This window comes from Acipenser ruthenus, chromosome 52, assembly GCF_902713425.1.
Source record: "Acipenser ruthenus chromosome 52, fAciRut3.2 maternal haplotype, whole genome shotgun sequence".
In the NCBI taxonomy this organism is placed as follows: Eukaryota; Metazoa; Chordata; class Actinopteri; order Acipenseriformes; family Acipenseridae; genus Acipenser; species Acipenser ruthenus.
Genome location: NC_081240.1, coordinates 8,342,064 through 8,414,152, shown reverse-complemented (window position 1 = coordinate 8,414,152; position 72,089 = coordinate 8,342,064). Strand labels below are relative to the sequence as shown.

The following is a 72,089-nucleotide window of genomic DNA, read 5'->3' as shown; positions in this document are numbered from 1 at the left end:
TGATCAGTATGCACGACTATGAAGAGGTATGTGATAAATACAGCGAACGAGGAGCGGGGCTGGAGAGGCAGTACTAAGAGTCCTGTTGATATGCAGAGACTTTTAAACCTGTTTTACTGTGAATAAAATTACTTTTAAACCGTGCGTGTGAAATAAACAGCGCGTGTGAAAATAAATTGGACCCGACAGGCTCTAAATAAATGGCCCGCTAAGGGTTAAGGGTCCGGTTCAGTATTTGAGAGCTCAGTTGGGATGAAAAGCAGCAGACAGAGGATTTCATCTTGTTGCGCATTACGCACATGCAGCCCGTCACGCAGCTGCGTTCAAACTCAGAACGCGAGCGCCGGTCAGTCTCCACGCGCGCACACACTCACATCGTGGTCTTCCTCGTCGCTGCTCTCTTCCTCCGAGCTTGATTTGCTCTCCACCTCGATGCCACCGTTCTCCTCCTGTTTGGAGAAAACAAATCAGAGACACTCAGGATCACGAAGAAAGAAAGAATGATTATCCAGGATCTGCAGCTACGGTAAAGCACATGAAAGTGTGACATTAGTAAAAATAATAATAATAACAAATGAGTCATTTAGAGGAGGCTTTTTCTCCAGGGGGTGACTAGGGGGTGAACTCTGCATCATCAACAACTGCTGCTGCTGCTGCAGAGTCACTTCCAATAGGAGCTCGTTTGTTTTACGTCTCATCCGAAGGACGGAGCACAAGGAGGTGAAGCGACTCGCTCGGGGTCTCACACACGCACACACACACACGCACACACACACACACACACAGAGGGAATCAGTGGCTGAGCCGGGATTTGAACCTCCTGGTATCAAGACCTCTTTCTCTAACCACTGGACCCCTCCCCCAAGCTTCCGATACCCTCTATACTCAACAGTTCTCTATATAAAAAAGGGGTGAGGGATTTTAAAACCCATCTAAAACTACATATACAAGACTGCAGCATTTCAAATTTCTATAGACCTGCAGCCTCCGAGTCCTGCATGCAGAAAACACCGAAGCACGGCACGCGAAATCGATTATACACAAGCTTTCAAAAACCAGCAGAGGTTCCCTTCCATTCATCAGGCTTGAAGAGGATCTGACAACTGAAGGAGTGTCGATGTTGGGTTACGCAGGTTCGAGAAAGCGTGGATCTCTCTCACCTTCTCTCTCTGTGCTCTCATCTGACGGTCGATCTCCTCCGGGTTGGTGAACTGCTTCCCCCTTCCCTTGTAACACTTCTTTCCTGGTACAGCAAGGAAACAAAAACGCCGTGGGGTTAAACTGCAGAGCGCTTCGAGACAAGCCCCAGTGTGTACAGGTAAGAAGCTCAGGTGTGTCTTGTTATTAAACTCATGTACTGTGTGCGAGGTGACAAGGTGCACCCGCGTTTGCTCTTGAGCCTGTGTCGTAAAAATAGGAATTGCAATCGATTAAAAGGGACTGGAATTGAAAATGTACACCAACCCTGAGTTTAATAAGACACACCTGAGCTTGTTACCTAGACACACTGGGGCTGGTAGCAGTAAAACCTGGAAAGGATCACACTGCTGTGCAATAGAAGTCTGATTTCCATTCCTGATCTCTGTCTAAATATCCCACAGTTCCCAGCAATATCCTGTAGCTCTCTTCACTATAAAATCAGCTACAAACCTCCTTCAACCAAAGTCTATCTACAGGGCTGGGAATCAGACTCCCGCTGCACAGCAGTGTGATACAGTCCTGGTTTCACTAGGAGTTTAATAATAAGACACACCTGAGCTTGTTAGCTAGACACACTGGGGGCTGATCAAGCTGGTAGCAGTAAAACCTGGAATGAATCACACTGCTGTGCAATAGGAGTCCGATTTCCAACCCTGATCCTTTCCTACTATGGGTGATAGTTAATAGCTACTGGAAATAAGACTCCTATTGCACAGCAGCGTGATCCAGTCCAGGTTTTACTGCTACCAGCTTGATCAGCCCCCAGTGTGTCTAGCTAACAAGCTCAGGTGTGTCTTATTATTAAACTCCTAGTGAAACCAGGACTGGACCACACTGCTGTGCAGCGGGAGTCTGATTCCCAGCCCTGTAGATAGACTTTGGTTGAAGGAGGTTTGTAGCTGATTTTATAGTGAAGAGAGCTACAGGATATTGCTGGGAACTGTGGGATATTTAGACAGAGAGATCAGGGAGGGGAATCAGACTCCTATCGCACAGCAGTGTGATCCAGTCCAGGTTTTACTGCTACCAGCTTGATCAGCCCCAGTGTGTCTAGCTAACAAGCTCAGGTGTGTCTTATTATTAAACTCCTAGTGAAACCAGGACTGGACCACACTGCTGTGCAGCGGGAGTCTGATTCCCATTCTGGAGCTCAAGGCTGATGCAACATGAAGAAACTATCAAACATTGGTAGGGGTTAACAGACTCCTTAAGTGTTTGGTTTGCTTGATAACAATAACCCTAGTGGCTTTTGACGTTTTCTAAAAACTTGTTTTATTATTAATATTTTGTAAAGTTCCACATCCAAATCAGTATTATGCCATCCGTGGCGTGAATACACTATTTATTTACGGAACAAGACTCCGTTTCTCATCTGGCTTGTGAAACTGGATTTAACTTGAAATACAAGAGTGGCTAAGCTTTTGTACGATATGTGATGCAGGGATAATAACGTACAGCAAAATGCATACAATGTAATGATCTGTAGACAAATATCACAGCAAACAACGATTAAATTAAAAACAGTCTAGTTATTAGGACATTATTAATATTATTTCTGTCCACGCCAGGAAATAACGCCACATGCAGCGTTATCAAAAACAAACACGAATCTACCATACATTGTGCATTAAAAACTCCTACATAAAATAAACATGAACGTTATCTGCAAAAAAATAAAATATATATTTAATACTATATAGACTATATCGTCTATCTCTGCGCTATCACGGTATATATTACATATATATATAAAAAACACGACACAGTAAGACTAGCCTTTCTGAATACAAAACGGTTTGTCAACACTCGCATTTATATCCTAGACCAAACGTGGTCGTAATCTTGTGTATCCTGTTTAAAAAAAAACAACGGGGTACTGTTTAAGAAAAAGCAGGAAAAACAAAACAGAACAAAAAAATGCCGTGTACTATTATTAAAATAAATAAAATGTATTATTTATACAGCGCCGGTCGGACAACAATGTCCGTTTTTAACCAATATTAAAACTAAAAATATTACACTGACGCGGTTTTCATGAAGTAAAAACGGTGAATAAAACGTGTTATAATAATAATAATAATAATAATAATACGTTTTTTACACACAGGGTCGAGTTTATATTCCTGTCTGTGGTTTGATGACCAAACAAAATGTGACTTACCTCCTCTGGGCATGGTTGTATAACTTCAGAAAAAAACACACACACCACACAAAAATAACGAATTACTAAATAAAAAAATAATATCTGTATTAAATATTACTCTACACTCGGTCTGAGTTTGAATATTTTCACGTTTTTTTTTGTTTACGGCCTAATTATTTTTTTTTCTTGCCGCTCCCGCGAGCTCGCTTTCACTCTCTCTCGCACTGAAACCCAAACCGCGGAGGGCAGGTCTTACTACCCCGCTCTCACCCAATAGCGAAGCCTGAATTAAGATTGACGGCGCTCTGCACCAATCGACGCACGAGATGGAAGAAAGGGGTTGAGTGTGAATCTTTGATAGACGTCGCTGAAATCCAATAGAGAAGCGAGATGGTCCTTCAGCGGGCCAATTGCTTAAGGGAATGACGCGTATGTTTTATAAAGACGTCACCCACTCGCCCTTCCGGAGCATAGATACTCTCAGCGGCACTAGAGCGGAGGTTGCGTCATTTTTTTTAAAGTTATAAGAAACAGACGATGTAATGTCATTTTTTTTAATTTCTACGGTGTGGGTGCACCGCTACGCCATCCTACCCGGGGCTCCACAAGATTCACTCCCGGTGCAGTAGCTATGAGTTTATAATTAGTTGTATTCAAAGTTTCTAGTAACATATTAGAAAATAATATTCAGTCCATCTTGCTCGTTTGGTTGTTAGTAGCTTATTGATCCCAGAATCTCATCAAGCAGCTTCTTGAAGGATCCCAGGGTGTCAGCTTCAACAACATCACTGGGGAGTTGGTTCCAGACTCTCACAATTCTCTGTGTAAAAAAGTGCCTCCTATTTTCTGTTCTGAATGCCCCTTTATCTAATTTGTGACCCCTGGTGCTTGTTTCTTTTTTCAGGTCAAAAAAAGTCCCCTGGGTCGACATTGTCTATACCTTTTAGGATTTTGAATGCTTGAATCAGATCGCCGCGTAGTCTTCTTTGTTCAAGACTGAATAGATTCAATTCTTTTAGCCTGTCTGCATACGACATGCCTTTTAAACCCGGGATAATTCTGGTTGCTATTCTTTGCACTCTTTCTAGAGCAGCAATATTCTTTTTGTAACGAGGTGACTAGAACTGAACACAATATTCTAGGTGAGGTCTTACTAATGCATTGTAAAGTTTTAACATTACTGCCCTTGATTTAAATTCAACACTTCTCACAATATATCCGAGCATCTTGTTGGCCTTTTTTATAGCTTCCCCACATTGTCTAGATGAAGACATTTCTGAGTCAACATAAACTCCTAGGTCTTTTTCATAGATTCCTTCTTCAATTTCAGTATCTCCCATATGATATTTATAATGCATTATTATTATTATTATTTATTTCTTAGCAGACGCCTTTATCCAGGGCGACTTACAATCGTAAGCAAATACATTTCAAGCGTTACAATACAAGTAATACAATAAGAGCAAGAAATACAATAACTTTTGTTCAAGCAAAGTACAAGTGTGACAAACCACAAATCAATAATACAGCAGGTAATAGTGATAGTTACATCAGGATATGATTAAATAGTGATAGTTACATCAGGATGTGATTAAATACAAAGTACTACAGATTAAACACTTGGCAGATTACAGTATTCTGAAGTACAGGATTAAGTGCAGTAAAATAGGGGGCAGATAAGAGCAAAATAAAGCACATTTAAATGAAGGGTGATAGTGTCCCAGGATACAAACAGGAGATCTACAGGTGCTGTTTGAAGAGGTGAGTCTTAAGGTGAGTCTAATGCACATTTTTATTGCCTGCATGCAATACTTTACACTTTTTTCTATTAAATGTCATTTGCCATGTGTCTGCCCAGTTCTGAATGCTGTCTAGATCATTTTGAATGACCTTTGCTGCTGCAGCATTGTTCTTTTAGTCTTTTTTTATGGTCTTTGTCACTTGAGAACCTTTAGTTAGTACTTTTTTCCCTCACAGTGCACTGTTCTTTTATAGGTGGTTCTTTTTCTAGGCACTTCTTAAAAAAACTGCACAAATGTTGTAATCATGTCTGATTTTACAATGTGTACGTTTTTTACCTGGTATATACACAACTGTCTAGGTGTAGTTTAAATGCTTTTAAAACTATCTATTGACATGTTTTACTGTTCTTCTTGAAAGGAATTGCATGAAAGAAATGGGATGTACAATTGTGAATTAATTGAGAATGTAAACGAATTGAAATCATCAATACAAGATCATTTTTTATCTTTGTCCTTGGTTCCTATCCCAGAATTCTTGGGATAATTTGCATTAGTTTAGGTTGCTCCTCCCCTTTTCCTTTGTCTCATCTAGTTTGGAAAACCATCCTAGAATGATCTCTATTTGATTACACTCATCTTACATTCAAAACGTTCACATTTTTACAATCCATTTACACGTTTCCTTTCTTTTCAGGAAAACATTCAAAAGATGACAATACATATTTTTAAAAACCTTTAAAAACATTTAAAGTACACCTTGGCAGTTGTGTATATACAGAGTAAAAAACATACACTATGTAAAATTAAACGTGATTAAAACATTTGTGCAGTTTTTAAAGTGTCGGGAAAAAAAACTGTGCAACGTGAGGAAAAGACGTGCTCACTAAAAGTGACAAAGAAGATAAAACAAGACAAAAAGTTCTTGACACATATAGCAGTGGTGATTTCTAAACACATACACAAGACAGATACAGCAGTCGGCAAAATCGGCTACCTGGCAATAACGCCCCATTTTGGATTTTGCAAATGAGCGGCCAGTGTAGCGTGTCCGCGAGTTCGACAGGCGACTCGTTAAAATACGAATAATAATTATCCAACACCGAACCCTAAACTAAACACTATATTTAACGAACTTATTTTACAGAAATATATCTTAAATTCAAGTCCCATGAAAGAGAGGTTCGCTGCATGGCTTTTATTCCTAATCTACATTAATGATTTAGACTCTGGTATAGTAAGCAAACTCGTTAAATTTGCAGACTACACAAAAATAGGAGGAGTGGCAAACACCGTTGCAGCAGCAAAGGTCATTCAAAATGATCTAGACAGCATTCAGAATTGTGCAGACATGGCAAATGAAATTTAATAGAGAAAAGTGTAAAGTATTGCATGCGGGCAATAAAAATGTGCGTTATAAATATCATATGGGAGATACTGAAATTGAAGAAGGGAACTTTGAAAAAGACCTAGGAGTCTTCATCTAGACAATGTGGGGAAGCTATAAAAAAGGCCTACAAGATGCTCGGATATATTGTGAGAAGTGTTGAATTTAAATCAAGGGCAGTAATGTTAAAACTCTACAATGCATTAGTAAGACCTCATCTAGAATATTGTGTTCAGTTCTGGTCACCACGTTACAAAAAAGGATATTGCTGCTCTAGAAAGAGTGCAAAGAAGAGCAACCAGAATTATCCCGGGTTTAAAAGGCATGTCGTATGCAGACAGGCTAAAAGAATTGAATCTATTCAGTCTTGAACAAAGAAGACTACGCGGCGATCTGATTCAAACATTCAAAATCCTAAAAGGTATAGACAATGTCGAGCCAGGGGACTTTTTTTGACCTGAAAAAAGAAACAAGGACCAGGGGTCACAAATTAGATAAAGAGACAGTCAGAACAGAAAATAGGAGGCACATTTTTACACAGAGAATTGTGAGGGTCTGGAACCAACTCCCCAGTAATTTTGTTGAAGCTGACACCCTGGGATCCTTCAAGAAGCTGCTTGATGAAATTCTGGGATCAATAAGCTACTAACAACCAAACGAGCAAGATGGGCTGAATGGCCTCCTCTCGTTTGTAAACTTTCTTATGTTCTTATAAAATATTAATTTCTTCAAAGACTGAGGAGAAAAAACGAGCTTTTTCGACATCTCACATGGCGACCAATTCGCCCTAAAGATAACGTTGATTCAATGTTAGTTTGCTATCTGGGGATCTTACATTGTACCTACATTGTAAGACAATGCTGGAGTTAATAGTTAATGAAGACAGTACTAGTGACAAAGCTGGCAGTGTCTTCTATGTTCAAGTGGATCTGAAACTATCAGAAAAATAACGAGGTGTCTTCAATAAGAATGATAGCATAGCCTTCAATTTACAAAACAGTGTTGGATATTGTTGCAGTATAATAAATACATATCTTATTGAATAAAGATACCATTTTTTTCTAGTTAAATGAAACATGTTGTTATGTATTTGTTATTCTTTACAGTGTTACGTTTGACCCCGACCACTGTTACAGCCGTACCCGGCCATGGGGTCAATTATAACACCAGCTCCTTGCATTTGAAGCAATACTGTGGTCTTTACATTAACTCTAACATAAAAACAGTGGGAAATGGTTACAGACAAAAGTTGTTTGTATCAAAAAACCAGCTCAAATGTTCTCGGAGTAATGATGCGAAACGTCAGACCTGTTGCAATTGTCCCCCGTCTCCACTACATGAATGCGTGACGATAGAAACCGATTGTCAGTGTATCCCATTGTATTCCTTCACTGTTTATGTGCATGACGTCACACCGGTCCCCAGCCTGTGCAGTTATACAGAAAAGGTGTGCACCGTACATCCAGTTTAAACAGGTTGGTACCCGTGTGTACTTATTCTCTCCAGTGGTTAAAGAAAAGGGCTTGTAACCAGGAGGTCCCCGGTTCAAATCCCACCTCAGCCACTGACTCATTGTGTGACCCTGAGCAAGTCACTTCACCTCCTTGTGCTCCGTCTTTCGGGTGAGACGTAGTTGTAAGTGACTCTGCAGCTGATGCATAGTTCACACACCCTAGTCTCTGTAAGTCGCCTTGGATAAAGGCGTCTGCTAAATAAACTAATAATAATAATAATAATTCTCGCTGTGCTTTCCAAACACGCTACTCCTGGGAGCGCTAAGGAAATGTTTCTTCGCAACTATGGCCCGGGCAAGAAAAACAATTGTATCATAATACAATGAATGCAGCAATACTTTATTTTTTAAACTGCGCCCAATTTTCAACTGTATCTGCTGGTTACTTTTGCAAAAAAGACAAAAAACTATGTTTTAAGCGACAGTAAAAGTGGACAAAAGCGATAAAGACTGGAAATTGTCAGGTAAGACCGCCACTGCACTCTTACTTCACTCATTTTCTGGCAAGGCTTTCCAGCACACACTGCTTAACTGGTGCAGTAGGTGGGTTCACTTCAGACGACACAGGTAGTCTCCTCCACTGGACAGGTCAGTGGGTTGATGAGGATTCAAAAGTTCTCTGAAACAGCCTCATGTGCCTCAGATCAGTGGTTCTCAATCCTGGACCTGTGCTTATTGAAATAATACAAGTAACATGAAAGATTTAAATATTCTAAGCGAAAGTAATTCACTATCGTTCTATTTTTATTTATTAAATTTTAAAAAAAACAAAAAACTATTATTTTCTGAACCCCGTGATACTAACCACTATAACATCGAGGAGGACTTGCATTTAAAATAAAAAATATATATATTGAAATAAATACATTCAATAATTAATGAAGAAATCGAGTGCTCCAGTCTGTTTTTTTTAATTTGTATTCATTATAACATTTAACCAAACGGCAGAGACGCACAGTTCTGTAGAATTGTATGTACAGTGCCTCTCTGTTTCAATTGACTCTTATTCAACTTAAAACAAAATAACAGTTGCCTTTGAAAACCACAAGGTGGCAGTGCAGGATAAGAAACCGGAAATAATCCTGTAAATAGTTTTGCACACTTTCATTTGAATAATTCTAGATCACGCGTTTTAAACACATGTCTGTGTTCAGTTTAACCGACAGTAATTCTGTACTAAAGTAAAAAAAAAAATCTCTCTCAGCGTCCGTGGACATGTAAGGTAGGCTAGGTGTATTATTTTTCATTTAACCATCCCTTGATTGACATTAAAAAGGCTGAAGTTTACTTTTAATAACAATTTATTTCAAATAACTGGTGGAGTGATCTTACTTGATTTATTTTTGTGATGAGGTTACAAACATTCTGAGGGTGTATATCAGGGATTATATATCCCCCTAGCTCAACAGCATTTAGAGGGCATGGACTTTTAAAGCAGTATATATATTATTATTATTATTATTATTATTATTTATTTCTTAGCAGACGCCCTTATCCAGGGCGACTTACAATCGTAAGCAAATACATTTCAAGTGTTACAATACAAGTAATACAATAAGAGCATATAGACAATAATACAATAAGAGCATATATATACCTGGGTGTAGAAGGTTCTGGACTCATCGAGAGGGAAGGAGACCAGGTGGGTGTCTTCTGGGTTCCTCCTGCTTGCTCCTTCCACCTCCACTCGACCGTCCTTCACGAGCAGCGACTTCTCCTTCACCACATACTCCTCTGAACTGCACAAGTTCCTGCGCCCGAGGCCTCTTCCAAGAACAACCAGGTAAATTAAGCTGTTCCCCAAAGCTGTTTTGGTCATTATCCTGGTTTAAGTCTCCTTCCATGTCGACGTCCATTCTATTACTATCATTAGTAATTTTTCGCAAGAGGCTGCGATTCACATTTCCATTTTCATATGTGAACAAAACTCATTTCATCTTTGATATTAATTTGATCTGTAAATGTACCCTCTATATTCCTAGATTGTTTTTTTTAAAAGGCAACCCACATTGCTCAAAACTCCAGAATACTTCTTCAAGAACTTCTGTACGATAGGTTTGATAAACATTAAACGTGTTGGATGTTGACACAATGGTGTTGTACGCCACCATCTGATGGAGGTTGATCCCCTGATTATTTACTTCCTTATTATTATTATTATTATTTCTTAGCAGACGCCCTTATCCAGGGCGACTTACAATTGTTACAAGATATCACATTATTTTTACATACAATTACACATTTATACAGTTGGGTTTTTACTGGAGCAATCTAGGTAAAGTACCTTGCTCAAGGGTACAGCAGCAGTGTCCCCACCGGGGATTGAACCCACGACCCTCCGGTCAAGAGTCCAGCGCCCTAACCACTACTCCACACTGCTGCCCGCTTCCTTAATTAACCTAGTCATGTAATTTCCTGCAGCACCTGTTCCTGCATTGCACACAATGATTCGCACGTCAACTTGGGGTTTTGCTCTGTATATTCCTCATCAATTCCTGCACCACAGTAGCCAGCTGGTTGTGATTGATGTTATTGATGTTGTAGTTTACTGCAAAAACCTTGCGGTTGTTGTTGTCAGTTAACTTCACCAGATTTCTGTACCCATGAGATATCGGAGTAATCTTGACTCTATTAACATTATGGATGTGTTCATCGGACAACCCGTTTGGCCTACTTAGCACCTCAAAACTTAATTGACCACTTTAGTCTGTTTGCTTCACAAACAACCACCTGAGCTCTTTTCCCTGTGAAGTAATTTGTTCTGTAACTGATAAAAGCACCATCCGCAGTGAAGACACTAAGTGAATATGCAATTCATTGACACGATTCATCTCAATCTGTTGCCACTCCTTTTATTCTTATTATTTATTTTTTAGCAGACGCCCTTATCCAGGGCGACTTACTTATTACATTATTTTTACATACAATTATATATTTTTTTACACATTATTTTTACATACAATTCCCCATTTATACAGTTGGGTTTTTACTGGAGCAATCTCGGTAAAGTACCTTGCTCAAGGGTACAGCAGCAGTGTCCTTGACCTGGGATTGAACCCATGACCCTCCGGTCAAGACTCCAAAGCCCTAACCACTACTCCACACTGCTGCCCTTAGTAAGGCCACATGGAGCTGCACCCCAGGATAGAGGCTTAGAGGACAGCTATGAAGATGGAAAGACCTGCAGACTTCATGCTGGCTCTTTAACATCCACAAAAACTGCTTTCTCCTGAGAAAAGAAACAAAAACATAAAATAATCACTGAATAGGGAGACATTGAATAGCCTGTTATTATTATTATTATTATTATTATTTATTTCTTAGCAGACGCCCTTGTCCAGGGCGACTTACAATTGTTACAAGATATCACATTATTTTTACATACAATTCCCCATTTATACAGTTGGGTTTTTACTGGAGCAATCTAGGTAAAGTACCTTGCTCAAGGGTACAGCAGCAGTGTGCCCTACCTGGGATTGAACCCACGACCCTCCGGTCAAGAGTCCAGAGCCCTAACCACTACTACACACTGCTGTTGTTCCACACACACGGGTCAGATCTGTGTTTCTGTCTGGATTAAACTGGTAGTGAAACACAGAATTGACAAAGAGAACGTAACATTTATAATAGTTCCTCCCATTACAAACTGGCTTGTATTATTGCTCACTTCAAAAAAAAAGTAAGCCGCCTTGGATAAAGGCGTCTTACAAATGAATAAATAATAATCAATAAACTTTAAATTGCTTTTGGTTTTATTGGAGATTGTGGTTATTGTGTTTGTGATTATTTCTGTCAAAGCTGTAATTTAATTGTTAAACTCTGACTGACAGCTTTACATGGCCCGACTAGAACAAAACTAAATACACACTGCTTGCTGGATACAAAAAAAAGTATGTCATACTGATAAGCACAATAATGTAAATGGTAATTGATAGGTACTAGTGTGTGTGTATATATATATATATATATATCCCATATTTAAGTACATATACTAAACACTTTCTGCTATTTGTTTACAGTATATCGCTGCCAAAGGAAGTTTGAGGTTTTTATTATTATTATTTATTTCTTAGCAGACGCCCTTATCCAGGGCGACTTACAACTGTTACAAGATATCACCTTATTTTTACATACAATTACCCATTTATACAGTTGGGTTTTTACTGGAGCAATCTAGGTAAAGTACCTTGCTCAAGGGTACAGCAGCAGTGTCCCCCACCTGGGATTGAACCCACGACCCTCCGGTCAAGAGTCCAGAGCCTTAACCACTACTCCACACTGCTGCCCTGAATTTTAAATTAACAGCAGGCGCTGGTCCACGAACTTGGTGCTCTTCTACTGCTAACAGAACAAACAGATGCAGCTCGAGCAGGTGTTTTTCTTTCTTGAAAGAGACCTTCTTCACAATGCAAAGTAATTTATTGACAGGTGGGTAAAATCTATTATTAATCATTATCTTTATGTGTGTTACTGTAAGAAACCCCTGAAATAAAGATGAATCAGAAAGCTAGAACACCCACGAGTAAAATAAAACAAGTTATTTGTCTTTTGTTAATGATATGTGTCAATAATAATAATATATATTTTGGAAAGTATAAGACATGACAAGACATAATTAATAAATACTACTCGCAGTGGGTAGTCTTGGTGTGTGTCTCTTGTGTGATGTGGAAATTCAATGGCAAAAACGTTGTTAAAGTAACGTTAAGGTTTGTTTGCTAAAGTCCAAAAAGTTAGGAAATTGCAACCTTAACCCTACACATGACATCACATATGACATCATCGATGACATCGGCAATGACATCACTAAGCACATGACAAATTCTCCCCGAAGACTGGCCGTCCAAACATAACACTGGAAAATCAAAGTACTTGTGATTGGTTCAGTATTAGCATTCCCACAGTCTTTGCTGTCAAATTGTTCTTCATTTATTATTATTATTATTATTATTATTATTATTATTATTATTATTATTATTTATTTCTTAGCAGACACCCTTATCCAGAGCGACTTACAATTGTTACAAGATATCACATTATTTTTACATACAATTCCCCATTTATACAGTTGGGTTTTTACTGGAGCAATCTAGGTAAAGTACCTTGCTCAAGGGTACAGCAGCAGTGTCCCCCACCTGGGATTGAACCCACGACCCTCCGGTCAAGAGTCCAGAGCCCTGACCACTACTCCACACTGCTCATAATGAACTGTAACGTTTGAAAGAAGAATATTTAACAGTGCAAAAATAAAGTAAATAATAACGCAGTGGAAAATGCAGTGGCTCCTTTTGCCATGTGAAACAGTGCAGTTCATGTAAGAAAGCCATTGTTGCATATTCGAGATCCAGAAAATATTGTATCAATATTGCTGATAGCATTTGTAATTAGTTTCAGTAATATGAGGAAGGTCCTTAACTAATTAATTAGCTCTACTGTATTTTGAGTTCACTGCTTTTACTTGAACATTGGTGAAATAATGAGTTTGACTGCAAAAATTGTGGGAATGCTAATGTAGTTGCTGAACATGTTACCAATCACAAGTGTTATGTACGTATGGCCAGTCTTCAGGGAGAATTTGTCATGTGCTTAGTGATGTCATTGCCGATGTCATCGATGATGTCATATGTGATGTCACGTGTAACGGGAAACATACACATAAAGGTGCAGAGTTAAGGTTGCATGGCTACCTTAACTTAAGGAATAATTATTCAGTGGGGGTAGGAGGGTATATGACTTTAAGAATTAATGTAGGGCAGGAGCAGGGCAGAACTATAAAAAGGGGGAAGTAGTAACCTTGAGGGAAAAAAAAAAATCTTTGTTCTTTGTTTTGTTCAAGGCTTGCTGGGGTTTTTGACCGAAGTGGAAAAAGACGGCAGGGAGGAGATCTGTGATGAGCAGGAGCGGTGTGAGACTGTATATAAGCATTTATAAATAAATAAATGGCATCTTGCAGCAAAAAGAGAACAGTTAGTCGTGGTGATGAGGAGGAAGATAGCGATTATGAAATTGGAGTGATGACTCAATAGATTTGGAGAGTGTCAGTGATGACAGTAGCAGTGAAAGTCTGGTAGCCAATGAAAACGAAGATACAGAAAAGTATGTTTCCTTTCAGAATGTTAGTAAAATATTATCCCCGCACCTCCCAGATTCCCATTTACAGCATCATCAAAGACTACAGTGGAAATCAGTATAGATCACCCCTCTAGTTTATTTCAAGCTGTTTTTTGATGAACCCTTGTTTCAGTTGATAACAACAGAGACAAATAGATTTGCTGATCAAGAATTTAGAAGGACAGCGGCATGGCCGGATTCACGGAGTAAACAATGGAGGCCGACTACAGCAAATGGAATAAGGGTATTTATTTCATTATTGATGTTACAAGGGGTTGTCAGGATCGGTATTGGTCAAAACGACCTACAATTCACACACCGAAACAAAGCAAAATGTACTTTGAAAACTGTACCTGTGTATTTCTGCTAGGCTTAGAATAACAAATCAACAATAAAAAAGTAGGCATTTTGATATGGAAATTTATAAAATAAATAGGCAGCTGGGTGGTTAAACCCGCTGCCAGCTATTTCATCCAGCCATCTGAAAAACAAAAACAAAAAAATAATTATAACTTCTAAGTAATTAAGTACTTTAATTCATCCACTGAATTTTAAGACTTAGTGGCACTTATGTATCAGTCCAGTTGAATTTTCTCAAAGCTTTAAGGCCATTACTAAGTGTACCTGTTTTTAATAGGCTGGCCAGGTAGCCTTTGTCCTGTATAGATAGTCTTGGTAGATTCCTCCAAGTTTTTCTAACTTGCAGAGGAACGGTAATCTGTTGAACGTGTTTTTTCATCATCAGCCCGGCTGGCTGTGGGCAGTTGAGGAACTGCCCGGGCAGATGCCGAAATGAAATAAAATTCAGTGCTAAGTCAGCATCTGCCCACCGCATCTAACACAGGTCAAATGTTTGGAAGCAAAGTAGGATGTACAAAAATAAAAATGAACTAGATGGTAACTTTACAAGTTGTGGGGCTTGCTTTATTGGGAAAGTGGTCTGTGATGGGGAGCCCCACCCCTATATATACTGTGCAGTATTTTTGTATTATTATTGTCTGCGGCGCGGACAAATGCCACTGTCATTTGTTGATTTATTAAAAACCTCGTGAGGATGTGTGACTGATCAGCTACTGATTATTCAACTAGGTGGCAGTCACGTATCCTTAATAAACCCGTGCAGACTGTGGCCGAGGGGTAAAAAAAAAATTAACAGCTAGTTAACCCCTCGGCCAGAATATAAAAGCCTGCAGATGGCGGCGCTAGAGCGGAGAGTGTCAGAAGAGAGACGTGAGTATGTTCGAACAACGAAAGTTAACAATTGCTATAGCTTAATATACTTGTTAGTTTCTGTTTGTTTGGCCAACACGCCTTTTTGTTTAGTGTGTTTTGTTTTGTTTAAATCTTTTGTTTATTTAATAAAATGCTGAGCACCGTTGCGTTCAGTTTCACTAGCTACTTCCTGAGTTGTATTTCTGGTCTGTGATGTCACCACGCCTGCGCCCGGCAACCACTTTGCCACATGGTCAAAGTAGCTGATTTGTGTCAAAAGTCACATTGTTTACTAATTGTCTCAGAATGTGCTATAATTCGACATTTCGGTAGACGCCATTCCTGTTTTGATTTCATATTTGAATAGCTGAGAAGTAGAGGACGATTCAATTTGTTCTTAGTATTTGTCTAACTTGTTGGGAAAGTGGTCAAAACGGCAGTTATTTCTAAAAGTTCACAGAAAACATAGTTGGTGCGGTTACTAAAACAAGTGTACCTCTTGATTGGTAAAAGTTATTTCTGTTTTGATTTCATATTTGAATAGCAGAGAAGTGGAGGAAGAAGTCATACCCTCTAACTTTTTGTCTAGCTTGTTGGGAAAGTGGTCAAAGTAGCTGATTTGTGTCAAAAGTTATGTCGTTTACAGTAAATTGAATGCTGGAAGTCTGGGAGTTTTAAAACAATGGGGAGCTTTAGAATGTTGAAAAAAGTCCCATTAAAGTGAATGAAGATGGACAAAAAAAGGACAAAAAGCTTAATAGTTTAAAAACTATAAAAGATATCAAAAAGTTGTATACAAGCACACTATTTCAGACCGGTCTACACGTTTTAAAGTTTGAACGGCGTTTCTAGCTTAAACGGTGTAAGAGGAGTAGCGTGCCAAAGAATAATTCTAAGAAGTATGTTGAAGATTTAAAGGGGGGACTCTTGCTTCGTAAGCCCCACTAATAATAGATGATATTGTTTTTTGTTTTAGATTAGAATGATATAATTAACCCCTTCTCTGCTGAGGCCATGGTGACACTCTGTGCTACAAGTATTTTGTGAATTTGTAACTCTCCTGTTTTACATCAAAATAATTCTGTTTCTTTTCAGATACACCTGGCAAACTATATCATTTTTTTTGTCAGACTGAAGTTTCCATTGTTTCTAGTCACGTGACCACAAAATACAGCTATTATAGTAAAAAATGCTAATCTTACATTGTTTTTCTTAGTATTTCGACTTGAGAACCTGACAGATTTACTTCCACTGTTAAAAATACATTTGTTTTGAATTGCCATGTCCCAAATTCAAAAATACCAAATATCTTTTTTTTTTTTTATGATTTCCAGGAGTTTGAAATATGCAGCCACAGGATTTTCCCTTGCCCCAACAGTGCTAGCTTTTTTAATCTTAAATATACAATATTTTATACTTTAGATACCAAGGTATCTAGGTACATGTATACATCCATCCATCCATTATCATTAATGGCTTAATCCTGTACAGGGTCGCGGTGAGCCAGAGCCTAACCCATACACAGGGCACAAGGCGAGACTACACCCTGGACGGGACATTGCAGGGCAGCAACCACACACTCACAAACACACATCTTTGGACTGTGGGAGGAAACCGGAGTACCTGGAGAAAACCCACAATGCGAACACATTGGAGAGAACATGCAAACTCCACACAGACAGACCCCCTAGGCCGAATTCAAACCTAGGACAATGGCGCTGTGTGGCAGCAGCGCACAACTAATGCATCTTTTCATAATTGCTCCTTTAATATTTGTTTTTATCACTGATGATAATTGGAAATGTAAAATGGGAACTGGTGCCCATTCTAATGGGAAGTTGTATTGCCTTCTGTAAATTCAGGATCCCTGCTCTGGCAGAAGAATGGCCGACACTTGAGGAAATTGCCTATATGTTTGAATATTGCCCAAGATATTTCAAGAGGTGATTCTGCATAGTTCCACTCCTTATAAGAGATAACTCCCTTGCAGGTTTACAAATGTTCATTTAGCCACGTGTATTTAATGCTTCCAGTCAAGAATATTTACCATAACTTTAACTTCTTTCACCATTCCATAAAAAAAACATTTACTTGATGACATTATCCATTTTGCAGAATTCAGAAGATTCATACATTTTAAAAACTGGGACAACTCATAGATTAGCCTTTTATTTGTTTGACGAGATTGTTATAACGGTGTTCCATTGAAATCCTGCATATCAGGCTTGATCATTTTAATATGACGTTTGGTTTCTTCCTCAGTCAACATTAATGTCTTTGCAATTACAGAAACTGTCGGACAAAACTGAAAATTCATAAGTATGCACGTATCAATTAATGAATTTAATTTTTGTATAAGATTCTTTCTTTCGTGTTGCTTCCTTTTGACTTCTTCCATATTTATGTCTATTGGGCAGTGTCTAAAATCAGATAAGTCATAGTAATTATAATAGCCTTCATTACTCCATTCAGATATCTGACACAACACTACCTTCAAGTCTATCTTTTTATGCATTGTTTCTTCTTTATCAAGATGACCATTGACAATAGCCACAATTACATCAACTTCTTGGGAATGGTTTAGACCATTTTTTATCACTTGCAATAGTATCACCTCCAATAGAACATGAGCTCTGATTATTTTTATGGAATCTTTCATGCTGGTCATATACTTTAAAATGTCCCTCTGTTTTTGTAATATGTTGTCTGAAGTTGTACTTTGAATGTCTATTTCTAGAAGCTTTTGAAGTTCAGGCAACTGTTCTTTGACATTCAACTGCTGCTTTACTGGTAGCTCTTCAAAAGCGGACTTTGTGTCACTTATGTAAAATGTCAAGTTCTTAAAAATATCAATTGATAACTTCCATTCTTCCTGTAAAGATTGTTTTGTTCTGGTCATGTTTGCTAATGACACTTGAAGGCTAGAGTATAGAACTTTGTGACTTTGAACTAATTCTTTCATCTCATTTTCTATGCGAATAAGTTGATGCACTTGAAGACCTTGCGAAAGGGCTGCCCCTGCCACAGAGATCAGTGTGGTTGCCCAAAAGGATTTACTCTTGTAAAAATCCCTGGAAGAATCTTTGATGTATGCAGTTGCAGTCTGAACAAAACCTTTTACTTTTGCTTTGAAAACTGTTGACTTGCTTGCTGCTGTATGAACGCCCTGCTTTGCATACCACTTAGAAATGTAAGCGTTTGTATTCTGACGATAATATGTTTTGAATGATTGATCCATCTGAAGGCCTGGAGAAAGAGTAGTTGTCAGGGTAAGAACAATTGTATTTATAAACTTATTAGCTGAATAAGTAATAAAGTGTAAAATAAAATAAACTAAAGCTTTTATCCCTATTGTTATTCCAAGTTTCTTCAAATATTCACTTCTTTGATCACTGAATTTTTTCTCAATGCTTTCAGGGATGTTTGTATTACTCATATTTAATGTGCCATTTATGCTCAGTATATACTTTTTTGATGTAACTTCAGTGCTCCAGAGCTTCATTAAGACGGTAATTTCTGTTGCTAATTCCACAGTATCCTCAACATAATTATAGATTTCATCATTTTGAATAAATGACGTTGTGAGCTTTTCTACCTCGGATAACAATATATCTCGCTGTTTGGTCAAATCTATTGAAAGGCTTCTTTCCTTGTCTTCATATTCTTTTATTTCGTCTTTATATGTGCATATCATTGGCCTGTAAACACATCCATCTGGGGAAAAACAGAAAGATATTTAAATACACTGATGAGTATGTGGCATGATAGCACAAGTGAGGATACTCAGAGACAGGAAGTGCAGTAAATAATAGACTTTTTATTTAAATAATTAACATAGGAGGCAGTGTGGTCCTGTGGTTAAAGAAAAGGGCTTGTAACCAGGAGGTCCCCGGTTCAAATCCCACCTCATCCACTGACTCATTGTGTGACCCTAGGCAAGTCACTTAACCTCCTTGTGCTCCGTCTTTCGGTGAGACGTAGTTGTAAGTGACTCTGCAGCTGATGCATAGTTCACACACCCTAGTCTCTGTAAGTCGCCTTGGATAAAGGCGACTGCTAAATAAACAAATAATAATAATAATAAACAAAAAGGCACGATGGCCAAATAAAAGATCATAAACACAAAACACTTTGAAATAACCAACAATTAACAATACAGTATGTCTCACCCTCCCTCACCCTCCCTCACCCTCCCTCACCCTCCCTCACCCTCAACCACTAGCACCCTCAGCCACTCTCCTTTTATATAAGTGCCTGGATTAATTGATCAATTAACACATTGTTAGTCCAGGCACATTCCGTGCATTCTTCACACAAACTCATTTATTCAGAAATCCACCCAGTACACCATTTACCTTTTAAAGCATTTGCTACAGTCAGTGCAGTGTCAGTCACTTCTACTGTAATCTGTATCAGTGCTCCAACTTTTCATGAAAAACAAAAGTGAGTATGTCAGCATGGCAGGAGGAATGGAAAACATGCTAACAGCCAAATGTCGACATGTTTAATTTGAAAAACAAATCAACAAAGTTTATGTATGAAATTGCTTTACACAAAGACCGATGCAGCTGTTTTTAAAAAAAATAATAATTTAGTCGTTGCCAATTCGTTTTTATTATTTTCTCCCCAATTTGAAGTACCCAATTATTTTTAGGCTCAGCTCACCGCTACCACCCCTGCGCTGACTCAGGAGGGGCGAAGGTGAACCCACGCTGTCCTCCGAAGCGTGTGCCGTCAGCCGCCCGCTTCTTTACACTCTGCAGACTCACCGTGCAGCCGCCTCAGAGCTACAGCGTCGGAGGACAACGCAGCTCTGGGCAGGTAAGCGTGCAGGCGCCAGGCCAGACTACAGGGGTCGCTGGTGAGCGGTGACCCGAGGACACTCCGGCCGACCCAACCCTCCCTCCCCCTGGGCGAAGCTCGGCCAATTGTGTGCCGCCCCCTGGAAGCTCCCGTCCACGGTTGGCTGTGGAATAGCCTGGACTCGAACCGGTGACGTCCAGGCTATAGAGCGCACCCTGCACTCTAGCGACTGCTTTTATTGGATGCGCCACTCGGGAGCCCTCAGCTTTTTTTTAAATTTAGGTTTATTGCTTGATCGATATTTAAATGTTTGCAAGTGGAGCAAAATAATTTACACAAACACAGAAATAGCATTTCATTTCTGTCTTTTAAAAAGACTTATTTATTTAGGTTACAGTCGAAATTTGACATTAGCATGCTACATGTGATAGAGGTTACCATGGATCATGAAGACAAAAAAATATATAAACAGGGGTCATAGTGTACATGTTTCAGTTATTATGTATGCCTCTATACAGTGTGTGCTCGACTAAAAAAAAATGACATTGCTGCGATATGTTGCATATGTCATAGTTCATTTTCATTTTGTCACTGCAATACTTTATTATAGTGCCGTAATTGATCAATTCATCTATCTGGCTGAAATTTTGGATTTCAGGTCACAAAGAAAATCACCCTCGTGGTTTTCTAAAACAACCAGGTTTATTAAATGAACATGTTGAAGATGTAGATCTTATTGGTGTGACGTACCTTTTGTTATTTTAATTTTAAGATTTTTTCTTAAAAACTGTTTTAACCCTCCTATTATGTTTTGGGTCTAATTGACCCGGCACTAGTTTTCTCTTAGCTTAAATGCCATTTCCCTTTTGTTTTTCTGTAGAACATTTTCTGACTTTTCCTAAGTTGGGGTCATGAACTTATACACTGAAAACAGAACCTTTGAGATGTTTCTTTTTTTAGTATAGATAATGGGTACAAAGATGATGTTTCGGGTCACTATGACCCGGAGCTTTTATCGATGTAGATTTTTGTTCAGTAATAAAAAAATAAATAAAAACCTCTTTCATATGTTATTTTATTATTATTCTATTTGTTTTATTATGTCTGAAAATTGCTGCACCTGTCTGGAGGTATTTATAAAAAAAAACAAAGAAATATACTGCCTGGAGTCAGCTGCAGTGGCTGTTGTTCAGAATGTTCAGATTATTTGCTTCCATTTTAGCGGAACAGTACACAAATAATTAGTATCTTTAGGCTTGCAATAAACTATTTAAGTTCATATTTAGCTTAAAAAAGTAAAACATTTTCAAATCAAAACATTTATTTAATTTAAGGCTGTTTAAATTTGTTTGAAATTGCATCGGGTCAATATGACCCAAAACATAACAGATGTACCTAAATTCTCAACATAATAGGAGGGTTAAATTAATAATGAATGATATCTATTTGAATATATTTTTCTTTAGATTTGTGATACAACTGTAGACAGTTGGGTGACTGTTTTCTTCATAATAAACTTGTAACACCATAGACTGAACTGTAAATCCAGTACTACAATGAAATAGAACATTAAAGTGGGCCAAACAGGTTACTAAATTAAGAATGTTATTAACACCAATACTATCAAAAGGGATATGAAGTCAAAAAAACTAAATAAAAACAGGAGGGCTTAAAAAAGTAAAACCTTTTCAAATCAAAACATTTATTTAATTTAAGGTTAATTTGTTTGAAACTGCATCGGGTCAATATGACCCGAAACATAACAGATGTACCTAAATTCTCAACATAATAGGAGGTTTAAAAAAAGATGCACAAATACTTCAAATCAGATGCACAACCATCTTTTTGATAACGGATTATTGTAGTTCATTATCACCTTTTCAATGCTAAGACTACATTTCCCATGATTTCTGCTAATTTTGCGCAGGCACAGAGAGCAGTTTTCAATCTTGAGTGCATTGGGCTGCAGTGTGGAGTAGTGGTTAGGGGACTGGACTTTTGACCGGAGGGTCGTGGGTTCAATCCCAGGTGGGGGGACACTGCTGCTGTACCCTTGAGCAAGGTACTTTACCTAGATTGCTCCAGTAAAAACCCAACTGTGTAAATCAGTAATTGTGTGTAAGAATAAATTGTAATTGTATGTAAAAATAATGTGATATCTTGTAACAATTGTAAGTTGCACTGGATAAGGGTGTCTGCTAAGAAACAAATAATAATAATATTGATGCAGCATAAGTTCACTTAACCCTGCCCCCTGGCCTGATTTTCACAGAACTGTACCTTAGCGAGCCAGCAGGGTTCTGGCACAACAGTGAAAAAGTGACATAAGACGCTGTTAAGCAGTGGTTCTCAAACCTGGTCCTGGAGTACCCCTGTCCTGCTGGTTTTTGTTCCAACCAAGCTCTAAATTAATTAATTGAATCATTAATTGAGCTTATAATTATTATGGGGCCAAGCAATGAAGTTGCTGGACACCTATTATAATTGTTAGGATTATTATTATGCCATCATTTTCAAATAGTCATAAAATAAAAACCGCTGGAAAAATGGAGGTCATACGTCACATGGTCTGGCAGCTATATTGGATTTAGTGACAAATTCTGGGCAATTTTCAAAAAACTTCTTATCAAAAACAGCTAATTTAACTTTTTAAATGGACATTATCTTCATTTAACTTTAATTGTGTAGCTTATAAAAAGTATACTTATACTATATACTTATACGAATATACTTGTGCCATGTAAATGTTTGACAGCATAAACAGTAGTTAACTTTAGTTTACATACTATCTATTTCAGAAGCATGAAATGTCAAGTTCAGGTTATAGCTCACCCCATCTCTTTGGTCTCTGGTGAATTTTCAGACTTGAAGAGTTTTTTAGGTCCACATCACGAGTTATCACTGTTGGTGTAATTCTTGAAAGTATGCATGCTAGGGAAAAGGTGAATAAAATTGTCAGTGTTGCATTTATATGCATATAGGAGGCTGTGTGGTCCAGTGGTTAAAGAAAGGGGCTTGTAACTGGGAGGTCCCCGGTTCAAATCCTACCTCAGCCACTGACTCATTGTGTGACCCTAAGCAAGTCACTTAACCTCCTTGTGCTCCGTCTTTCGGGTGAGACGTAATTGTAAGTGACTCTGCAGCTGATGCATAGTTCACACACCCTAGTCTCTGTAAGTCGCCTTGGATAAAGGCGTCTGCTAAATAAACTAATAATAATGTCAAATTCCTGCAGTTTTTGATTTATTTTCCACTTACCTTGAAAGTTTTGAAGAAGTAAAAATAAACAGATTAAAAGCCAACCGTTTTTTTTTCTTTCCATATTGGAGGTTGTGTTGTTTTCACTTGTTAGATCAGTGCCTGCTTTTATAGTATTTTCTAAACTTGAACTATGTTTGGTTTTACTCAATTACTGGCATTATTGTACTTCCAAAGAATCCCTCAGCTGTGTAAATAACAAAAAAAGTCAATAACAAAAAGTCCATGATCGCTGGTCATGGATAAGATGGATGTCCTGCAGTCAACCTTTGATTTTTTTTAAAAAACTGCTGACATCCATAAAAAAAGAGTTTGGAGTACCTCTTACACTTAAAACAACACCAAGATTTTTCTTAAATTTGAAGTATTTATGCACCTCTTTTGCAATATGAAAACATGCTTTTGAGTTCCAAAGTTTGCCTCCATTAACGTAACTGAATGCACAGTATTTACAGTACAGAAGTGTGGAGTAGTGGTTAAGGCTCTGGACTCTTGACCAGAGGGTTGTGGGTTCAATCCCCGGTGAAGGACACTGCTGCTGTACCCTTGAGCAAGGTACTTTACCTAGATTGCTCCAATAAAAACCCAACTGTATAAATGGGGAATTGTATGTAAAAATAATGTGATATCTGTATAATGTGAAATAATGTATAATGTGATATCTTGTAACAACTGTAAGTCGCCCTGGATAAGGGTGTCTGCTAAGAAATAAATAATAATAATAATAATAATAATAATAAATAAGTTTGTCAGATTCTGTCTTGAATGAATAGGTGGTTTATTGCCTAGAGGTCACAATCTTAAGTCTCACAAAAACAATACAAAATTCTGAACCTGAACTAACAATTCCCACATTTACTAAGTAACCACCAAGTTTCACTATACAACCCCCTTCAGCCCAGCACTGTATACATTTTCAATGTAAAAAAAAAACAAGTTGAAAAAGAGCACAGCCATTTAAAGTGGAGATACACAAAAGCACAAGTTTGGAGAAGCAATTAGGGTAACCTTGTCAAGCATCAAGGAAATATGCACACTTGTAAAGGTGCTGGGGCCCAAAATTGTTTCTTCTAACTTGGTTTCTGTTTTTTATCGCCCCTTTTTAAATGCTCTTTGTATAACTGGAAGTGTATTGTGACAATTCCCTTGACCACTCAAGCAACTGCTACTTCTGCATGGTGGACCCTTCCAAACGTCGGACTGGCAAGAATGCACCTGCTATCACGTATCCGGACCTTCCTCCATCCATCGCCCCGGTGCCACACTGCCATGAGCTCCCCGTACCCACTCCTCCGGAGAGAGAGCAGCCGTCTTTAGAAGAGAGCAGCAAGTCAGAGAGCGAGGAAGACGTTGTAGATCCAGATGACAATTTCAGAGGTGGAGCTGAGGAGAGAAACCCATACTACCCCAACCAAAAAGACCTCAACGACTTGATTAGAGATCTTGGTCTCACCAAGTCCAATGCCGAGCTTTTGACGTCTAGGCTCAAGCAGTGGAACTTGTTGGATGAAAGTGTGCAAGTCGCAGATCAGAGGAAGCGTCACCAACCTTTTTCCAGCTTCTTCACCCGTCAAGATGGGCTCTGCTTCTGCCACAATGTGACCAGTCTGTTCGAGGCAATCGGAATCGCCTGTAACCAGAATGAGTGGCGCCTCTTCATTGACAGCTCATCCAGGAGCCTCAAAGCCATGCTGCTCCATAATGGTAACAAGTACCTGTCTCTTCCCCTGACTCACTCGGTGCACCTCAAAGAGGATTACAACAGCATCAAGACCTTGCTGGACGCCTTGAAGTATGATGAGTACGGCTGGGAGGTCATAGGAGACTTCCAAATGGTGGCATTCCTGATGGGTCTCCAAAGCGGTTTTACCAAGTTTCCCTGCTATCTTTGCCTTTGGGACAGCAGGGACACCAAGGCGCACTACCACAGGCGGGACTGGCCACAGCGGACCGAGTTCTCTGTGGGGAGGAACAATATCAAGTGGGAGCCACTGGTGGACCCCCGGAAGGTGCTGATGCCACCACTGCACATCAAATTGGGCCTTATGAAACAATTTGTCAGAGCTCTAGATAAGAAGTCGGCAGCCTTCAAGTACCTTCAAGACTTCTTCCCTAAGCTGTCTGAGGCAAAGGTCAAAGCTGGTGTCTTCGTCGGACCACAGATAAAGAAGATCCTGGAGTGCAATGAATTCCCAAAGAAGCTCACTAGTAAGGAGAAAGCGGCTTGGAACAGCTTTGTCGCAGTGGTTCGGGGCTTCCTGGGCAATCACAAGGCCGAAAACTATGTGGAGCTGGTTGAGACTCTGGTGAAGAACTACGGCACAATGGGCTGTTGGATGTCCCTCAAAGTCCATATCCTTGATGCTCATCTTGATAAATTCAAGGAGAACATGGGAGCGTACTCGGAGGAGCAAGGCGAGCGCTTCCACCAGGATATACTGGACTTTGACCAAGGATATACTGGACCGCTACCAAGGACAGTATAACGAGAACATGATGGGAGACTACATTTGGGGGCTGATTCGTGAAAGTGATTTACAGTATAATCGTAAATCTCGAAAAACTACTCACTTCTAAATCTTTTGTAGTCATTTTTGTATTACTTTAGTATAAATACATGTTAATTTGGATTCATATGTTGTTTTTTGCTGACTTTATGTGAACGAAAAGACACAAATTTGCCCGTTTTCTCATTGGAGGATGGATGGATGGATGACATGAGATGGGCACTGTTCATTATTATTATTATTTGTTTATTTAGCAGACGCCTTTATCCAAGGCGACTTACAGAGACTAGGGTGTGTGAACTATGCTTCAGCTGTAGAGTCACTTACAACTACGTCTCACCCGAAAGACGGAGCACAAGGAGGTGACGTGACTTGCTCAGGGTCACACAATGAGTCAGTGGCTGAGGTGGGATTTGAACCGGGGACCTCCTGGTTACAAGCCCTTTTCTTTAACCACTGGACCACCCAGCCTCCTTAGGTTCATGGTAAGGTAGAGGGTTGTTTTTCTTTGACTAACCTCAAATGTGCTCTTTAAAAGCATGGGCAATAAAGACATTAACCCCAAGGTAAATGATTAATGTTTACATAGATAAACAGATGTACTTTATCTCTTCAGTCTAATGATAATACAATATCATGACCTTCACAAAAAACAAACATAGCAGGAATTGTGCAGTGTGTTAGTAAATCCATGCACTGGAAATGATGTGGCAGACTGCATGTCGGAATGTTTTTAGAGGGGATTGATTGACATGTTTCTATAAAGAGGGATGGGAGTAGAGAAAGTTGTATGAGAAATAAGACACTGTTCTGAGAATGCTTCTGTTATAATATCAATAGTTCACACGGACCTGCATTTTTCATAACTTGTTTATATTCCAGTCCTCCAGCCCCAATATGCCAATATAGCCTCCTTATTAACCCACCTATTGACCAGTCATAAACAATCATCCCATTGCTTTACTTAAATCATCTCAATTAGTCATCCTATTACTAAAGTACAGCACTGATAGTTTGATTAAGATAACGCTCTAAATACAGGCTGTTGACATGTATTCACTTATGTTATTAATCATTTCATTCAATGTTATTTCGATGTTCTTTTACATTCTTTTATTTAGTCAAATAAGAGTCACTGACACAACCTTATTTAAACCTGATTTTGAGTGGTGGCATTTGGCACGCTTGCTATATGCTCCATATGAGTTCTGTTATTATTATTATTATTTATTTCTTAGCAGACGCCCTTATCCAGGGCGACTTACAATTGTTATAAGATATCACATTATTTTTACATACAATTAACCATTTGTACAGTTGGGTTTTTACTGGAGCAATCTAGGTAAAGTATCTTGCTCAAGGGTACAGCAGCAGTGTCCCCCCCACCTGGGATTGAACCCACGACCCTCCGGTCAAGAGTCCAGAGCCCTAACCACTACTCCACACTGCTGAATAATGGTGACTTTTATACATGAACGACATATTAAAATAGGGTATGTTTCATATAAGCATACTTCATATATATATCACGGTGACAGGGTGGCTTTGCGGTGACGTCAGACAGAAGCAGGAAGGAAGAACTCTGACACCAGGCACTGCAGTTGAAAGTAAATGACGCGGCGCGTCTTTTTATTTTTTAAATAACAAAAATAAATCAAAGGTTTAAACAAAAAGAAACTGCTGACAGAGCAAAATAAATATTGAAACCAAACAAGTCTCGAACACAAAGTAATAAATAATAAATAATATAGGTCAGGCTTCACTGATCCTGTATCGTTTTTGTCTCGTTTGTTCTCTCTCCACTCTCGCTCCCCACACACCCACCCCGAGTGCAGAGAGCTGCAGGCTTTTATGTGACCATCTCCCAATTAGCAACAAATTAAATCACATGGCTCTCGACGTCATTTAAATACAATACTACAAATAATAATAATAATAATAATAATAATAATAATAATAATAATAATAATAATAATAATAATAATAATAATACACAAAATAACATGGGGCCGGAGGGGGAAACCCTGTTATAAAATAAAATAAACAAATCAACACTGTACAGGGCTCCTCGCCCTGTTACAATCACATATACATTACAGTTTAGTCAAGTTCCTGGCAAGGCTTTCCAGCACACACTGCCTAACTGGTACAGTAGGTGGGTTCACTTCAGACAACACAGGTAGTCTCCACCACTGGGCAGGTAAATGGGTTGCTGAGGATTCAAAAGTTCTCTCAAACAGCCTCATATGTCTTAAATCAGTGGTTCTGCTGTTAGATTTTTCCCAACTGAATTTCTTTATTGAACACTCAATTAAACTAACAATTTGCCTAATGAAAGGTGTTGAATGATTTGAAAGAAATGGAGATTTCAAGTTACGTATGGAATTGTATAGAACTTAAAATCTCAGCTTTCTTATCAGCTGAAGAAAAGCTGAAGAATAAACACCAGCAAGCACAAGGGGTCACCAGGACCAGGGTCGTGAACCACTGCTTTAGAAGTTAAGAAAGGTCACTGTTCTTTGTGATTACAACCATTCACTTGTGAATTGTAAACTGAGGCACACACACACACGGAGGCACACACACACACATACACTGAGGTGCACACACATACACACACTGAGGCGCACACACACACACTGAGGCATACACACACACACACTGAGGAGCACACACACACACTGAGGCATACACACACACACTGAGGAGCACACACACACACACACTGAGGAGCACACACACACATACACTGAGGAGCACACACACACACTGAGGAGCACATACACACACTGAGGAGCACATACACACACTGAGGAGCACACACACACACACTGAGGAGCACACACACACACACTGAGGCGCACACACACATGGAGGTGCACACACACAGTGAGGCACACACAAACACACACATACACTGAGGAGCACACACATACACACACTGAGGCGCACACACACACACTGAGACGCACACACACACTGAGGCACACACACTGAGGAGCACACACACACACTGAGACGCACGCACACTGAGGAGCACACACACACACTGAGACGCACGCACACACTGAGGCGCACACACACACACTGAGACGCACACACACACTGAGACACACACACACTGAGGCACACACACACACTGAGGCGCACACACACTGAGGAGCACACACACACACTGAGGCACACACACACACTGAGGCACACACACACACACACACTGAGGCACACACACACACACACTGAGACGCACACACTGAGACACACACACACACTGAGGCGTGCACACACACACACACACACACTGCGGTGCACATACACACTGAGGCACGCACACACACACTGAAGCACACACACACTGAAGCACACACACACTGAGGCGCGCACACACACTAAGGCGCACACACACACACTGAGGCATACACACACACACACACTGAGGCATACACACACACACACACACACACACTGACACACACACACACACACACACACACACACACACTGACACACACACACACTGACACACACACACACACACACACACACTGAGGCATACACACACACACACACTGAGGCGCACACACACACTAAGGCGCACACACACACACTGAGGCATACACACACACACTGAGGCATACACACACTGAGGCGCACACACACACACTGAGGCATACACACACACACACACACACACACTGAGGCATACACACACACACACACACACACACTGACACACACACACACTGACACACACACACACACACACACACACTGAGGCATACACACACACACACACTGAGGCATGCATACACACACACACACACTGAGGCATGCACACACACACTGAGGAGCACACACATACACACACTAAGGCGCACACACACACACTGAGGCATACACACACACACACTGAGGCATACACACACACACACACTGAGGTGCACACACACACACACACTGAGGCATACACACACACACACACACTGAGGCGCACACACACACACTGAGGAGCACACACACACACTGAGGCATACACACACTGAGGCATGTACACACTGAGGCGCACACACACTGAGGTGCACACACACACACACTGAGACAAAAACACAGACACACCGAGACATACACACTGAGACACACACACTGAGGCGAAGCGATCAAAAAAAGGAGCCAAGTTAAATGTAACAATTGTGTGAATGTTGGGCCCCAGCACCTTTCCAATTGTGCCCATTTGCTTGATGCTCCAAGATTGCCCTGATTGCTTCTCCTAACTTGGGCTTTTGTGTTTGATATCACTCCTTTAAACGGCTGTTGCATTTTTCAAAGGCTTTTTTTTTTACATTGGCAATGTTTTTGGTATAGATATCACTTCTTTTTTTACTTCATCAAATAATGAATAATGTTAGGTAAGGAGATTAGAGAATGCATATGGTAATAAACAGACAGAACAGCCATGGAAGAGAGTAATAAGTAAAGTAATATATGTGTAATGAAAGTAAAACAGTGTTATAAGGGTCTTTAACAGTTGGAAGTGTAAGCATTTGATTCTTTTGGTCGCAAATGTACATCCATTAGCGGTGAAAACAATACAACATTTACATTGTGGTGTACAGGTATTGATGTTACAATCATATGAATGTTTAAAAAGGTAGAGTCAGTTCTAAAGGGTAGTATACTAACACATTATAATTTTGGAAAAACATCATTAGTGTCCTTGATAGTCTTCTTGATATAGTAGTGAGGCCAATGTAAGCCATTTGTAAAGCATTAGATCTCTTCATAAAAGGCCTTATACATGTCCTTTGCATTTCTTGACCATGGTTTGATTTCAATGAGTGCGTCATTTGCATGCACCCATTTTCCAGTAGCACCCACTGCAAGAACAGACTCATAGTGTCCTGAGGCAACATCCTGTCCCTGGTGTATGATAATGAAAGATAATTCATCATTCCTGCTGTCCACAGTAATTTTATTTTTTATTTTTTTATAAATTTAGTCGTCACCAATTATTTTACCCCTATTTTCACCCCAATTTAGCATGCCCAATTATTGTCTGTATCCCCGGCTCACCGCTCACAACCCCCGCGCCGACTCGGGAAACGGAGGCTGGAACACGCGTCCTCCGAAACGTGCTCCTTCCAAGCCGTCATTTTTCGCACTGCAGATCCACAGCAATGCCACCAGACCTATAGTGCCGGAGGACAACACAGATCTGGCGGCTCCGCTGCAGAGCCACAGGCGCCCTATCGGCCACAGGGGTCGCTGATGCACGGTGAGCCGTGGATTCCCCTGCCGACCTAAGCCCTCCCTACCCGGGCAGCGCTCAGCCAATTGTGCGCCGCCCCCTAGGAACTCTCGGTCACGGTCAGCTGTGACATAGCCTGGATTCGAACCAGCGATCTCCAGGCTATAGGGCACATCCTGCGAGGAGCGCCTTTACTGGATGCGCCACTCGGGAGCCCCCAGTAATTCTGCTCTTATGCACAGCAGTAAACTTGGCATGGTTTCATTTTGTAACGGTCCTGTCTGGTTTGATTTCCCAAAGCATAAGTTGGACTGCAATCATTCTTCCTGCTGACTGAATAAGTTCACGTTTCATGATTGGAGAAGATTGGCATTGCCTACATGTGCTACCAGGAAACCACTTGCCATTTGTATGAATGAGTTCTTCCAAACACATGGAACCTGTCCCAGCAGGTACATGTAGAGGGTGAACATGCAATACCTCTCGGTTAGATAAGCGGTTGTAACAGGGCAAGGAGCCCTGTTAGTATTTGTTGATTTTATTTTTAGAACGGGGTCTCCCCCTCCGCCCCTGTGCAGTGTGTTATTTTGTATTTGTTTTGTTTTCTGATTTATTATGTATTTATGTTTGTCGGTGAAGCGACGTATGTGTTTTGTTGTTGTTTTTATTTTAAAACGTGTTCTGGCAGAGGCGAGACTGGTGCTCGTCCTCTGCCAGGAATAACTAATAAACTTGTGCAGACTGTGGTCGAGGGGTAATAGAATAATTACTAGCCAGTTAACCCCCTCGGCCACGATATAAAAGCCTGCAGCTCTTTGCATTCGGGGTGGGTGTTTAAGAGGAGAGAGAGAGAGAGAGAGAGAGAGAGAGAGAGAGAGAGAGAGAGAGAGAGAGAAAGAGAGAGAAAAACAAAACTTAACAGTAAATACAGGAACAGTGACAGCAATTGCCCAGCCTGTGTTGTTTTGTTTTAGTTTGTGTTCGTGATTTCGTTTTGTTTAACCTTTTTGTTTTTGCTCTGTGAGCAAAGTGTTTTCTGTTTAAATATTTATTTTATATTTGTATTTACATAAACGGCGCCACCGCGTCTCTCTTATTTTAAACTGCAGTACTTGTCTGGTGTCAGCGTTTCCCTTCCTGCTTCTGACCTGACGTCACTACTCGACCAACCCTGTCACAGCGGTATTGACATTTCTCTCAATATTTTGTTTTAACCCTCACTGTAACACCACCCTCGCTTTACTGCCAATTTTGCCCCTGGCCCGTACCAGGTGGTATAAAGAGGGTTGACTGTATATAAATTATTTTTAAATTGGGAGTTTCCATCACTCACCTCCCATAATTTGTATTGAAATCAGCTGACACTTTGCTACAATACTTAAAAGCAATGACTTTTAAAAAGTCTAAGCAAATTGTTAGTTCAAATGAGGGATAAATTTAATAATAGAGAACTCCATTGAAAAAAAAAAGAAAAAAGCTGACATAGTGGGTTGCCAGCACCAGCATTGTAGGAGGCTGTGTGGTCCAGTGGTTAAAGAAACAGGCTTATAACCAGGAGGTACCCGGTTCAAATCCCACCTCAGCCACTGACTCACTGTGTGACCCTGAGCAAGTCACTTAACCTCCTTGTGCTCCGTCTTTCGGGTGAGACGTAATTGCAAGTGACTCTGCAGCTGATGCATAGTTCACACACCCTAGTCTCTGTAAGTCGCCTTGGATAAAGGCGTCTGCTAAATAAACAAATAATAATAATAATTGTAAAACATTGAAATAAATAATGATACATATGTACATTGCACAGTTTATTATTTGTACTTGTTTTGATTGTATAAACATTAACTTCTCAAAGCAGAGTCCTTCAGTTTTCAGGTCAATAAACTTTACCAGCAATACTGAAAAGTCTATATTATTATGTCCTATTTATTGCCCAAAGGCAGCCGGAGAAGAAATTGCTAACAAAACTGAGCCATAACTAATTTAACAGAAAAAACGGTTCAGAAAGGACTGTAAATTAAATTGTCAAAACGAAAGGAGTAGTCGTAGTAGTAGTAGTATTGAGCTCAGTATATTTAAATGCATTTAAAATATTTTTGAAGCTTCCCATGCTTTTAAAAACAAATACTTCAAAAGCAGTTCAGAATTTGCATTTGACCCTGATGCATCTGAAGTCTGATGTTGAGTGTTTTGTTTTAACCTTCAGTTAAATGTGCAGCATCTTTGCACTTCCACGTGATCACAGACTGTAATAAATATCCAGTGCAAAGTTTATTGTGCAGCAGTGTGAGCACAGACGCAAATACAGGATGAGAAGTTTCCGACTTGCTTAAAAAGAACACAAAGCTGAGATTTGTAAGTTGAAAAAAAATATTTGTATATATTTAGTTTGTTCAATTAACATACAAGTAATATAAATAACTAAACAGAACTATTAGATTATTGGACAGACCCTGATTGGCTTTAAGCCCATTCTAGATGTATCAGACTCGCACCAGCAGTCCAAAAAGGTGCCCTGTGTCAAATATATATATATATATATATATATATATACACACACACACACACATATATATATATATATATATACACACACACACACATATATATATATATATATATATATATATATATATATATATATATATATATATATATATATATATATATCTGCTTATTTTGTGACAACTGTAAGTCACCCTGGGCAAGTGCATCTGCTAATAAATAATAATACTAAATCAATAGATAAATAATCAACTTCTCTGTGTATTTCTGCCTGGATAATTAGTTAATAACATTTAATAATTAGGACATCAACTATGTTTTAGTTGATTTTTTTTTTTTTTGAGAAGAACCATTTTAACATAAGGGGGTCAGTAATCTAAATGTGTTCACTTAGCATGGGATCTTGCAAAAACTTGTAAAGCAGTGCTCCTGATTTTTGTTTAGTTATTAATCCACATATACCACTAAATTGTATAAAGTAGACAGGAAAAAAAAATCTTGAAAAAATTCTTGTTTTGTATTATTTGTGAAAGTAAATCATCACAGTTGATGCACAGATTAGAATATGAAGGGATGATGGAAAATGTTACCCTTTTTAAACAAATATATTCTATCATTAACACGTGGTCATTTTAAGTTGTGGACATTAGCATATTACCCTACATTAGCTCTCCTCTCCAAAATGTCTTTCATACTTATTTTTACTGTATAATATATTTTAGTACAATATAATTCAAATGAATCTGTACGGGGAAACAAATATTGAATCAGCCCTTTTTATTTTGCAAAGGTGCAGATTGCATAGCCTGATTTTCAAAATGGGCAAATTGAGAACTAGTAGAGCCTCTGGGGTAGAAGGAATAACCTTCTGACAAACAAACAAAATATGTCATTAGTACCTGGTTTGTAATTTGCTATTAGTACGTAGGTCAAAGTTTTGATATGGACCAGGCCTATATCTAAAGGAGATTTCAAATAATGTACATAAAATGCATTGTGTATCCACTTTTATAGTCTTCAAACTATCTAAATAAGGTGATTTATTTATATTTATCAAATTTTAATCAAATATTTGCCCCTTTTGAAAAACATATTTGCAATGATCAGTGATTACAGTCTTCTAAAAAGACAGTTTTTTTAAAGTACACATATATGTCCATACAGTTACTGCTAAATAATTGAGGAGCTTCACTTTTCTAGCTTATGCAATATCACAATGTGAAAATGCATTACACACATTTGAAAATTTGGATGTTTAAATTGTCATTCTAAATGAAATAACTATTCTATTTAACTAAGCAGCTCTTTAAATGTTAAAAACCACTTTAACTTTCAGCTTTGCATTTTTCTCCTGTTCAATTTCTGACAAAATTCTACAGCCAGTTATTATTATTATTATTAATTTCTTAGCTGACGCCCTTATCCAGGACGACTTACAATTGTTACAAGATATCACATTATTTTTACATACAATTCCCCATTTATACAGTTAGGTTTTTTACTGGAGCAATCTAGGTAAAGTACCTTGCTCAAGGGTACAGCAGCAGTGTCCCCCACCTGGGATTGAACCCACGACCCTCAGGTCAAGAGTCCAGAGCCCTAACCACTACTCCACACTGCTGCCCATTTGCAATATATAATGTCTTCAAGTATAAAAGAATATACTTTAGAATACTTTAGTGGTGATAGGTGCAAGATCAAAATACAGTATATTTTAAACACAAACAGTATACCACCTACATAAAAATATATCATTTTGATTATACATCTGTATTTACATATTTATATTAAAAAAGAAAAGTCTGAAGATTTTTACAATACTGGTACCACAAGTACATCTAGGACTGATACTAAATAAACAAATAAACAAACTGTGTAAAGTTTATTGCACCTTGTATGTTAGGGAAGCCTGACAACTGATAAAATGCGTGTGTATTATTATTTTGAAATGTGATACACTGTAGCATTCTGGTTTACACTGCTGTACAGTCCGGGCTTATTTTCTCATGGAATCTTTTATTTTTTTAATGAATGGGTAGAATTTAAAGACTGTAATTGTTTTATAGTCTTTAAACTGTGTGAAAAGTTTCACGGTTCAGCCACCATATTAGATCTCGTGAAAATTTTGGACAATTTTGAAGGTGGAGATCTGACAATGGTGGCTGATAGCGCAGTAATAGCCTATAAACCCCCCCCCCCCCACCAAAATAAAACATGTTCAAGCGAAGTCCATTGGACAACTGGTTTGTCTGCCACGTCGGATTCACACAAAATATTCAAACATCTTCTTGTCAGACTGCAATGTTGATTGGCACCTAAATTGACATACATGCTCATATCAAGGTCCTTACTTCCACTTGTTCAATGCAAGATTTTTCGGTAAGAAACATGACTGTCGCAAGCAAATAACAAATTCACGACGGCTATATTTTCATATATTGGTGTATAAATGGGCAGCAGTGTGGAGTAGTGGTTAGGGCTCTGGACTCTTGACCGGAGGGTTGTGGGTTCAAACCCCTTTGGGGGACACTGCTGTTGTACCCTTGAGCAAGGTACTTTACCTAGATTGCTCCAGTAAAAACCCAACTATGAAAATGGGTAATTGTATGTAAAATAATGTGATATCTGTATAATGTGAAATAATGTGATATCTTGTAACAATTGTAAGTCGCCCTGGATAAGGGCGTCTGCTAAGAAATAAATAATAATAAATCCAAGGTGCAATAAACTAGAGACATGAAACTTTGTATGACAATAGAGGCTTAAGAGATGTATTGTTGATATCAAAATGACATGTTTTGGTCAAATGGTTTGGTGGCCATATTGATAATTGTGAAAAACAAAAAACTTTTGCGACCCATAACAAGAACACCGTTGCACGTGGGCTGTGTGGTTTGGTCCAGTCCAACTCAAAACCTAGAGGGACCCCCCCCCCCCCTTGAAAATATAAGCCCCCCCCCCCCCCAGGATCGACGACTATGAATTATAGGCTAATTTCTTCTTCATAAGGCACGTTTTATTAAGGGGATTCCTCTTAGTGAATATTCCCTTACTTTTGAAAAAAAAGGTGTGCTTACTTATAAGGACATTTAGTGAATGATGCCCAAACTGTGTTCAACTAAAGAACACTACATTGTACTATTCAATATGCTTAAAATGAGTAACAGATGGCAACTCTAAAGCCAATTGTAAAACTCCACTGACTTTTTTTTTCTTTCCTAATCACATTTCAATATATCGCTTTTTTTTGGGGGCAGCAGTGTGGAGTAGTGGTTAGGGCTCTGGACTCCTGACCGAAGGGTTGTGGGTTCAGTCCCTTGTCGGGGACACTGCTGCTGTACCCTTGAGCAAGGTACTTTACCTAGATTGCTCCAGTAAAAACCTGACTGTATAAATGGGTAATTGTATGTAAAAAAAAAATAATGTGATATCTTCTAACAATTGTAAGTCGCCCTGGATAAGGGCGTCTGCTAAAGAAATAAATAATAATAATAATAACAGTTCTGATTGATAAATAAAAATAATAAGACACTGAACGCATCAGATGTCCAAAATAACTTCAAATAAAATCAGAAACCTAGATTGCAGCTTAATACAAAAAGCACAGAGCAGAATAATTTATATAAATCAGGAGAATTCATCGAACAACTCCTGACCTAGAGAATACATTGCACTAAAATTAGGAGGATAAAATTTGGACAATGAAAATCAAACGTGTGGGAATTTCTATGTACAGTAAATTAATTATTTTAGATCTGTATTCTGATGTATTCTCCTAGTGGAATTTAAAACATCCATCCATCCATTATCATTATCATTAACCGCTTAATCCTTTACAGGGTCGCGGTGAGTTGGAGCCTAACCCGGCATACACAGGACTCAAGGCGAGACTCCACCTCCCACAGTCCAAAGACATGTTGTTGATTGGTGACTCTAAATTGCCCTCTGTGTGTGAGTGTGTGTGTGTGGTGCCCTGCGATGGACTGGCGTCCCGTCCAGGGTGTAGACTCGCCTTGCATTGCCCTGTGTATGCCGGGTTAGGCTCTGGCTCACCGCGACCCTGTAAAGGATTGAGCAGTTATGATAATGGATGGATGGTCTAAAGCACCGCACAGAGGACAGGTGCTAGTAGTGCTATGAAAAGAAAATAGAAAACATTGAGCACTTGTTAAGCAATGAGCACAAGTCCCACCTGTTACACATGGTAAAGTGCTATAGTTTTATACTTTGGTAGAACACTATAGTATAGTACCATGGTAACATTTCTTATGGGCTATGATGTCATAGCCGAGATGTAAGACATGTCCTGCCACACAGTCATTTGATCTTGCTAAGCCAATCACAACACTTAATGTATCCAAGCCATTTTATATAGAACAATAAATAAATGCATTGTTTCTCTTTTGCAGATTACTGATCAAAGTCATGGCATGGAAGCAGGATTATGCCTTTTTCCTAGCTCTCATTCTCCTTACCAAGGAACTATCTGGTACTGTTACTTTTTTCCCAAGTGTTACGGGCGGAGTAGTATATTCCAACCCTAATAACATTATGAATTCAGGCATTGTTTCATCATCCTATATTGCTTGTTTTTATTTAAAGAAAGAGCCTACTTGTTTTCAATTCAAAACACTCCTTATTATTATTTATTTCTTAGCCGACGCCCTTATCCAGGGCGACTTACAATTGTTACAAGATATCACCTTATTTTTACATACAATTACCCATTTATACAGTTGGGTTTTTTACTGGAGCAATCTAGGTAAAGTACCTTGCTCAAGGGTACAGCAGCAGTGTCCCCCACTGGGGATTGAACCTACAACCCTCCGATCAAGAGTCCAGAGCCCTAACCACTACTCCACACTGCTGCCCATTCGAGAGTCCAGAGCCCTAACCACTACTCCACACTGCTGCCCATTCGAGAGTCCAGAGCCCTAACCACTACTCCTATTCTTAGTTTTCACTTTCCACTTAAAGTCCTTATTTTAGTTGACTCAAAGTTGAGTTAAAACTTGTCAGATGGTCAATAAGTATTCTGAATCATTTTGTAGACTAAAAAAGAGACTCGGTTTTGTCTATGTGCCTTATTTAAACAGGAGACGTGTGTCGGTATGGGGCAGGAGTAACATATCGAGGGAAAACTGGTGTCACAAAAAGGAACATAACTTGTCAAAATTGGGACAGTAATTACCCTCACATCACCAATTACTCATCAAGCTTGAACCCACAAGAAGGACTAGAAAACAACTTCTGCAGGTGAGTCTTAAAGTATGCATGGGTAGTCAAATAAATATTTCATATTTATTATTTTACTTGTAAATGTTATGAAAATGCCCTGCAATGGACTGGCATCCCATCCAGGGTGTAGTCTTGCCTTGCGCTCTGTGTATGCTGAGTTAGGCGCTGGCTCACCGCGACCCTGTAAAGGATTAAGCGGTTAATGATAATGGATGGATGGAATGAAAATGCCCCTCAGTTATCTTATGTTCTTTTACTCATTTATTTGTAACCTGAATTTGAAATCATAGCTTTTGACACACAACTTCCTTATTTGCATTAGGATCCAGGTCTGTTTTTGTACCTTTTAACCTTCTGGAGTTTAATTTGTAATGATTTAAAAATGTATATGCTATCTGTCAGTGCTGTTGTTCAATGCAGACACTAAAATATCATGATAGACAAAACGATGGTGTACTTCCTTGGCTGGCCAGGGAGAAGATTAGATACAGAGGTATGGAGCGTTTATGCAAGCCATTGGGGCCATAACATATAGACATATCGCATAAGTGGTTTAAGTCAGTGGTTCTCAACCCTGGTCCTGGTGACCCACTGCCCTGCTATTTTTTTTTGCCCTACCCTTATTTATCAGCGATTAAACAACAACCTCAACTCGTAAAATAACAACTGGACAAAGGCTAGGCATCCTAAAAACAAGTTTAACCAATACCGAGGAGGTCATAAGTGAAATTAATTCTACGCATATTATTATTATTATTATTATTATTATTATTATTATTATTATTATTATTATTATTTATTTCTTAGCAGACGCCCTTATCCAGGGCGACTTACAATCTCAAGCAAATACAAATACATTCAAGTGTTACAATACAAGTCATACAATAAGAGCAAGAAATACAATAATTTTTTTTCAAGTGTGACAAACCACAATTCAATAATACAGCAGATAATAGTGAAAGTTACATCAGGATATGATTAAATAGTGATAGTTACATCAGGATATGATTAAGTACAAAATACTACAGGTTAAACACTTGGCAGATTACAATATTCTGAAGTACAGGATTAAATGTAGTAAAATAGGGGGCAGATAAGAGCAAAATAAAGCACATTTAAATGAAGGGTGATAGTGTCCCAGGATACAAACAGAGGAGTTCTACATGTGCTGTTTGAAGAGGTGAGTCTTAAGGAGGCGCCGGAATGTGGTCAGGGACTGGGCAGTCCTGACATCTGTAGGAAGGTCGTTCCACCACTGCGGAGCAAGGGTGGAGAAGGAGCGGGCTCGGGAGGCAGGGGAGCGTAGCGGAGGTAGAGCCAGTCTTCTAGTGCAGGCGGAGCGGAGAGGTCGAGTGGGGGTGTAGGGAGAGATGAGGGTCTGGAGGTAGCTGGGTGCAGTCTGATCAAGGCATCTGTAGGCTAGTACAAGAGTCTTGAACTGGATGCGAGCGGTGATCGGGAGCCAGTGGAGTGAGCGGAGTAGTGGAGTAGCGTGGGCAAAACGAGGCAGAGAGAACACCAGGCGGGCAGCAGAGTTCTGGATGAGCTGGAGCGGACGGGTGGCATAATGGGGAGGATAGCATCATTTTGTCGCCATCATTCTAAAACAAATCAAATGGTTTCTTACTTTGTAGGTAGAGGTCAGAACTCTGGTTGAGAAAATAAGCCAAAAGCAATTTTCAATAGGCATAAAAAGTGAGTGAATTCAGTCAGCAGAGAGAGGGAGGGGGTTGTTACAAGACTGTCCAAATTCCCCTCAAGTTGGTAAGTCGTGATCCAACCATAAAAAAAAAAAAAAGTTTTAATTTTAAATTACAGTTATCTGAAAATGAGTGCTGTCAATCGCTGTTAACTCATGCGATTATTAAAAAAAATGAAATAACACATTGTGGCAATGTGCCCCGCCCCTGTGTGCATGTGTGCATTTCTGTGTTGTATGTTACGTGTTGTGTGTTAATGTTGGTGTATAGAGATGGCTGCACGGGATATAAATGGGTGTGTGCAGCACGAGTTATTTAAAATGTATAATTGCATTTAGGCACGGGATTGCACTTCACTTCACGTGCATTTAAAGTATTTACTATGTGAGCACGAGGTTGCACATAATTAATTCACGTGCTGGGATTCAAGTGAATAATTAAGCTTTTATCGATGTAGATTTTTGTTCAGCAATAAAAAAATAAATAAAAACCTCTTTCATATGTTATTTTATTATTATTCTATTTGTTTTATTATGTCTGAAAATTGCTGCACCTGTCTGGAGGTATTTATAAAAAAAGAAATATACTGCCTGGAGTCTCAGCGGCAGTGGCTGTTGTTCAGAATGTTCAGATCATGCTTCCATTTTAGCGGAACAGTACACAAATAATTAGTATCTTTAGGCTTGCAATAAACTATTTAAGTTCATATTTAGCTTAAAAAAGTAAAACCTTTTCAAATCAAAACATTTATTTAATTTAAGGTTAATTTGTTTGAAACTGCATCGGGTCAATATGACCCAAAACATAACAGATGTACCTAAATTCTCAACATAATAGGAGGGTTAAATTAATAATGAATGATATCTATTTGAATATATTTTTCTTTAGATTTGTGATACAACTGTAGACAGTTGGGTGACTGTTTTCTTCATAATATACTTGTAACACCATAGACTGAACTGTAAATCCAGTACTACAATGAAATAGAACATTAAAGTGGGCCAAACAGGTTACCAAATTAAGAATGTTATTAACACCAATACTATCAAAAGGGACATGAAGTCAAAAAAACTAAATAAAAACAGGGCAATAGAGATAAATAATAATTAATTAAATAAAATTAAAAAGGGCAGCAGTGTGGAGTAGAAGTTAGGGCTTTGGACTCTTGACCAGAGGGTCGTGTGTTCAATCCCTAAAAGAACAGAAGATAACTGAGGGGCATTTTCATTCCATCCATCCATTATCATTAAGCGCTTAATCCTTTACAGGGTCGCGGTGAGCCGGAGCCTAACCCAGCATACACAGAGCGCAAGGCAGGACTACACACTGGACGGGACACCAGTCCATCGCAGGGCATTTTCATAACATTTCCAAGTAAAATAATAAATATGAAATATTTATTTGACTACCCATGCATACTTTAAGACTCACCTGCAGAAGTTGTTTTCTAGTCCTTCTTGTGGGTTCAAGCTTGATGAGTAATTGGTGATGTGAGGGTAATTACTGTCCCAATTTTGACAAGTTATGTTCCTTTTTGTGACACCAGTTTTCCCTCGATATGTTACTCCTGCCCCATACCGACACACGACTCCTGTTTAAATAAGGCACATAGACAAAACCGAGTCTCTTTTTTAGTCTACAAAATGATTCAGAATACTTATTGACCATCTGACAAGTTTTAACTCAACTTTGAGTCAACTAAAATAAGGACTTTAAGTGGAAAGTGGAAACTGTCTGGAACCTGTTTGGCCCACTTTAATGTTCTATTTCATTGTAGTACTGGATTTACAGTTCAGTCTATGGTGTTACAAGTATATTATGAAGAAAACAGTCACCCAACTGTCTACAGTTGTATCACAAATCTAAAGAAAAATGGTCAGGGCTCTGGACTCTTGAATGGGCAGCGGCGTGGAGTAGTGGTCAGGGCTCTGGACTCTTGATCAGAGGGTTGTGGGTTCAATCCCCAGTGGGGGACACTGAATCTTGTAACAATTGTAAGTTGCCCTGGATAAGGGCGTCTGCTAAGAAATAAGTAATTATAATTAAATTATTAATTAAAAAAAAGAAAACCAGCGAAAGTCAATAAATAAGTCAATTAATCAAAAACACAATAAATGAAAATATTCAATGCTGAAATCCTCAAAAATAGAAAATCTAAAAAGAAAATAAAGTAGATCTCACCTAGGCTGTTTCTCAGGGTGCTGGTTACTTGCAATAGTAAATCTAGTTTGTCCAATCCATTAAAAAAAAACAAAAAACTGACAAAACAAATATAACCCCAGCCAATTCTTGCAAATGAGAAGTGGTCTAATTGAAGTTGTCAACACATAACTGTGATATATTTTTAAGCAATTAGAAATCAAAAGGACAGTGATTGTAACAAAATAATCTACAGCAGATGCTTCGTTGAATTAAGGATTAATTGGGTGAGAAGAGGAGGGGGGCTTTGCGGAGTGACGTCAAGCCACAAGCAGGAAGGGAAACTGACACCAGGTACTGCAGTTCCAAAACAAAGACGCTGCGCGCCGTTTTAATTCAGATACAAAAATAAATAAAATATTTAAACACAAAACACTGTGCTCACAGAGCAAAACAAATAGTTAGACAAATCTCGAACACAAAAATAATAACAATACGATCCCAGGTCAGGCTGAGCAGTTACTGTCACTGTTCCTGGAATCCGTGTCCTTTTAAATTTCTCTCTCGCTCCTCTCACTCCTCTCGCTCTCGCTCCTAACACCCACCTTGAGTGCAGAAAGCTGCAGGCTTTTATGTAGGTGACCATCTCCTGATTAGCAACATACTCACTTAATTTGATGGCCACCTTCTGCATGAGGTTTTTAAACTACCGTGGAGGGGACTACCCACCCGCTATTAAACAAAAACAAACATTCAGCTAGGCGGACATTTAAATAAATTTTTAAATAAATACAAACAACTAATAAAACCTGCGGCGCTTCACCATCATTATTATTATTATTATTATTATTATTATTTATTTCTTAGCAGACGCCCTTATCCAGGGCGACTTACAATTGTTACAAGATATCACATTATTTTTACATACAATTCCCCATTTATACAGTTGGGTTTTTACTGGAGCAATCTAGGTAAAGTACCTTGCTCAAGGGTACAGCAGCAGTGTCCCCCACCTGGGATTGAACCCACGACCCTCCGGTCAAGAGTCCAGAGCCCTAACCACTACGCCACACTGCTGCCCATATCATATTTATATCATATAAATACAATAATACAAATACACAATAACAAAACATACGGCTCACGGCGCTCGCTGTCATATTTACACAATAAATAAATCATAACGATAATACTAATAATAATACGAAACAAATACAAAATAACACAGAGGCGGAGGGGGAAACCCTGATCTAAAAATAAAGAAAACACTGTACAGGGCTCCTCCCCCTGTTACAAGCCCATTAACATATTTTAATACTTTATTACTGGAGATCCCCCTTTCTTTCTCAGACCATCTATTATAAATGTAATGATACACTGTATGTGTTGTGTTACAGAAATCCAAACCGAGATCCAGCAGGACCCTGGTGTTACACGTCCAGTCCTGCAGTTCGATGGGAATATTGCAATATTCCAATGTGTGGTATGTACATTATTATTATTATTATTATTATTTATTTCTTAGCAGACGCCCTTATCCAGGGCGACTTACAATCGCAAGCAAATACAAATACATTCAAGTGTTACAATACAGGTCATACAATAAGAGCAAGAAATACAATAATTTTTTTCAAGTGTGACAAAAAACAATTCAATAATACAGCAGATAATAGTGAAAGTTACATCAGGATATGATTAAATAGTGATAGTTACATCAGGATGTGATTAAGTACAAAATACTACAGGTTAAACACTTGGCAGATTACAATATTCTGAAGTACAGGATTAAATGTAGTAAAATAGGGGGCAGATAAGAGCAAAATAAAGCACATTTACATGAAGGGTGATAGTGTCCCAGGATACAACAGAGGAGTTCTACAGGTGCTGTTTGAAGAGGTGAGTCTTAAGGAGGCGCCGGAATGTGGTCAGGGACTGGGCAGTCCTGACATCTGTAGGAAGGTCGTTCCACCACTGCGGAGCAAGGGTGGAGAAGGAGCGGGCTCGGGAGGCAGGGGAGCGTAGCGGAGGTAGAGCCAGTCTTCTAGTGCAGGCGGAGCGGAGAGGTCGAGTGGGGGTGTAGGGAGAGATGAGGGTCTGGAGGTAGCTGGGTGCAGTCTGGTCAAGGCATCTGTAGGCTAGTACAAGAGTCTTGAACTGGATGCGAGCGGTGATCGGGAGCCAGTGGAGCGAGCGGAGTAGTGGAGTAGCGTGGGCGAAGCGAGGCAGAGAGAACACCAGACGAGCAGCAGAGTTCTGGATGAGGCAGCTTATTTTTGTACTTAAAAGTAAAACACATATCAAATCAAACCCCAGTGTTTTTGGGCTACCTAATGAACCCTTCTCTGTATTATGCAGGCTGTAGGGACTGGGAGGTCCAGAATGGAAGAATTTGTATGTGTAAAACTCCGGAAGAATGTGGATTTTCTGGACCAGCTGTATGTGACATTGATGGCCAACATTATCCCAATTACTGTGCTTTTGCTGCTGTGACATGCCAGGAACGTATCCCACGTACCAGGACACTTGGATCTTGTGGTAAGATAGTATGAGTGTGTACAAAATAGGTCAAATGTTGACATGTCAACAGGGCAGCGTGTGAAAATTCCAAAATCTTACAGAAAAACGAAAGCCAGAATATGTTTGAAACATATTTAGTGACTTGAATGTAATGCTGAAACATTCCATTCGGATGCAGGTGTAGGGAAAATAAATTTACAACAACTTTGATCAAAGTTTTATTTGGTTTTTTGGCATGGACTAAATCAAATGTATTGTGCTGCAAATGCTTTCCCAAATAAAAAAAGGCTTGCCAATTATTATTATTATTATTATTTTTTGTAATTAGTTTAGTAAATATTGTTGCAAATAGTAAACAAGCCCCTATGATGAATCTGACCTTGTGTCTTTCTTTAAATGCTGGACAGGTAAATGTTCTCGTCTGAAGCTAACTCATGGTGAAGGTGCTGATGGAGAACATCCAAAATACGGTTTACTGTCTTTTGAACCTACTGTAGAAACCAGTGGCAACAGAACCATATTCCAGTCTTTGAGTATGTACAAAAATACATTTGTTCTGCAGTATGATCTCCAGATGCATAGATGGATCATAGGTATGTTTCAATTGCCTTTTTTACTATTGTTGTTTTTGAGGGGGTTTCTGGAACAATCAAATATCAAATTGAAAATAAAGAAATAGGACAGCATGGTGGCATGGTGGGTAGCGCTGCTGCCTCACAGCGCCAGGGTCCTAGATTCAAATCCGGCCTAGGGGGTCTGTCTGTGTGGAGTTTGCTTGTTCTCCCCGTGTTTGCATTGTGGGTTCCCCCCCACAGTCCAAACTGTTCAGGTTGATTGGTCACTCTAAATTGCCCTCTGTGTGAGTGTGTGAGTGTGTGGTGTCCTGCGATGGACTGGTGTCCCGTCCAGGGTGTAGACTCGCCTTGCATTGCCCTGTGTATGCCGGGTTAGGGTCCGGCTCATCGCGACCCTCTAAAGGATTAAGTAGTTAATGATAATGGATAAATGGATGGATAAGACCATGTCAACACTTATGTTTCCCCTCTGAAAAAAAGGAGGTGGCCCTGTTGCCCTTGAATTGAAGGATGAATAGATTCCAAAATATACCAGGATGCAGTTGTTGTGAAAAGTAAATATACTCCAATGTATGTAAATGTAATTTGCATTCATCAGTGGATCGCTGGTACATTGGGTAGAATCATGTGAATGCTGACATGATTCTTAGCATTGGTATTCTCATTTGATATTTTTTTACCAATGAGGAGGTAGACACACGTTTCTCCCGCCTAGACTACTGCAACTCCCTCCTGGCTGGCCTCCCTGCGTCCGCCACCCGTCCGCTCCAGCTCATCCAGAACTCTGCTGCTCGTCTGGTGTTCTCTCTGCCTCGCTTCGCCCACGCTACTCCACTACTCCGCTCGCTCCACTGGCTCCCGATCACCGCTCGCATCCAGTTCAAGACTCTTGTACTAGCCTACAGATGCCTTGACCAGTCTGCACCCAGCTACCTCCAGACCCTCATCTCTCCCTACACCCCCACTCGACCTCTCCGCTCCGCCTGCACTAGAAGACTAGCTCTACCACCGCTACGCTCCCCTGCCTCCAGAGCCCGCTCCTTCTCCACCCTTGCTCCGCAGTGGTGGAATGACCTTCCTACAGATGTCAGGACTGCCCAGTCCCTGACCACATTCCGGTGCCTCCTTAAGACTCACCTCTTCAAACAGCACCTGTAGAAACTCCTCTGTTTGTATCCTGGGACACTATCACCCTTCATGTAAATGTGCTTTATTTTGCTCTTATCAGCCCCTATTTTACTGCATTTAATCCTGTACTTCAGAATACTGTAATCTGCCAAGTTTTTAACCTGTAGTATTTTGTACTTAATCATATCCTGATGTAACTATCACTATTTAATCATATCCTGATGTAACTATCACTATTATCTGCTGTATTATTGAATTGTGGTTTGTCAAACTTGTACTTTACTTGAACAAAAGTTATTGTATTTCTTGCTCTTATTGTATTACTTGTATTGTAACGCTTGAAATGTTTTTGCTTACGATTGTAAGTCGCCCTGGATAAGGGCGTCTGCTAAGAAATAAATAATAATAATAATAATAATAATAATAATACATGTAAGACTAGCAGCAGTCTATTAAAATACAATGCAACTTATGTACACTTTAAGAGACCTGTTTCTGTTACTTCCCCTAGGGCAATTGTCTGAAAATGGGCACATTTATTTAGCTGCCTTCTCATTCAGTAATGCCAGCTGGCCACAGGACAGCCTGTCAGGCTGGTGGATAGTTGAAAGAAGTGAAAATGGAACTGAGATTTGGAAAGAAGATGTTTATCTTCAGCTTCATTGTTTTACAGGTTTGTATAAATATATAATATATACTGTAAAAAGCATTTACACTTTCTAAAAATGTAATATAACTCAATAAAACAGTGTTTTAATTAACGTTGTTTTGAATCAAACTTATTTAACAAAACTATATTTGCAATGAGGGTGGCATGGTGGTGGAGTGATTAGTGCTGCTGCCTCACAGCGCCAGGGTCCTAGGTTCGAATCCAGCCTAGATGGTCCCTCTGTGTGGAGTTTGCATGTTCTCCCCGTGTTCGTGTGGGTTTTCTCCGGGTACTCAGGTTTCCTCCCACAGTCCAAAGACATGCTGTTCAGGTTGATTGGTCACTCTGTGAGTGAGTGTGGTGCCCTGCGATGGACTGGCGTCCCGTCCAGGGTGGAGTCTCGCCTTGCCCCCTGTGTATGCCGGGTTAGGCTCTGGCTCACCGCGACCCTGTAAATGATTAAGCGGTTAATGACAATGGATGGATGGATATTTTCAATGAAAAAAAAATCAGTCTGAAACTAAATACAATCATTAGGAGGCCTATTGGAGAATGTTATTTTCTGTAAGCGTGAGCCAACCTGTCCAAAGTAATGGGACCAGCACTTAGTGCCCAGCTTGTAGAATGTCCCACGATTCCTGAGCACCTTAAAAAGCACATTTGATGTTTGTCAAAAATAAAACACCATGGTCTTTGAACAAAATCTCAAGCTATTCATTTATTTCAAATCTTCTGCAAAACACCAAATATGTATTACAGAATCACTTAATATTATTATTATTATTTATTTCTTAGCAGACGCCCTTATCCAGGGCGACTTACAATTGTTACAAGATATCACATTATACATTATTTCACATTATACAGATGTCACATTATTTTTACATACAATTCCCCATTTATACAGTTGGGTTTTTACTGGAGCAATCTAGGTAAAGTACCTTGCTCAAGGGTACAACAGCAGTGTCCCCCACTGGGGATTAAACCCACAACCCTCTGGTCAAGAGCCCAGAGCCCTAACCACTACGCCACACTGCTTAATAGGCTTGTCTGTACTGGATACCACTGTAATATTGTCATCCTACATATCTGTGTTAAAACAGTGCTCAATGACAATAATTCAGATGTTGTTGCTGTCATGTTTTGTATGAAAAGTAAAGGAGAAAGTAAATGTGTTCACATTTCCATCAACTGAAGAAATCAAATCGCATTGGAAAATGTAACTGTTCAGAATGCTATGTTTTGCATTTGAATAATGATGCACTATATACTACTAACAATAATAATAACAGCCCAATAACAGTGTGTCAGTGTTACTGAAATTCCATTTACCTGCCAGTTATTGATTTATTGTAAGTAGTGTTACAATACGTGCTTGCGAGAAACTGCAATTTTTCAAAACAAAACATCTTGTCCAAGGGACAAATACTAAAATAATCTACTTGTCCTTCTTAAAAATATATTTGCCCCTTCATTTTTCCACAAAATACACACCCATATCAAATAGAACTTTAGGATTTAGCTTTATTGAACCCTCCCACTTGTGCAACATCGTTGAGGGGCCCCCTGGGATCTAGATTGAAGTTTTTTTTGTCTCGTGAATACAGTACATGCACAAAATAGATAATTGCTCGTGTACGGTTCTGGCATTAAGCAGCTTCGAAGCAGCTTCACAATATTCATAATCAAAAATCATCATAGAGTAAAAGGTCTTTTATTAACGTGCATTCATACTTTTCACCACAGTTAGCCCCAAGCAGCACCTGAACGTTCCATGATGTTGCTTTAATGGACTTTTCAGATTGAAAACTGCTCTCTGCGCCTGTGCAAAGCTAGCGGGAATCATGGGAAATGTAGTCTTAGCATTGAAAAGGTGATGATGAACTACAATAATCAGTCATCAAAAAAAGTTGCGCATCTGATTTGAAGTCTTTGTGCATTTTTTTTAAAACAGTTTTTAAGAAAACGAGTTACAATCTTAAAATAGCAAAAGGCACGTGACACCAATAGGCTCTACATATTCTAAATGTTCATTTTAATAAACCTGGTAGTTTTAGAGCACCGCGAGGGTGAATTGTTTGTAATGTTATTCTATGGGAAAATAAAACAAAATGTACCCGACACAGCAACAACCCATTTGGGGGGGGGGGGGGGGGGGGATTATACCTGACAAACTGACCTGAAATCCAAAATTTCACCCGGATAGCGCTTTTGTGAGCTGTGCAAAAATCGGCACTAAAACTGCGGCACTATATATAATACAACAAAATCATTGCGCACTGGTGTAAGGTGTCCGTAAAAGAACAACCTGTTGTGTCATGTGACTGCACTGCCTTGTATTTGTGCTTGTTTGAAAAAAACAGCATATAGTACGGGTAGGACTAACATCCGGAGTGTGAGAGTCTGTAAGTTAAATAAACAATGCTGTGTTACATGTTGTTTGGTAAACGTATTTAAAAACTGAACTGAATAGCCTATATAAGAAAAAAAAAAAGTTTATTACTAGCTGTATTTCATTAGTTCCCCAAGTTCCCATTTTCTTTTAAATGTCGAAATCTATATTAGAGGTTTAAATATTGTGAGCCTTGAGGACGCTAATGAAACGGTTAACTATCTAATCATCATGTACCAACATTTTAAAAGTCATCAGGAAGTACCCAATAAAGAAAGGAAACCGTAGCATCTAATTCAGTCTGAGCGTTCTTTTTTCTCCTTTGTATATTAACTGGTTATATTTGATAAAGTAAATGTCTAGTAACCTACATTAAACAGACATAAATAACCAAGGAAGTGAAGAGCAAGACTATTGTAAATGGGCTACTTGAATCGTATTTGCAGTACCTACAATTATTTATGTAAAAATATGATTTGGAAAGTGCGAGGAAAATTCAACAAGCTGTATAGAAAAAAAGACTTAAATACTTTCTGACTACATTATAGTTTATCAGAATAATATTCATAATCAAAAATAATTAGAGTTAAACGTTTGTATTAACGTGCATTCATACTTTTCATCAGTACTAAGCAGGCTAATCAATTCAACGGTAATTTGACAATAAACTCAGAGTCATGACGAAATATTAAAACAGAAGATTGCTTTTTAATCCCAGCTGTAGGTATCAATTTGTTGTACTTTTATTGGATTGTAAAACAAAATTTTAATCACTTGTTTCTCTCATGCAGAAAATGCTCCTGTAGTACAACCTAGATTTTTCTGGTAAGTGGTGTAACACATTTTCAGTCATGTTATGTTTTTATTATTAATACTATGACTACTACTACAGTGCCCTGGCAGAATAAAATGAACTTTATCCGGTCTCTAATATCCACAATGGGAAAAATGCCTTTATATGAATAAACTGAATGAATGATCTTATTGCCCAATTCACTGGATTTTTTTTTTGGACATGACCGAAAAAAAATAAATGTTTTCAAAATCTCCTTGGAAACTGTAAACATTTTTGTTCTGTACAAATGTAGGGCATTTCCTAATAATAATAATAATAATAATAATAACCTCCAGAATTCCATAATATCTCATATTAGCTGTGCTGTCGAAAAAAAAAATGGTTAAATAAGCAAATGGTTAAATTGCATGTTGGTGGGTGCTGCTTTTTTTAATTCTGCCAGCACACTGTAATAATATTAACAATGAATGCTGTTGATTGTTCGATATATTTTTGTGTTTCAAAACAGGTTCATAATTGCAGCGATAGTTGTATCTCTAATCACGACTACTACATCAGTTGTACTTCACACAGTTCAGAAGCAAAAAGGATGTCTGTGGTACCCAAGTGTCTGCACTCTAAAAGAAGAGGTAAATGATTGTATTTTCAAAGCACTGTATTTTGTATATGTTATATTTGATGGTCCTTAAACCACCCAAGGTTCCTGATTTAAGATTCAGTAGGACCTTAGAGATACGAACACCAAACTCACTAACTGGTCATCTGCACACTTCAAGCTGAAGTACACAATCAGGCAGCAGTGTACTTGAAAAAAAAAAAAAACCCCAAAAACATAAAACAGCAAAAGAGAATTTCCTTCAATTGAGAGGAACGGTAGTTCCTCTACAAGTTAGAAAAACATGGCGGAATCTACCTATACAGGACCAAGAGTTTGTTTCTGTTTTCAGCATGTTGCAGCGGCAAAACTAAATCCATTCCAAGTGCCATCTCACTTGAAACGGAAAATTTGAAGCTTTCTGATGTTGAATGTGAAAAAAAATGAAATACCTCTTATACACAAAAAGATATGTCGTCAAACTAAGGTAAAATTCGTCATCCTTTCTTTCATCTTCATCCTAAACCTTACGTTTTATGGTGTGTAGCCACTTTTCAACTAGAAAAGCAAAATAACTGGACACCTACCAATCATGGCATTTCACGTGTTCGTCGACATCAAAATGAACCAGAGTATGCAAGCCATTTGAAATATGTGCCGTTTACATTAAGCAATTTATTTGTTTTCAAATAGCACATATCGCAAAAAAAAACAAAACAGAAAAAATATGTATTTACCATCAGTTTCGTACTAGCGACCTGAGCTATTGTAGACTGAAGAGGTAGTGATTTAACCCGCTATGCCACTGGGGTGTTATTGAAATGTGGTCTATTTTGAAACTTCCATCCCTGTCCAGCATTCCCTGAAACTGCCATTTCTGGAAGCTGATTTGAAATTTTCTGGTTTCCTGTTTGAAAATAACCGGCATCCGGTTTGGGAGATTGAGAGTAACGTTTATATAGTTTCTCTACAAGTTATTGGAAAACAAGAATCAGCTAAGACTACCCTAGAATGGAATTATACAAGAGTGGTCTTTTCCTTGTCTAAATGTCTGATGAATTAGAATTAATAAATAGCAAAGCATAAAAATAAATGTCACGTTAAAATGAAAATAATTTACAAGTCGCTAGCTTGCTTTATTTATAAATGTATCCATTACAAAAAAATGCCGTTTGTACCTGTACAAAATAACGTGTCATGTTAAAAAATAAAAATCTTAAAAAACAAAAAGGAATACATGTTTAAATAAATGTGCAAATACATTAATACATAGCAAAGCACAAACATAAACAAATCCGCGGCTCACTACGCTTGTCAAGTTCTAATGATGTCCCTTCGAGAAATGTACTTATATCTGTTTATTATATATATACACACGTACACACACACGCACACACACACACACACACACACACACACACACACACACACACACACACACACACACACACACACACACACACACACACACACACACACACATTTCGGTATATTATTAGAGACACACTAAACCATGGTACTCCTTTGCTTGCAGTCGTACAGCTTTACAAGTTCTGATTCTTGCTGAAGCTGTTTTAAAACAGCAAATGTACCACTCGCTGGCCGGTCACTTCGCTTGTCTTTCAAACTAAATCATTTACAACTACCATTACACTTTAAACAAAAAGTATTAAGCTTTCTTATAACACATAACTATACTAATCTATAATAATATCCAATCCAGAAATGTACGTTTGTAGCTACCTATTTATACCTAATAAAAAGTGCATTTTTACTTGTGTATACAAAATTAAGTAATTTAATTTAAAACAATATCATACAAACACATCATACACATGCCGCAACCTTCACCAGGAGAAGCAGTTCAGTATAGAGGAGTGGTTAGGGCTCTGGAATGTGGTGGGTTCAATCCCAGGAGGCTGTGTGGTCTGGTGGTTAAAGAAAAGGGCTTGTAACCAGGAGGTCCCCGGTTCAAATCCCACCTCAGCCACTGACTCATTGTGTGACCCTGAGCAAGTCACTTAACCTCCTTGTGCTCCGTCTTTCGGGTGAGACGTAGTTGTAAGTGACTCTGCAGCTGATGCATAGTTCACACACCCTAGTCTCTGTAAGTCGCCTCGGATAAAGGTGTCTGCTAAATAAACAAATAATAATAATAATAGGTGGGGGGACACACTGCTGCTGTACCCTTGAGCAAGGCACTTTACCTAGATTGCTCCAGTAAAAACCCAACTACATAATTGTATAAATTTATGTAAAAAATGATGTGATACAATTGTAAGTTGCCCCGGATAAGGGCGTCTGCTAAGAAATCATTCATAAGTAGGACCTGTGAGCTGGTTTTAAAAGCTGCTTCTCAGTCCTGCAATCATTAACAATCATTCCCTTGGGTTACCTTAATTATCTCAATTGGGCATTCTACTACAAAGTACGCGAATTGGCAGGTTGGTTAACAGAGTTCTTGACATGTAGCGGCTACGTGTATTTAATCATGCGTCGCTATAGTGAAATGCTTTGTTTATTATTTCAGAAAATATGTAAATGCATTACTTAAATGTTAACTTTAAACACATAAACAAATGCTAGTTAAGAAAACAACAATATATTTCTCCTTTCCAGCACAGATCCCTGAATATGAATATACATCTAAAATACTGAAAATCCATCCTGTAACATGCTACAGCTCTATTGTATTCATATAATGTAACGATAATAATACAATGTTAGTCACAGTTACGAGAGTGTCACTTACGGTTTTATGAAAGGTTCAAGTGCATTGTATTTCCGCATTACATTTAAACACCGTCAGTTAGTTAACCCTGTCTTCTTATGGATTGACGTTCTGTGAAGACTTGATCAATCAAACAAACGTTTCTTTCAGCGCCCATGGAATTAGTAACAACTGACAAATACATCTGAGCCTTTCTTGTTTAATTGGGAAATAATTATTCTGTTTTAATCTTCATTCAAAGACATGACACGTTCTCTTTTGCACATGGTAAGTGTCCGTTTCTGATTTACAGTAAGCATCAAACCCTGGAATAGAATATAACGGGAGGGTCGAATATCCTTTCTGCCATTAAATGTTGTTGAATAAAAACGGGATTTCTTGTTACATTGATCCTGGTTGTAGACAGTTTTTCATAAACTTGTGATCGGTGTGTATTTATTAATTCTGCAACTGTATTATTTGTTTAATTAATGGACTCTAACTTTACGTCTTTGAAACCACTGTAAACATATTTACTCATCTCGTGTAATGACATTGGCAGCAAGTGCAGCTTCCGCGATCTAAACAGAAAGCAACATTGTAGCAGCCGTTTGGTGCGTTCACCTTTAAGAGACTGTCTGCGTGTATCAGTCAGCTGTGTAGCAGTGATTACACTATGTAACACAATTTTTGTTCCTGGGTAGTAAGTGTTATTTCCTAATTGCTTATACCTCAAAAGTATAGAAAATGGCTATTATTCCCCACAAACTTTGCTTTTGTGATCAGGACAGTGATATTTTGAAATCTACCTATTTCCAATGAGAAAACAGGCGAATTTGTGTCTTTTCGTTCACATAAAGTCAGAAAAAAACAACATATGAATCCAAATTAACATGTATTTATACTAAAGTAATACAAAAATGACTACAAAAGATTTAGAAGTGAATAGTTTTTCGAGATTTACGATTATACTGTAAATCACTTTCACGAATCAGCCCCCAAATGTAGTCTCCCATCATGTTCTTGTTATACTGTCCTTGGTAGCGGCGTTCAAAGTCCAGTATATCCTGGTGGAAGCGCTCGCCTTGCTCCTCCGAGTACGCTACCATGTTCTCCTTGAATTAATCAAGATGAGCATCAAGGATATGGACTTTGAGGGACATCCTACAGCCCATTGTGCCGTAGTTCTTCACCAGAGTCTCAACCAGCTCCACATAGTTTTCGGCCTTGTGATTGCCCAGGAAGCCCCGAACCACTGCGCCAAAGCTGTTCCAAGCTGCTTTCTCCTTACTAGTGAGCTTCTTGGGGAATTCATTGCACTCCAGGATCTTCTTTATCTGTGGTTTGACAAAGACACCGGCTTTGACCTTTGCCTCAGACAGCTTAGGGAAGAAGTCTTGAAGGTACTTGAAGGCTGCTGACTCCTTATCTAGAGCTCTGACAAATTGTTTCATAAGGCCCAATTTGATGTGCAGTGGTGGCATCAGCACCTTCCGGGGGTCCACCAGTGGCTCCCACTTGACGTTGTTCCTCCCCACAGAGAACTCGGTCCGCTGTGGCCAGTCCCGCCTGTGGTAGTGCGCCTTGGTGTCCCTGCTGTCCCAAAGCCAAAGATAGCAGGGAAACTTGGTAAAACCACCTTGGAGACCCATCAGGAATGCCACCATTTTGAAGTCTCCTATGACCTTGATGCCATCTCAGAAAAATGCAGATATGTATCCACTTAGGCAGCTGGAACTAAACTGAACTGGTGGGCTGAAGGCCCCTGTATTTATACTACTATTTATATTACTGGAAAGTTCTAGAAAGGTCTAGAAGTTACTCCAAGTTTACTCAGCACTGAATCTATCTGGAATGTTCTGGAAAATAGGTACATTTCAAAATACCACTGTCCTGGTCACAAAAGCAAAGTTTGTGGGGAATAATAGCCATTTTCTATACTTTTGAGGCATAAGCAATTAGGAAATAACACTTACTATCCAGGAACCAAAAAAAAAAAAAAAAAAAATGTTACATGGTGTTATTCAATACACCATAAGAAAGTGCTATATTATTTTTTGTGCAGTGTGTTTTTTTTAACTGCGTGGAGATGGCTTTGTAAACCGCTAGCAACACTGTGTATTTGTAGCCTAATCTTGTTTACATTTAAGTTTTTAATATTTGTAGGCTACATGCTGACTGATTTTGCTGCTTCCAACAACTTCTTATTTTAACTGCAACAATGATGCAGTATCACCTAAACATTATTTTAATTTCATTTTTGTCACTACAGTAATCCTGTTTCAAAGTGCTACTTCTATCACACATGCCTTTGTTCATATTGTCATAGGCAATAGGCCAAATGTTGTCAATTTTGTTTATTATCCAAATCAGGTGTAATAATTTACTGTTGATTGAGGGCTGTGTGTTTTTTTCACAATTCAAAGCTACCGCAACTAGTGTCAGGATCAAGAAGTAACAACAGCAGGTGAATGACAGCTCTCTGAACTTGATTCTATACAGCAGGCGAATGACAGCTCTCTGAACTTGATTCTATACAGCAGGCGAATGACAGCTCTCTGAACTGGATTCTATACAGCAGGTGAATGACAGCTCTCTGAACTGGATTCTATACAGCAGGCGAATGACAGCTCTCTGAACTGGATTCTATACAGCAGGCGAATGACAGCTCTCTGAACCTGATTCTATACAGCAGGCGAATGACAGCTCTCTGAACTGGATTCTATACAGCAGGCGAATGACAGCTCTCTGAACCTGATTCTATACAGCAGGCGAATGACAGCTCTCTGAACTTGATTCTATACAGCAGGCGAATGACAGCTCTCTGAACTTGATTCTATACAGCAGGCGAATGACAGCTCTCTGAACTTGATTCTATACAGCAGGTGAATGACTGGATTGTTCTCTTTTGCAAAACCTCATATAACCCTCAGTTACTACTTTTTTTAAAGCAGTTAACTTGAATATGATTTTCTTCAACCCAAACATTTTACCTGCCTTCTGTCTTTTACTTTCTTGCAGGTAAAGAAGTTAAGAACTGATGCTGAAACAAAGGTGAATACAATTGCCAACATCATTGGAGATCCAATTGAACTGAAAGCTGAAATCCTGCTTATTTATCAAAAAAACTCAAACATACATTCCTATCTACGCAAGATATCTGAGCTGACTAAAGCCTTGTCATTGAATCGTGACTTTATAAATCAACTACAATCTCTCCCTCCTTCAATCTCAGAGGATATTCATAGGATTAATGTTTATCTGAAGGCATTCACATCTGATCTGGAAAGCAGATTGGGGCAGGCATTGATCAACTTCAACTTACAAACTGTATTTTCCAGTTACGAATTTTTTACTGTAATGCTGTCAACAACAATATCCACATCAACAGCTGTTTTAGCAGGTGTTGGGGCTGTAGTAGCAGTTGCAGTTTTCATTGTTGATATAGTCCACAGCATAGAGAAGGAAAGGCAAGTAAGAGATGATCTTGAAAAAGCTAAATCCAATCTTTCAGATTATTTATCAAGGCTGAAAGAAGCTGAAGACCAACTAAAAGAGTTCAGTAAACGTGTCTGTCAGACAGACATTGATTACTTAAGTACAGTTTTGAAGGTACTTTCAGAGAAGCTCCCAGCAGATCCAAAATACAAAGAAATAAAACAATGGGATGAACAAATCAAGTCAACATTCTTTATAAACAAAGATACATGTCAACATTCACGTGTCAGTCTGAGTAACTTAAAACTACTACAGAGTATTCAGATAAAACTACTGGAATTTCTTCAAGTAAAGGCACAGGAATTGCAAAAGGCAATAGAAACCACTGAACAAATTAAGCTTCTTCATGAAAGGATTCTGGAAGCAGTTAAAAAACAATACTCTGTGGCAAAAATAGTTTCTGTGCATTCAGAGTTAGCAACGCAGAAAAGTGCTTTGATCCTACTGGCAGAGTTACTCCCAGAAGCTATATGTTACTGGGGACATGATTTAGAAAATATACGGAGGAATAATTTTTCAAGTCCGCTGCTTGATATAGCTCTTTCAGAGTCTCTTATAAAACAATTAGTTCTATATGTTCAATTTAAATTCCCTCTTGGCACAATTCAAAAAGTCCTGTGTGAACAAATTAAGATTTGTGAATCCAAAACAGTCATATTATTGGTAGCATTAGCAAGACCTGACCTGCAGAGTTACAGTGATCAGACACTTCCAAAGTTTCAGTGCCGAGATTCTGTCCCAGTTCAAAGCAGAACTTACAAATGATGTGAATGTCCATCAACGGTGGAAATGTACCATAGAGGATATCTTTTTTTTATGTGTAAGCAAATTCCACCCCAAAATACAGTATATGAAGTGACTATAGTGTAATGTAATTCTGTTTATATCAACCATATGTATTATTTCAAATGGATAATCCTCATCTTTTTCAATGTATTCTATGCTTTTCTGGGCTATAATTGGACCACATGTATGCTTTTCATGGGATTAATATAATCCATTATATATGTTTTCTTTTGTGATAGACTTGTTTTGTGCAAGACCTTCAAAACTGTTATTTGCTTTTGCCTAGACATTTAACCCACTATTGCTGAGGCCACATGTATGTATGTAATCTATGAATATAATTTTAATAAAGATCACTGTATTTAACGGTAGAATATTCTCTTAGTGTCTCTTTTTATACCACATAAGTAAGAACACCGCAAGCCGACAGCAAAGTCAACCAGAGCTATCACGTCAGAGGAAACGCAGTTCCGCAGACAACTCAGGCAGCTTGCAGGCGCCCAGGCAGCAACAGGGGTCACTGGTGCGTAGTGAGGCATGGATTGCCCTGCTGACCTGGGGCATCCCCACCTGGGTGGCACTCGGCCGATTGTGCGCCACCCCCCAGGGAACTCCCGGCCATGGTCGATGATGGCATAGCCTGGATTGGAACCAGCGATCTCCGGGCTATGGGACGCAACCTGCACTTCCGGTGAAGTGCCTTAGCTGGATGCGTCACTTGGGAGCATTTTTTAAACTCAATTATCAGGTTTGTTTTTAAATAGTTGAATGCACAGCAGAACTCATTTTTGTGTAAGTAAAGTTCGATTAATACATATTAATACCCAACTTATCAAACTTAATCTATTTAGTATATATATATTCACAGGTTTTTATTATTGAATTTGATGTTGAAAATGTTTAACATAATACACAATACCAATGAATTTACAGAAACACACCGGCATGGAGTACAATTATACTGTATTAAAAAATAAATCTTTGAACAAAGACATTACCGCTATACTTACTACTGCTATTGTCTTTTCAGTCAAGAGTATACTGCACAAGCATTGAATATGTACTTCCACGTGATGTTGGCTGTGTGCTTTCTCACGTGCCTTTGAACTGTTGCCTAGCAACCATTAACAGACTGCGATTACTGTAGGAAATCACTCCAGCAATAACAACACAGAAGCTGGATGCGCAAGTGCCGCGGTTTTATGACAAGGCAGAGGATCTATGTTTTATTAAAATTGAATGCATTGTTAAAGAAAGTCAGAGGGGGTGCCACAAAACCTTAAATGAGCAGCCATTGGCCCAGGGGCCACCAGTTGCCGACTCCTGGTCCATATGGTCGAAAAACTGTATTTGCTCCTGTTCCTCGTTTTACCATTTCCTTTCAAACTGTAAATGAACAATATACTATCATTCTGTCAACTGCTATGAATAAAACTACCGCATAAGGGCACCGTGAGCAGAGAATTGAACTAATCAAGTAAGCTACTGCATAACAAATACAAATAAACTGGAATAACCCAGCTGGCATAATTAGTTGGAATAACGTTGTTTAGATGTCATAATTTGGGTCATATCATGGTTGTATGTGAAAGTTGGAATGACATTAGAATAATGTTGTTGTTATAATGTCAGAATCTGACATCATTCCAACTTTCACAACCATTATATGACCAAAATCTGACATCTATACAACATTATATAGAAATTAGCAATGTTAGTATATGACATATCAATATTAATGCTGGAAGTCTGACTTTAATTTCCCAACTTCAACAATATTATTAGTACATCACTAATAGTGGTGTATTAAGGTATGTATTGAATTGAAAGAACACAATATTGTAGAAAGAAACTGAATTCATTTATTGAATACAATTTTGCATTAAAAGGAAAATTTACAACAGGAACAAAAACACACACTGAAAACACAGCAAAAAACAAAACAATACTGGGATGTAGAAGTCAATAAGTTTGAACTGAACTAACTGATAAAGGCAGTGGTAGAGGCTTATGGGAACACAGGAATCTTCGCAGACTGGCATGTGCCATATCTATACAACCATACTTGGCCCCCTATATTGCTGCATGCAGCTATATTTTCAACATGTAATTGTTAACATTTTTATACATTACAGTTACAAGTTAATGTTGACCCTCACCCAGTCCGACGTTTATTTTATAACTGCAACAAACACAAAATGAATGCAAACATTTATCTATGGTATTTAAATATTATTAATGTTGATTTGCATGTTTTTCTTCCATACCCCTTCTGTTGTTTATTATTATTATTTATTTCTTAGCAGACGCCCTTATCCAGGGCGACTTACAGTTGTTACAAGATATCACATTATACATTATACAGATATCACATTATTTTCACATACAATTACCCATTTATACAGTTGGGTTTTTACTGGAGCAATCTAGGTAAAGTACCTTGGTCAAGGGTACAGCAGCAGTGTCCCCCACTGGGGATTGAACCCACAACCCTCCAGTCAAGAGCCCAGAGCCCTAACCACTACTCCACACTGCTGCCCCATCCACGTTTCACCAACTCTACCCCATGTACAATCGTGCCTTTCACTATCCCTATGAAAAACTGTTTGACCAGATAATTGCGCTCTGCTAAAACCTCCTTGAAATGTTTCTTTCAAAATGCAAAAAACACACTGCATTGGCATTACACGGTCATCAAAATGATGAAAATCAGTTTGACCCCTGCGTAAGGGGTTTGCACCACTTTCAAAATAGGCTCCATGGTGTCCTGAAGCAACATCCTGTCCTTGGTGTATAATAAAGGAAGATAATTGACTCCTGTTGTCCAAAGTAATTGTTCTCTTATACATAGCAGTAAACTTGGCATTGTGTCGCTTTGTAATGGTCTTGTTTGGTTTGGTTTCCCAGACTGCAGTCACTCTTCCTGCTGACTGAATAAGTTCACGAATGCTTTGCTTTTTACTAACGTATGCATTTAAAACAGCTTCAGCAAGAAAAGCTTAAAATAAAATATCAAGTCTAGGTCCTATCCAAGTACAAACCAGACCAGGATGAGGGCTTCTCACACTAATATGGCTGTAAATGAAGGAGCTCCGTAGTTTAGTGTCTCTTACAAATATACAGACATACTTTTTTTTTTACATGAAACTTGTACATTTAAAAATATTTGTTTTGCTATTCTGTAAAACTACCAAACAGATTTTCACAAACTATACCATCAAGTGGACACCAAGCGTGCCAATTGCCACCCCGATTGGTTTTGAAAGGGCCAACTTATAAAGTGTTATTATATATATATATATATATATATATATATATATATATATATATATATATATATATAATTAATGTGTTATAGCAAAAAACAGATGATAAATGATGTGTATAATAATGTTATGATTTTTAATACTATTCTAATTACATAATTAAGAACAAGTTAATAGATTGTTCTAGTCACTTATAACAGATACCTAAAGTGTTACTTTAACATAAAAATGATTGCATCAAAACGCAGCCCAAACTTCAAACTGTTCATCAAATTATCTGTAAACTTTCCTAAAGTATTTGGTACAGTATTTGGTACTGGCACTGGGCTTGGAAGTTGTAAAACTGCCTTAATAATTATTCAAACAAACAATATAGCATTCTGAACAGTACTAAGCTTTCCATTGCAAATTATTTCTCCAGTTGATGCAAATGTGAATAATTTTACGCAATCTTTTGACAGCAATGGCAAGCCATTTTTGTATCCAGTTTCGGGACTTTTGTCACAGAGCACTGTTTTAACATGGAAATGTAGGATGAGACACACACAATACTACAGACGTACGTGAAGTTTACAATATGTATCATGTAAGTGGTTTTGTTAGACACCTTTTGAGGTTTTGCAGAGGATTTGACATATATGAATGACATGAGATGGGTACTGTTCATTATTATTATTATTTGTTTATCCAAGGCAACTTACAGAGACTTGGGTGTGTGAACTATGCATCAGCTGCAGAGTCACTTACAATTACGTCTCACCCGAAAGACGGAGCACAAGGAGGTTAAGTGACTTGCTCAGGGTCACACAATGAGTCAGTGGCTGAGGTGGGATTTGAACCGGGGACCTCCTGGTTACAAGCCCTTTTCTTTAACCACTGGACCATACAGCCTCCTTAGGTTCATGGTAAGGTAGAGGGTTGTTTTTCTTTGACTAACCTCAAATGTGCTCTTTAAAAGCATGGGCAATAAAGACATTCACCCCAAGGTAAATGATTAATGTTTACATAGAAAAACAGATGTACTTTATCTCTTCAGTCTAATGATAATACAATATCATGACCTTCACAAAAAACAAACATAGCAGGAATTGTGCAATGTGTTAGTAAATTCATGCACTGGAAATGATGTGGCAGACTACATGTCGGAATGTTTTTAGAGGGAATTGATTGACATTTATTCTATAAACAGGGATGGGAGTTAGAGAAAGGCTTTTCTCACATTGGGTACACTTACCAAGTGTACTCAATGCTTTTCAGGGGAAACACCCTCAGATCAGATCACAACACCCTCAGATCAGATCTTAATTAGCTCGTACTTCCCACTTGTCATATCAAATGCTCTTCTTTGAGTCTAAATCCTTTTAGTTTAATCTTTTTTTTACCATGAGATGTACTGAGTTTTAACAAGAATATTTGAACTGCTTTGTTTTCTTTCTTTGCTTCAGACTGGATGAGCACGGCAATTTCAACTTTTGTACACTGTTGAATAAAGCAAAATCCTAAAGTTCTTTTTGATTTGGGTGTGAGTAGTAGAGACATCACAGTGACTATCAAGTCGCCGTGGCCCCTCCCCCACCGTTTGAGTGATAGATTTATGACCCTTAAACCACGTGTATTTTGTGGAAAAATGAGGGGGTGGGGGGTAGGGGGAGGTAGGGGTATATTTTAAGAAGGACAAGTAGATCATTTTAGTATTTTGTCCCTTGGACAAGATGTTTTATTTTCAAAAACTGCAGTTTCTTGCAAGCACGTATATTGTAACACTACTTACAATAAATAAATAACTGGAAGGGCAATGGAACTTCAGTAACACAGACACACTATTATTGGGCTATTGTTATTACTACTGTTTTTATTATTAATAGTATATTGCCCATGGTTACTCAAACACATAACATAGCATTATGAACAGTTTTCCATTGCGACCATTGCGGTACTGCACTATTATAATAGCAGTACTAAGCGAATTCTGTTATTAGTACTCCACGTGGGCAAGCAATATCACTTGTGGATAATGTATAAAACAGAGCAGCACCAAATGATTACAGTACAATATACGTTGCAATATAATGCTGCAATACCACAAGCAGTAACACATACAATCCTGCAGCACAAAGTGAATGTGAAGTAATGTTTATGTATTACAAAAAAAGCAGTTTTAAAACTCCATTATAATACCGAAGGTAATAATACAATATACTGCCTGCAATTACCAACTAACTGGGCAGCACAAAGCAAACTCCAGGTGGACAAAGTGTGACTCCACAGGCTAGCAGGCCATTAGAAAAAAATAATTGGATAAGTTTATTGTAAAATATATGCATGGTATTGGGGGTTTGTTATTTGCGTGTTATTCACCCTTACAGAATTTTTTTTGTAGTATTATACTACAGGTATAATTGTGCTAAAATAGGTTAGCATGAAATATAATAGTTGTTATAGTACACTAAAATCATGCTATTTTGGCACAAATATACTTTTAAGTATATTTTTTTTTTGTAAGGGGTAAGCAAGGAGTTAAACTTTGCCTGCCCATCCCCACCCTCCGTCCCCCTGCCTTCTGTCCCCTCCCCCTCCCAACCCTTCTAGTGCCCTTGTTCAAAGCAGCACCCAGTGCACCACTGATGCATTAAATCTGTGTCAAACCGCAGGGAAGCAAAACAGCTTAGTGGGGAAGAAAAAAGGAAATCGTGTTTGAACATGGAAAAAAACAACTGGAGCTTGTTGATAATTTATCTTTTTTTTCAATGTCAAATCTTTCAAGGTATGTTATTATTATTTATTTATTAGCAGACGCCCTTATCCAGGGCGACTCACAATTATTACAAGATATCACATTATTTTTTACATATAATTAACCATTTATATAGTTGGGTTTTTACTGGAGCAATCTAGGTAAAGTACCTTGCTCAAGGGTACAGCAGCAGTGTCCCATACCAGGGATTGAACCCACGCCCCTCCGGTCAAGAGTCCAGAGCCCTGACCACTACTCCACACTGCTGCCTCATTTAATTGAAATTTCCAAATTTTGTAATAATTTTTTTTTTTTTTTTTTTACAGTATGCTTGCTCAAGAATAACACAGCAGACGTTTCCTTTCGCAAAAACTATGTTAAAGAGGAAAATAATTATTCAAGCATGAAAGTTCACCAGAGACAAAAAAGATGGGGTGAGAGCTACTTTTCTGACACTATCATTATAGATCGCATATAATTTTTATTTTCATCAAAGTTATTTTTTACATTCAAAATGTAGCAGGCTTGTAGGACTCACTGATTACTAGTGCCATATTTGGAGTCAAAATAATAATTAAAATATAAATATATATATATATATATATATATATATATATATATATATATATATATATGCATTCAAAACAAAAAAACTACATTTTTGGACAAAGCTGAAAAAGAAGGGGATTTGAATGGGGATTTGTCAAGTAATGCCGTCACTGCACTCTTACTTCACCCATCCAGCACACACTGCTTAACTGGTACAGTAGGTGGGTTCACTTCAGACAGCATAAGTACATATGGGCAGGTCAGTGGATTGCTGAGGATTCAAAAGTTATCTCTTTGTCCACTCTTATTGTCACTTAAAACTTTGTTTTTTGTTTTTGATTTCCATTGTGTTTTCACTGGAATGCTAATTTAAGAAAAAAAAATATGTGTGGAAAGTACATGGAAATGGATAGCACATCATTTTTTTCCATTGTAGGTCTCTCTGTAAGTTTTAGGTATGTATCTCTTAATATTTGAAACAAACATTTCCATGTGTTATAACATTTTAAATACATTAGACACGTATACATAGACTACTCATTAATAGCCAGTGTAGATGAATTGTCTGTTAACTTGTGTGGTGAAAAACAAACACTATGTCTGTATGTCTGTCCAATAGTCTATAGCAGACAATATAGCCTATTGGACAGTGTTTTTTTTCATCATGGATGAGTATCATTTTTTATATTTATAGGAAAATAATTATCCAGTTAAGTTTTCAGATTTCAGGAGTGTGCAGCAGGCCTGTGTCCATGGCCAGGCATTATTATTATTATTATTATTATTATTATTATTATTATTATTATTATTTATTTCTTAGCAGACGCCCTTATCCAGGGCGACTTACAATCGCAAGCAAATACAAATACATTCAAGTGTTACAATACAAGTCATACAATAAGAGCAAGAAATACAATAATTTTTGTTCAAGTGTGACAAACCACAATTCAATAATACAGCAGATAATAGTGATAGTTACATCAGGATATGATTAAATAGTGATAGTTACATCAGGATATGATTAAATACAAAGTACTACAGGTTAAACACTTGGCAGATTACAATATTCTGAAGTACAGGATTAAATGCAGTAAAAATAGGGGGCAGATAAGAGCAAAATAAAGCGCATTTAAATGAAGGGTGATAGTGTCCCAGGATACAAACAGAGGAGTTCTACAGGTGCTGTTTGAAGAGGTGAGTCTTAAGGAGGCGCCGGAATGTGGTCAGGGACTGGGCAGTCCTGACATCTGTAGGAAGGTCATTCCACCACTGTTGAGCGAGGGTGGAGAAGGAGCGGGCTCTGGAGGCAGGGGAGCGTAGAGGAGGTAGAGCCAGTCTTCTACTGCAGGCGGAGCGGAGAGGTCGAGTGGGGGTGTAGGGAGAGATGAGGGTCTGGAGGTAGCTGGGTGCAGTCTGGTCAAGGCATCTGTAGGCTAGTACAAGAGTCTTGAACTGGATGCGAGCGGTGATTGGGAGCCAGACCTTCCCTGAAGGGGTTAACTTTGTATGACCCCCATCATAAGCAAATCATTAGTAAAAACGTGTTCTACTATTTGGATAGAAGATGTTTATCAATATGTTTATGATTCTAACAGTGGACAGGGTCTACCCCAGAGGGTAAATGTGTTAGAACAAAAGATCAAAGAATACCTAATGCTTGTTTTTTACAACAATGCCCTCAAGTCTCATTCTTCTGTTTCTAGCAAAGAACAGGGAGCCTAGATTTTAATCAGCTCTGCGAGTTCTAACCAGAATTGGAGAGACAAAGATTTTGTCTTCAATACCTGGTTTTAACTAGAATGTTCATTTTATAGTAAGTTCATTCTATGAGTTATATTCTAAAATCTAATAGCCAATAAAAACCTAAATAAATGTCTCCCTATATTGTTGTTTTTATCTTGGCTCCTTTTTTGATCACCACTTGATCGCTCCCATTATTATATTACTTTAAACAAATACTAATTACAAAAAAAAAATCATATTTCTTTTTCCCACCCTAAACTATTTACTATCAAATACTGCAACATATTTCAGCTGTACATAGGGTGGCCATTTGTTCGATTTCATACTGGACAGCCCGGCTTTCAGTTGGCCTGTCCCCTGTCCGGTACAAATCAATTAACAATAATAGCAAAGCACACTGAGACACACACACTGACACACACACACATGCTGAGACACACACACACTGACATACACAGTGCTGTTATAATCATAATCTTAATTGTAATTGACCCCAGATCTGACCCTTACACTATTGTTTCTAACATTATAATGTTCTCGTATACCTTTTTAACCATTCATAAGATTGTACTTTGCAACCTAATATCAATACCTGTACACCACAATATGCATATTGTATTGTTTTCACCACTAACAGATGTACATTTGCAACCAAAAGAATCAAATACTTACACTTTTACATAGCACTGTTTTACTTTCAAATCATTACTCTCTTTTATATTACTTTACTTATTACTCTCTGTGGCAATGTGCCCCGCCCCAGTGTGCATTTCTGTGTTATATGTTGTATGTTGCGTGTGTTAATGTTGGTGTATTGTAGTTGGTACACGGGATGTGATGTGGGTAATGAGCACGAGTGTTTAAAATGTATAATTGTATTTTAGCACGGGATTGCACTATCACTTCATGTGCATTTAAAGTATTTATGTAATATGTGAGCACGAGGTTGCACATAATTAATTCACGTGCTGGGATTCAAGTGAATAATTAATTAGTAATTGAATCCCGGCACAACAGTATATATAGATGCACATTTCATTCACTTGGGGTTGTGTGTTCGTGATTGGAGACGGAGGTAATCATCACCATCATCATCATCATCATCATCATCATCATCATCATCATCCTCATCATCATCATCATCACCATCATCCTCATCATCATCATCATCATCATCATCATCATCATCATCCTCATCATCATCATCATCATCATCATCATCATCATCATCATCACAACTCACCGTGTCTGTCTGTTTCGTCCACTGTTTGTTTAGGTAATCATTTTTGTTTGTCTATTTATTTTGGCGTAAAGTGCCGTGTCCCGTCTTGTGTTTTGTTAAACCTTTTATTTTCTGTTTGTTCATTTATTAAATGCTGAGTGCAAGCAAGCGCTCAGCTTCACCAAACACATCCCTGTCTGTTTTGTGTTACTTCCTGTTTCTGGTCTGACGTCACCCACTGCCGCCGTCTTTGTGACACTCTCTTGCTTGACTGTGTTTATTGCCATACACATTCTCTAATCTCCTTCCATCACATTATTATTTGATAGAGTAAAAAATGAAGTGATATAAATATCACAAGTTAGAAAAACATAATAGCTGTATAAAACACAAAAGCCCAAGTTAGGAGAAGCAATTAGGGCAATCTTGTCAAGCATCAAGCAAATAGGAGCAATTGGAAAGGTGCTGGGGCCCAACATTCACACAATTGTTGCTTCTAACTTGGCTCCTTTTTTTGATTGATTCATCTCCACTTGAAATACCTCAGTGTCTTAGTGTGTATGTCTCAGTGTGTGTGTGTGTCTTGGTGTGTGCGTGTCTGAGTGTGTCTCAGTGTGCGTGTCTCAATGTGTGTGTGTCTTAGTGTGTATGAGTGTGTCTCGGTGTGTGCGAGTGTCTCAGTGTGGGTGTCTGTCTCAGTGTGTGTCTCACTGTGGGTGTGTGTCTGTCTCAGTGTGTGTCTCACTGTGTGTGTGTCTCAGTGTGTGTGGGTGGGTGTCTCAGTGTGTGTGTGTCTCACTGTGTGTGTCTCAGTGTGGGTGTGTCTCAGTGTGGGTGTCTGTCTCAGTGTGTGTCTCACTGTGTGTGTGTCTCGGTGTGGGTGTGTCTCAGTGTGTGTCTCACTGTGTGGGTGGGTGTCTGTGTGTGTCTCACTGTGTGTGGGTGTGTCTCAGTGTGGGTGTGTCTCAGTGTGTGTGTCTGTCTCGGTGTGTGTCTCAGTGTGTGTGTGTCTCAGTGTGTGTGTGTGTCTGTCTCAGTGTGTGTGTGTCTCACTGTGTGGGTGTGTCTCAGTGTGGGTGTGTCTGTCTCAGTGTGTGCGTCACTTCAACTTCTACAAAGAGCATTTAAGTGGAGTGAAGCGATCAAAAAAAGGAGCAGAGTTAGAAGCAAGAATTGTGTGAATGTTGGGCCCCAGCACCTTTCCAAGTGTGCCTATTTGCTTGATGCTTGACAAGATTGCCCTAATTGCTTCTCCTAACTTGGGCTTTTGTGATATCACCCCTTTAAATGGCTGTTGCGTTTTTCGAACTCGTTTTTTTATTAAATTGACAATGTTTTTAATATTTTATTTTTTTGATCGTGAATTCAAAACGCAGTAAATTGTTTCAAACATACACTCATTACACTCTAGAGTGTTACCAACTTATGTTCAAAACACTTTAGACTATTTGAAATGAAGAGTGTTCTAGGCGGCTTACACTGGTGCACGGCATGGTAGAAAAAATATAAGAAAAAAATTAATTAAAAAAATAGTGGTGATAATGTGTTTAAATGAAACGTAATATAGGGGCAGGGAAACATATATTAAATGGGGGGGGAACAATCAGATACATACCTGTATAGGATCAAGGTGCTAGGAGAGAGGGTGTGTGAGTGATTGTGAGATAAAAGGCGACCACATCAGAGGAGACCTGTAGACCTGGCAGCCAATGAGTTAATAGCTTGGAGAATACGATTAGCATTTGCTGCAAATGCAAATTGTGCATGTTCAAGATCCAAAACCAACTTTAGTGACAGGTACTTTACATACATATCAGAAACATGAATTCTTCCTCAACAACTGCCTTTCCTAGCCTGTAACCTAGAAAGAATTCTAGCTACTGAGTTTTGAACATATTGTGATTTGTTGAGAATGCTATTAGAGACACCAGCGAGCAGGGCATTCCAATAACCAATCCTAGAGAAAACAAATGCATGAATCTGTTTTTCAGAGTCGCAGTCTAGCTATATTTCTGAGGTGAAAGAATGAAATCTTGCCAGTTTTCAGCGGATGTGGTTCAAAAGTTAACCATCCATCCATTATCATTAACCGCTTAATCCTTTACAGGGTCGCGGTGCGAGACAACACCCTGGACGGGACGCCAGTCCATCGCAGCAAAAGTTAACCAAGAATCAAAAATCACATTTTTCATTTTTCATTTTAGATCTGAACTCAAGCACCATCAACTGACAGATTTACAGCATTGGTTTTATGTAGCTGATGGGAAGTACCTAACAGCATAACCTCAGTCTTGTCACAATTTTGGTGTAAATGTTTTTGCGACATCCAATTCTTTATATCAGAGATACAGGCAGTATGAACAGAGGCAGCAGCATCAATATGAGGTTTAGAATGGGAAATTAATTGTTGATGTCCTGATAGATAAGAATTAAACCATTTAAGGGCAGTGCCAGAGATACCAAATAAACACTATAACCTGTCAAGTAGTATATCATGATTTACAGTGTCAAATGCAGAACTAAGATCCAAAAGAATTACAATAGATAAACCACCTGAGTACCATTAGAAGATCATTAGTGACTTTAACAAGGGCAGTCTCAGTGCTGTGTGGACGTTGAAAGCCAGATTGAAAAGGTTGATAAAGTTTGTTAGGAGTAAGGTGACGGTTTAATTAGAACAGCTCTGTGGCGGAGTGTCCCGCCCCTATTTATTATTATTTGTATTTTTGTTTGCGGCGCGGGTAAAAGCGCCGCGTCTTTTATTGTTATATTTAAAAACCTCGTGAGGATGCATGGCTGATCAGCTACTGATTATTTAACTAGCTGACAGTCATGCATCCTTACCAAACGCGTGCAGACTCTGGCCGGGGGATAATAAGATAATTACCAACTAGTTAAATCCCTCGGCCAGAGTATATAAACCAGCAGCACTATGCACTCGGGGTGTGGAGTGTTCGAGAGTGGAGAACGGGAGAGAGAGAGAGAGAGAGAGGAGAAGAAGAAAACAATTGATACTCCAGCACGAAACTTACTTGTTTGTTTATTCGTTCGGCCCTCGTGCCCTTTTGTTTGGTGTTTTGTTAAATCTTTTGTTTTTGTTTTGTTTATTAAATACGCTGAGTGCACCAGCACTCAGCTTCAACCGCCCATCCACTGTTTTGGTTTGAGTTACTTCCTGGTCCGTGACGTCATCCACATCACCACTGCGAGCCAGACTGTCACATATGGTGTCCTGCGTGGGATAAACAACGCCTCCAACAGCCGGACCAGGAACAGCAAAGGAAGTTTTTTCGTGTTCGTTTTTTTCAAATAGTGTTTTTTGTGTTTGAAAAAAAAAAAAAAAAAAATGGATGAAGTGGACGCCTATATGGAGAGGTGGCATGCGCATCAGAGGGAGTTAAAGGAAGGAGGGGCTACATGGTGCCTCGCCTGCCTGGAGTATGGGCACCTCCCTGAGGTGTGCCCATATGAAGACCCCCTCTTTGTGCAGGCCTTTGATCGAGGTGAGGTGGAGACTGCAGAGGAGTGGATCCACCTGAAGGCCATACCATCGCCGCAGGTGGATCAGGAAACCTGCCTCACCTGCCTCAAAAGGGAGGAACCAGCCCAAATGAGGAAGGTGAGGAGAAGGAGGCAGAGAGGGGGAAAAGTGAGGAGGAAGCAGAGGGAGCCAAGGTGGTGCACCATGTGCATTGCCTATGGGCATGAGGACGAGGACTGCCCAGAGCAGGAGCCAGGGGAGGAGGAGTACATCAGGGCCAGGTACCCGAGGAGCTGTAGGTCACCACTGTTGTGCCCCCTCTGTAACCAGCAACATCAGTTTGCCGCCTGTCCCTTCCGGTACTATGAGGAGCCCGCACGTCCTGCGCCTGAGTGGGAGGAGCCCGAACGTCCTGCGCCTGAGTGGGAGGAGCCCGAACGTCCTGCGCCTGAGTGGGAGGAGCCCGAACGTCCTGCGCCTGAGTGGGAGGAGCCCGAACGTCCTGCGCCTGAGTGGGAGGAGCCCGAACGTCCTAAGCCCAAGAGGGGGGAGTCGGTGCATCCACAGCCCAAAAGGGAGGAGTCGGTGCGTCCACAGCCCAAAAGGGAGGAGTCGGTGTGTCCACGGCCCGAAGAGAGGGAAGTCGGGGCTTCCACAGCCCTAGGACCCAAGCTGCAGTCCCAAGAGCCAGAAGGGGAGGAGTTACAGGCTCAACCCCCTGAATTTTTCTGGGGGGGAGAAGGGCAGGATGCTG

The 72,089-nt window shown here is 39.0% G+C and overlaps 3 protein-coding genes across 5 annotated transcripts in view; 1 reads left to right on the top strand and 2 right to left on the bottom strand.

Annotated features, from left to right (window-relative positions):
• The window catches only part of LOC117432510 (28 kDa heat- and acid-stable phosphoprotein), a 9,090-nt gene extending 5,500 nt beyond the window's left edge, over window positions 1-3,590 (bottom strand). Inside the window, exons 1-3 of the mRNA XM_034054449.3 lie at window positions 3,362-3,590; window positions 1,161-1,243; window positions 375-449 (exon numbers count right to left, since the gene is read on the bottom strand). Of these exons, the coding sequence (XP_033910340.1) occupies window positions 375-449; window positions 1,161-1,243; window positions 3,362-3,374 (171 nt within the window). The 5' untranslated portion in view covers window positions 3,375-3,590. The remainder of the gene's footprint in view (window positions 1-374; window positions 450-1,160; window positions 1,244-3,361) is intronic.
• A 13,199-nt stretch (window positions 3,591-16,789) lies between these two features.
• Window positions 16,790-23,492, bottom strand: LOC117967994 (uncharacterized). Its single transcript, XM_059016383.1, has 4 exons — window positions 23,367-23,492; window positions 22,941-23,039; window positions 19,661-19,729; window positions 16,790-19,019 (listed from the first exon to the last, which is right to left on the bottom strand). Exons 1-4 carry the CDS (start codon window positions 23,428-23,430, stop codon window positions 17,494-17,496), a joined length of 1,758 nt encoding a protein of 585 aa, XP_058872366.1. The 5' UTR covers window positions 23,431-23,492; the 3' UTR covers window positions 16,790-17,493.
• A 9,900-nt stretch (window positions 23,493-33,392) lies between these two features.
• LOC117968031 (uncharacterized) lies at window positions 33,393-58,714 on the top strand. 3 transcript variants are annotated; one of them, XM_059016268.1, is made up of 10 exons: window positions 33,393-33,467; window positions 38,027-38,106; window positions 38,714-38,873; window positions 44,092-44,177; window positions 45,050-45,229; window positions 45,619-45,804; window positions 47,426-47,587; window positions 50,747-50,780; window positions 51,260-51,380; window positions 57,078-58,714. In XM_059016268.1, the coding sequence occupies exons 2-10, from the start codon at window positions 38,043-38,045 to the stop codon at window positions 58,317-58,319; spliced, it is 2,235 nt and encodes a 744-aa protein (XP_058872251.1). In that variant the 5' UTR covers window positions 33,393-33,467; window positions 38,027-38,042; the 3' UTR covers window positions 58,320-58,714. The 3 variants fall into 3 exon arrangements, with proteins under 3 accessions (XP_058872251.1, XP_058872253.1, XP_058872252.1); XM_059016270.1 differs by lacking the exons at window positions 50,747-50,780; window positions 51,260-51,380 and having other exon boundaries at window positions 57,078-57,157; XM_059016269.1 differs by lacking the exons at window positions 33,393-33,467; window positions 38,027-38,106; window positions 38,714-38,873; ... (3 more) ...; window positions 50,747-50,780; window positions 51,260-51,380 and having other exon boundaries at window positions 47,510-47,587.
• Window positions 58,715-72,089: the final 13,375 nt, after the last annotated feature.

Excerpts from the sequence above, each read along its gene's own strand:
- LOC117967994 (XM_059016383.1), bottom strand. The coding sequence starts at position 23,430 with ATGGAAAGAAAAAAAAACGGTTGGCTTTTAATCTGTTTATTTTTACTT. Across the intron at positions 19,730-22,940 it reads CCAGAGACCAAAGAGATGGG|TTGGAGCACTGATACAGATT; the intron begins GTGAGCTATAAC and ends TTTCATGAAAAG. Across the intron at positions 19,020-19,660 it reads TGTAGCAAATGCTTTAAAAG|ATGGATGTGTTTACAGGCCA; the intron begins GTAAATGGTGTA and ends GTTTTTCCCCAG.
- LOC117968031 (XM_059016268.1), top strand. The coding sequence starts at position 38,043 with ATGGCATGGAAGCAGGATTATGCCTTTTTCCTAGCTCTCATTCTCCTT. Across the intron at positions 38,107-38,713 it reads CCTTACCAAGGAACTATCTG|GAGACGTGTGTCGGTATGGG; the intron begins GTACTGTTACTT and ends TTATTTAAACAG. Across the intron at positions 44,178-45,049 it reads TTGCAATATTCCAATGTGTG|GCTGTAGGGACTGGGAGGTC; the intron begins GTATGTACATTA and ends TGTATTATGCAG.